Below are 72,089 nucleotides of genomic sequence, written 5' to 3'. Positions count from 1 at the left end.
TCCTTTTTGGATCGTTTGTAAATCCAAGAGATGATGGATTGTAAGATTCCCAGTAAATCAACAGCTTCTGAAATACCCAGACCTGCCCAGTGTTGACAGCCATGCCACATTCACAGTCCAGTTTCTGATCCATTCTCATGCTTGGTTTGAACTTTATGAGGTCACCTTCATCACATCTCAATGCCTAAGTGGATTACGTTGCTGCCGTGTGATTGGCTGATTCACTATTTTAGTTAACAAACACCTGAGCGGGTTCACCTAATGAAGTGGCCTGTGAGTGAATGTTGAACATTTCACACAGTCTGTTAGTGACCAATCTCACATCCGCTGAAAGCTTTGACGAAAAGCACAACTATGGCAACTTCTCAGGTTATTTAAAGCCACAGTTACCACATTGTGGCCATGAGTCTTTTGTTCAAACAACTTGCAGTTCCCATCTTTGGGTGGGGAGATGGGGATAAAAGCATGCATCTCTACTGTTTTATTGTTAGCTTCAATAAATAAAATTGTTTATTTTATTTTTTTTCTAGTTGGAGCAGAACAGTCTTCAAGTGGTTTAAATGTGAATGTTGTTAGATGTTTTATTTATGGGAGCGACAGGGAAGGCAGAAATCATAATGCTCAGTCACATACTTCACCTGAGCCAAATTAGTTTTTACATAAAAACACTTTCAAAATCTCTGACATATTATAAATTGGATGTGGAACTAGTGAAAATGTCATATCTGGACTGGGTTCATTACAACTAATCTGACAGTACAGGCGTAGCCAAAGGTCAGTATTAACGTCTCTCTAAGATGTTCTCAAAATATTGAGTACAAAAAGTATTTCTTTGAAACAGTGTTTTCATTGTATGGATATGGATGAAGTGTTATCTCTCTTTAGATGTCAGGAGGTCAAACAGTTTTCAGGAGGGGAGCAACATCCCCTCCTGTAAGAAGGACTGGAAGTAATCATTGTAACTCCTTGCACACCAACATCTGTCCACCAGCTTGCATTCAGTATCCATAGTAACCAGCTGTTCTGCTGGATGCTAGGTCCCAACGGTGCCCTGCACCAGTGCTGTGGGTTATAACTCAGATCGTCCCAACAGCTACAGGTTATGCAGCTTTTCTGTTCTGCAATTTGTATTAGGTTTTTATGTATTACGTTAAAACTGTTCTTCTGAACAAAAACACTGCTTTCAAAATCAGGAGGAAATTAAATTCAATTAAATCTCTGTTGTGCAATGTCAGTAAAGTGCATCATTTGCACGTTAAATATTAACACATGGCTTCCTTACGGTACTCTCTTAAAGTAAAAAAGGCAGAGAAAGAGGTGCTTAAGTAATGAAACACTGGCAAACACGATAAAAGAAGGTGAATTACTCTGGACATATATGCACAGTGACACTTTTTGAAGTATGACATTGTTAAATGAAAAATACTGAACTGGAGCGAGCCCCTGTAGACTTTGCTTCATCTGCAAACACAGATGCACAGGAACACACATCGCCTTAGGGAGTTCCCAACTGAGTTCATCAATTGAGTTCGTTTCTTTTCCACGCTCTCTCATGGGTATTTCTGTCTATATAAAGAACTGTTAGGTCTTTTTCATTCACAGCCTGCAGAGATTAATTGTTTCTCCTGTCTTATAAATTTTCCATCTGTTAGCAGTCAACATTGTTTCAGCATCATCTTGCTTAGATTTAGACACAGATAAGGATTTTAATGCCAATTTCCGGTCTCTGACTTTTGTAGATGTTTGATCTGATGATTTTTCTTTAAGACCTATATATGCAGCAGACATAACAGCATTCAATTTTTTTTCCAGCCTTGATATTAGGAACACAAGCCAAGTTACATGGTGTGTGTGACAGAACCTTCTCCAGAAAAAAGGATTTGCTGTTTTTTTCATTTCACAGACAAAATAAACTCTTTAGGCTCTTTTTTGACAGTATTATGGGCAGCACTGCAACATAAGACTGCATGTGTTTTCCTAAAATATATAGATCTTTATTTAGGGTCTAAGATTTCCAAAAGGCAGCTAATGTTTTTAAATCCAAAATCCTCCAGGAAAACCCAAAGGGGCAAAAAACATATTTTGCTGCACTCAGCTCTTTTTTTTAAACTGGTGAAGTCCTATTGCAGCCTTAATGAACCTCAGACAACATGTCATAGAAAATGCAGTTTCCCTTTAAACCTTCCTACATCTCTGGTGCTCCTCCAAGTTTAAATTAAACATCTCCTTGTTTCTGAAAATAGCTTACATTGAGTTTTCTTCCCCCACTAAGCTGAAAAAGTTTATTTCATCATTACGCAGTCGAACTTAGTAGCAATGTGTGTTCAAAAGATTTGTTTTCGTTTTTTAAGTTACCGATCTGATGGTCAGCTGAAAATTGTCAGATTGCAGTCACCAGTTGATTTCTCTTTGCATCTTTCCACACAAATCATCTCACTGTACTCTGCTAACAAAATGTAAATTTAAGTTAATGTTTCTCTTTATGCCTGGTTTGATTTCTTCATTTCTTTTTTGTTCACCCACTTTGCATCCCTTTCTCATCCGATTCTCCTCCAGGGCAGTTTCCTATTTCAATCAGACTTTATTCTCTTTCCCAGCTCGTTTTGCCTTATTTGGCTATTTAGCCTGTCCCATCTCTTCTAATGACCTCATCATCTTAGCCACAATTTCCCTCATTCTCATCAGTTTGGCTTCCCCTCGATGTTTTTTCATTCATTCTTTATGTCCTTTTAACAATCCACCATTTCAGTCCTTTGTTGTCTAAAACAAAGCAGAAGGATTACACTGGAACAGAGAGAGAGAGTTCCTAAAAAGCCAATTAAACTCTTAGAGCAAAGCTATTTGTTAAATATCCACCAAAGCCTTGATGTTTTTGCATAAAAGGTCTTTAAATAAAAGGTCCATGCATATTGACTAATCTGTCACTGTCTCGTCTTGCAGTTGGCCATGGTCAGAGTGAAGGAGAGAGGATGAACATCAGGGACTTTCAGATTTACATCAGGGATTCCCTGCAGCACATTGACCTCATGAAGTCCCACCGCCCGAATCTTCCTGTCTTTATTGTGGGCCACTCCATGGTAGGACGCTTCCCAACACCCGTTTCAGTTCTTTCAGTGATTTCCCGTTGATTGCGGATGCTACTTCTATGTTTGCTTTTTGAATTATTAGTTTCTCTTTTCGGGTCTTTTTGAATGTTTTAGATTTGAAAACCATCTGGTGTGGCGTGAACTGAATAGTTTCTTGGAGATTAAAGTAAGATCTTTATAATTTAGTCTTGCTGTGAAGCCAAAGCACGTGCCGTTATAATTCTCTGAAATCGAAGATATGGTTTAACCGTAAACAGAGCTGAGCTAGTTTCATATACGTTCCAACATCCTGCCAGAACCACAAAACCAACAAAGAAGAACATGCCTGTGCTAATTCTTTCCTCACTTTAAGCTCCCGTTTTATTTGTTTTTGGCTGGATTGGAGCGCCACGTGTCTGATTGATGTGTGAAGGGCAGATGCCAACAGCTCAGGGAAGGTTTATTAGCTTTATCTTTTTTTGCACTTTACTTTTCACACAGTGACACATATTCCACACAGCTGCAGCTGCTTCAGAGTAACAAAAAACCCCCTACAAACCAAATGTCAGCGTGGTTTTGCTCGTGGACAGAGAAGATAAACTGTTCTCAAATCCAGTACAGTGTCATTTTACCGACCCTCCCGATGCCTGTTGTAGTTCACCATTACCTACAGTTACCTATTAGTATCGTCTGTGTTGAGTTAGAAATGGTTTATTGTTGTTACTGGAGTTACTTTCTGCTCAAGACTCTTCAATGTAGCACTAAATGGCAGCAGAGCAATAACTCCATCAAACTGTCACTCCATTAATTTGCATTGGAGCATAGATAGCTTTTAAAATAATTTTATTGTCTTTGTTAGCATCAGTTTCTCTCCCAGGCCTGTCTTCCAATCTTACTGTTCTTGCATACGAGCATGAAACTGCTTTTAAAGCCTGATTTTTGATGAATAATTATGTCCCAAAACAATCCAATACCAAGTTTAGATTTAGAAGTAATGTCAGAAAGTACGATCATTTGTTACACTGTATATATGTACATAAAAATAAACTGTTTTTTATGTGTTAGTATGATCTCTTTCTGCAACACTAAAATTCTACAAATACAGTAAAATAAACTTATGACAAAAGCTGTTCATCTGGTCCAGATAGAGCTGGTGATGCCAGAGTCTGTGCCTTCTGCAATGGAAAAAGAAGTCACTTGTTCCCAGTCGCAAAAACAACAAGACTGGGAATATTAGAGCTCGGTGAGCAATCCTGAGTTCAGAATCCACTGTGGTTATCCCTATGTAGACGGCTGTGAACAGTTCTGGTATAATCTATAAACAAAATCCAATTTTTTGGAGCGTTAGCTAATCGTTAGCCTAACCTTAAGCTAACAGTAGCTCAAGCTTGAAAACGAGTCAAAATGTTTTCAGCTGATCACTTTTTTTTACTGTAAGGGTCGTAAGTTTAATTGTGTAAGGAATATAAATGGGTATAAATTTCAGAACAGAGTTAAAAGATTTTAGTGGAGTTTTGTGACTGATGAAACAGGGCAATTAAATAAATCTGTGATAGAAAAAGTCTGAAGGGCAGCTTCTGAATTATTTTCAAGTGATTGGTTCAGAGCGTTTCACAGAGCCGCACCAAAACAGCACAGCCTCTCATTGTTGTGCTCCGTGACCCACTAACTCTGAGCACAAACAAACAGAACAAAAACATTAGAGATGAGTTACATAATGGATGTTTACTGTCGGTGTTAGTGGGCTGAGTCAAGCTGGATCTCATTGAACTCATCTCTGTTGGATTAACAAGCTACTCACAGTCTGTACTTGTGCTTTATGAGTGTTTGACATAGTGTCATGCCTTTATATAATTTTTTATAGGGTTAGGGGATTGATAGGGTAATAAAGTACAAAGGCTCGCACAAGTCAGAAACGCGACAGCTCATGACCGCATAAATCAGAGCGCAAAAAGAAGAACCGCTAATTCACTCAATAACTGTCCTCCTTCAGTAAGGAGCTTTGCCTTAGTTGTACATCAGCATTTATAAGTCAAACTCAACGCGAAGAAAGATTTTATTGTAGATTTAATGAGCTTTACAGAGAAATTAGAACCAAGTTGTTTGAAGAATTAAACATAAGATTACATTTTAAAGAAAAGGTTATCCGCTTTCAGGAACAAACTGAAAAAAAGTATTTAGGACTTTGAGAGCTTAACTTCAAGACTGGCTTGGTTATTTGCATCAGCGCTTTTGTTTTTCTTGACCTTTTTCATAGTTTCTAAGGGTATCTGAAAGGAGATCTCTGTCTTAATGAATCTTGTAACATCCCTTTTCTAGATTTCTGTTTGGAAGCTCAATTATTATGAATTAAATAGCAGTCAAAGAGGTATCATAACAAACAATCCCTATTTGAAGCATTTTTATTGCAAACAAAGTTGCCCAGATAATCAGGTCTCTTGGGTATAAGTTTGTTCAATATTGTGTCTCAAAACAATTGACTGTTGCAGATAAATTCTGCATTGGCCCTTGTATAATTTTAACCCATAAAGATACATTTTAAGAAAATCTGAGAACCATGGTTGTTCACGGGATAAACAAAGCAAACTCTTCCCTCCAGGGCATGGGTCAGTCTCTGCCTCGAACTGGGGAGAGGAGATAAGTTCAGGTATCTTGTCGTCTTGTTGATGAGTGATGGTACGATACAGAGACAGATATGCTAAATAGTGAATCCTTTATGGCGTTCTTATTTTGGTCTGTCATGACGTAGAACGATCTGAGTCATAAAGCAACGGTCTTGATTTACCGGTTGATCTACTTACCATGCTGCACCCAAGATCTTGAGATATGGATCATGACTAAAAGAATAAGATCCTGGATAGAAGAGGCTGAAAGGAGCTCTTCTGTAAGGTTTCTGGATCTGTTTTGACATTTGATCAGATGGAAAATCGGATCGATTGCCGATGTGTCCTTGGGCAAAACACTTCACCCATCTTGCCTGCTAGTGGGGATCAGAGGGCCCGGTGGCGCTGCTGCATTGCAGCCTTGCTTCTGTCAGACTGCCCCAGGGCAGCTGTGGCTACTGTCCAGTAGCTTGCCACCATCAGCATGTGTGTGAGTGTGTGCATAAAGTGCTTTGGGCTCCTCTGGACTTGATAAGGGGCTAAAACCAGAAAGCCAACACCAGGGATGGATGAACGGACTGGTTCTATGTACGTAACGCTGCACTGCCTTCAAGTCTGACTGAAACTGCAGAACATTTTTAATAAATGTGATTTTTTTTTTCCTGCTACTTATAATTACTGCGTTTGAAAATCAAATTGTCCTTCACTTAGGCCTCTTCTTCTATCTCCTTGTAAATGAATACTTGTTTATTGCAGTAAGTTGAGCTTCGGAAGCTTTTAGTATCACTTGATTAATGTGAATTGGTTTGGCTTACATAGCTCATTGTTTAAAGGAGCATCTAGGGAAGCTTTTTCTTTTGTACTATAAAGCCTGGGCTGTAAATGTATACTCTTGCTGTGTGGTCACGGACAAAGGCAGTAGAGTGTCTAAAAATCAGAACTAAGTTTAGGACCGTATCCTCCAATGGTTATTGTTTATCTTTACATTTCTTCTTCTCTGATGTGTTTGCTCATTGTCTTGCTTTTTCATCTGATGGTTTGGGGATTTTTTTGTAGTTCTATGCAGATATTCGCCACATCAGTCTGTACTGTTAATCCACCAACTTGTATCCATCAGTTTCTTCTTTTATTATTCCTCACCCTCCTATCACCTCGCTATGTTTTCATTCCAGTCCTTCTTTATGTTTTCCTTAAAAGCAACAAAATCCCAGACTGGGTGCTACGGAAACCAAGCCCATGCTCAGTGTTGTGTCGGCTTGTTTTCACAGGCCTCACTCTCCGGCTTCCCAGTGTTGTAGCGATGCATCCTGTTTCCATTAGCCTGTTCCTTTGCTCCTCTGTGTGTACACGAATCTGTTTTAAAAAGGCCTTGAATGACGTAAAAACTACAAGACAATGAGCCATCTGTAGACTCCTGTATGTGTGCTGCTGACATTGTGATGGAGATTGCAGGATCCAGAACCAACAACTGCAGAAGCACTTTCCCTTTTTGTTCAGATTGAGCAAAAACGCAATAAGGGATTCCATTAGGATTGTTTTTTTGTTTTTTTTGAGATTTGGTCCTGGACAAAAGTAATTGATGGGGTGTGAATCCAGACAGGTTTCTCACTCCTTTATATTTACTCAGTTCAGCTGCATGGGTAGAAATATGTGGTCCTTTACTGGACCTTTACTTTAGAGTTTTACTTTGTAGCTTAGTTTAGAACCATAAATTTCTAGTCTGTTATGTGATCAATCTCTGGAGAGCTCTAGATTTCAGATATATATCCTAAGCCTCAGCTTCAGCACTGTGAACTCTCTGCATGTCCCCCATTTGAGCTGGCACTAAGGAATTTCAGCTGTTTTGTATGAGCTCATAGGATCGCTCCAGCATGTTTCTACTGCCCAAGCTTCTTCTTCTCCCTCCAGCTAAAGTTTTTTTTTTTGTTTTTTTTCCCCCTCTCCAGTCAAATTTCTGACAATTGCCCCAAATGTCTAACTTTCCAGGCGCCAACTATTTATGTAATGGCTTATCACTGTTTAGTGTCTATTTGTTCATCTTTTTCCTCTGTATGTATCTCACATTCAGCGTCTTGCCAACGTGGTTACTGGGATTGTTATTACGGCTTATTTTTTATTACTATTATACATAAAAAAAAATCTACTATTTAAAGGGGAAAAACTACAATAGAAAATTAGGTAAGAGTGGCAAAGAAGACTCCTCTTTTTACAACAGGCTTTCCTGGCATCCCGGGTATCAGCATATTATTTTTCTTTATTGTCTTGTACATTTCCTCTCTTGCTTGTTCTTACATGATGTCCTGATGTGTTTCTCAGCATTTTATTTTCTGTTTCCTCAACTTAAAAAACATGTGTCCTTTTGGTGGCATATGCATTTCTCTTATTGTAATGTCATAATTGTAGCATTTTTAATACTTTTTCATTTTTGCATCCATCCCTCTTCTAACCCTGCTCAACCTTGAAGTCTTGAACTGTGTCCAGCAGTCATTGGGCATGATGCTGGACCGGTCAGCAGTCATGCGGAAACAACCCACTCGTTTTAGCACTGCACAGAAAGACCTCAGGCCAAGATTATAACCTATGAACCCATTGGTGCAAGGCAACACTAGAGAAAATAATTTTTGAAAATGTTCTCCTGTTTCTGATATCTAAGCTTAACCTTGCACATTTTTAGTTAAAACTTTTCTCCAGTTTCGTAGGTTTTTGCCTTTTTTACTAAAGGTTTAATGAACCTGTGCAGGCCACCTTCTGTCTGTTTCCAATAGTTATTAAACTTTTAAAAATGATAATAGGAGTACATTTCTAAATGTAGCTTGTTCAGCTATTAGCAATTTACTTGCTCTATTTAGAGCAGTGGTTCTTAACCTTTTTTAAGGTACCGAACCCACCAGTTTCATATGCGCATTCACTGAACCCTTCTGTAGTGATAAATAAAATATGATTCCCCCTCCCCGCCCCCAAATTCAAGACATAGGGGTGACCCAGCTAGAGTCTAGTTGGGTCACCGCAAGATCATTAATTCTTCTTAAAAGGTAGAGTCTCTGAGAACAGTTCTTCAAAATATAGTCAGTGTTTTCAGCAAAGTTGAGCTGTCTGTCCAGGAACGACCCAAGGTATTTAAAATTTGCCACAGTTTCAACAGGTTGGTCATTGAGAGAAACTGGAACCACTTTAAGGTCTTGTTTAGATCATTTAATTAGCTCTACATTCTTAAGAGAATGAAAAATTAATAAATAATAATGACTTTGCGGTATTCTGATTTAGTAATGTAATTATATTAGTTGTGTTACACCCCCACGCCACTAGAGGCAGTACCAACCCCGAAAATATGCGACTAAGGAGCAGATTTAGAAGTACACCGAAAGCTACAGAATTTGGTAAAAACTGTGAGTTTTGCTGAATTAAATAAAGACACAAGTTCAAATCCATGCTGAGTGTGGAGCTCCTTCAATCACTGCTCCTCCGCAGCTCTGATTGGCTAAGCAATGTAACGTGATCCTCTACAGCAAGTGATGGCAAAGCGTGGCGCGTCATCACGACTTTACACAGTGCGTCTTTACCTCCACGGCAGAGGCTCCGCCGAACCCCTGAGACCGACTCATCGAACACCTGGGGTTCGACTGAACCGAGGTTAAGAACCACTGGTTTAGAGTAATCAAGCTGTGAAATACGCAGACTGTATGTATTTTTGCTCATCAGGCAGTTTTTGTACAGGTTAAGTCAGAGTGTCAGTGGGACATTACCAGCATCCACTGCCCAAAGTGTTAGAGGAGGAGCGTGGTAGGTGAGCAGTAGGCAGTGTTTGAAAAAGCTTTACTGTCTCAGTCCTTTATTTATGCATGTACCAAACCTCTATGGAAAATACAACTTTTTCTTCTTTAAAAATCCTAGAAGAATCACATATGTTGGGTGTTAAATAAAACCGAACACATTTTCACCCTGAGGTAGAGGGATAATTCAGTCACTGTGTAAATGTTTTTTTTTTGTTTGTTTTGTTTTGTTTATTTATTTTCACACATGGAAGTTTTACTGTTGATATGAGGAGGGTTTCAGGAAGACATAACAGGAAACCAAACATGGAAGAAACAGGCTTCTGGTTTCCTAAAGAAATGTGCGTGTTTGCAAGCGGACATGTTGTCCTGTGGGAAACGGCCTGTCTTCCTGTGGTGCTTCTTTTCATGAAGTGGACCTGTCATTGGCCCTGAGCTGATGAATATTCACACAACTGACAAAGAGTGCACAGATAAACAAAGATGAAGGCAATTAGTTTCTAAAGCCAGAGAGAGAGAGAGAGAGATTTGCCCAAGCAGGATGCCTGTGTGTGTGTGTGTGTGCGTGTGTGTGTGCGTGTGCGTGTGTGTGTGTGCGCGTGTGGGGGTGTGTGTGTGTGTGTGTGTGGGTCCACCACTTGTTGCACACAAGGAGAGGAACTGTACCAAAGTCATCCATGGTTAATTGATTTTAGCCCTGATGGTCACAGAGCTGCTAATTATCGTCAGCCGACATCACAGGGTTCAAATCAAAAACAGGAAATGTCTGCATAGCTGTCAAAGTGTGGACTTGTCCTCATGTGAAGCAGCGAAGCAGTGCGTGTTTCGCCCTGAGGGCTTTTCAGTCACATTTCACTCTCAGTGTGTGTGTGTGGATTACTGAGAAGGCGGGTGGAAATTCACACCCAAATAAACAAAAGATGGATTGTTTTGTGTTGGTCTTGACCTACTGGTATTTTTCCCACTGCTGGTTGCATCAGAACCTCTCTGGTGTAACCTTCCCATTGCTGCCACAGGGGAGACGAATCTCCCCATCACTTGTTATAGACAGATGGATCATAATATTGAACTATATCACGTAACTTCACATCTATTATCTGTCGCCCTTTCATTTTTTCCCGTATTTTCACTATCTGTGCATCTTTTACCCATGTTACTTGCTAATATCACTGTAATGGGATTACCAGCAAATCTCTGAGGACAGCATGTACATTCAGCACTTTTAACGTCACAACTCATGACAGCATGGTAGTACAACATAAGCTATTATTAGCATAACATGCAGCCATTTTTATCTTACAGATAATCTTGGTGAACTACTGACTACATAAAAACGTTTATGTGTATTTTACTTAATTCTCCACTTGTCGGCACTCATGCAGTTTAGACAAGTTTTTAGTTCAGGTGCTTCATTCTGAACCATTAAATTTGTTTTCAAGTTTCAGTGTGATAATCAGTGAATTACAAATCTTGTCTAATGAGAAAGAGCCGTTTATTCTAATTTTATTCTGAGGAATTGTGATTGAAAATGAGGATAACTTTTTGCTTGGAATAACACCCACTAAAAGCCTGTATGTATCATCAAAATGGACTAATTTCTATGGAATTAAATCTGGCAACTTCTTTGCAAATCTAATGAACTGGATTGAGTGGGAATATTAAAATCTACGGTGGCCGACAGGTGCAAACGCACAGCAACGGAGAAAAGATGCAAACAAAAAGAGACGCAAACAAATGAAATGCAGCAAACAAAATAAAAGACGCAAACAAAATTTTACAACTATTATCTGACGTAATACTTTTGCCGCTGCTTTTCTGAACACCCGTTTTAAAGGATGCAGGCCTTAAATTTGGACACAGCTGTTTTTTGTTCGACTCCCTCTACTGGTCTGGAGCACTTCCGTTTTCAGCACTTTTTGTTTGCGTCTCTTTTTCTGTTTGCTGCATTTAATTTGTTTGCGTCTCTTTTTTTGTTTGCATCTTTTTTCTGTTGCTGCGCGTTTGCACCGCACCGTAAAAATCTGATATTAAAGAAACAAATTATCCTCCCAAGCTTCAGCTCACTTCTAAAGATTTGCAGAAGGCACTAAAATTAGTCGACATTAATGCAGACAGGAACAAGCAAAGCACCAGATTGACGTTGACATTTTTCTTTCTGGTTTAAAAAAAACATAAAAAAAAGGAATTATATTAAAATGTTTAACCTCATATTTTTACAACAAAATAGTATCACTATAATTAATGGTAGGAAATAAATCACAAACTGATGGTAGGAGATTCCCATCAAGCCTTTTTGTGTTGAACAGGAGATGTGATTCCTTCAGGTTCAGATCCAGAAGAAGCAAAACATGCTATGCTTGACTGTTGCTATGATTTATTTAGTTGTTTTTTTTTATTATCTGATGTGTTATGTTTATTTTACAGCCTTTTATGTTGTCTTTGGTCAGCAGGTGCTTTCACCTTGGAACTCTCTTACGAAAGCCTTTGTGCCCAGTCTCTTTCATTTTGTTACATCAAAAACACTGACATTAAATAAACCAAGTGGATGTTCTGGGTTGTTTTATGGCCTTCCGGAAGAGTCATCGATGGATTCTTGGAGTAATTTTGTCAGGTTCTCCCTTCCTGTGAATAATTTTCCACATGTGGATAGTAGCTCACACCCAAAACGATTTGAACTTCTCCCTAACTGATAGATATCGAGGACTTTGTCATCTGTGCTTCGGTTTCTTCATGGTGAAATGATGTGTTGCTTTTTAGGATCTTTGAGCCTACTTCATGTTGTCAGACAGGCTCTGTTTAATTTTCTTGAGGATACATTTCTGGGAGTCATCGGGGATGAATTGAGACCAAAACCGGTGTTAATTTATGATTTCATAAACGGGGCAAGTTTCACATTTAACCAAGGTCTTGATAGTTTTCTTCCCTTTATAACTGGATTCATCTGATGAATATGGGTTAGGGTCTTTACTGAAATTTTCTGTGTAAATTATTACATTATTAAAATTTGTGTGATGATTTGAAACTTTAGGGAGCCAAATATTTTTTCACAGTTCTTTATAGTCACAGTTAAACTGAAGGTGTGCTTAAGTTCCAGCATTTACTACTCCAACAAAAACAAATTAGGTGAAACTAAAACTTTATCTGATGTTTACTCCTCCTTAGGGTGGTGCTATCTCCATCCTCACTGCCTGTGAAAGACCCAGTGATTTCACTGGAGTGGTCCTGATAGGCCCGATGGTCCAGATGAACCCAGAGTCTGCGACGCCCTTTAAGGTACTGCCTCACGGTCTACGTGTTTATTATCAGAACTGCACTTCTTTTCTCTTTATTTATGTTTTTCTTCCCTTTCCTACTGCTGTCAACAATCAGATTTCAGTTCCTGCAACCAGTGTCATCTTTTCAAAGCCAGACTTCAGCTAAATCTAAATCTTTAATGGGATAGAGAGGGTTTGTTTTATCTTTTTTTGTTTTTAAATTGGTGCCAACTTAAAATAGCAAAACACTCGGATGTGAAGAGAACTGTGAAAATATTCAGACAAAGTAGGATTCTCCTGACGAAGGTGTCAGATTGTGAAAACAAACTAAAAAAAAAATAAAAATCTCAGCCAGCTTTTTCTCCCCAAAGGTTTTCGTGGCGAAGCTCCTCAACCACATGCTGCCGAGCCTCACCCTGGGATCCATCGAGTCCAAATGGGTCTCACGGGACGAAACACAGGTGAGAGACAGACACTGACTGGTTGCTGTGAATCTGAGTAGGTATGCTCTGCTGACGATGTACCTGACTTGTCAAGTGGTTTGTGTGTGTGTGTGTGTCTGTGTGTGCGTGTGTGTGTGCGGGTGTGTGTCTCATGGGAAAATGTGTCCAGTGGTGTACATTCATGTGAAGTTGAGCAACTTTTGAACAATCCCAGGATGAAGACCGCACCTGTTTGACAACGACAAACAAAGTGCATTTACTTTGTGTCACATTTAAAGTAGCTGCAGCTGAACCACGACGGAGCCAAATACAAACATGCCGTCACGTTCACACACACCTGTGAAACCACGTATTCATGCAGGTTTGTGAAACTTTTCATGCGTCCCAGCGGCCACACATCATGTTATTTCTGCTTCCTCTAATAAGACGGGGAAGTTTTTGTGTTCAACAATAGGTGGCTTTAACCCTTTGCATTATGTTTCGGGTCAATTTGACCCATTTCAGTTTTTGTGTTCAAAATCAAAGTGCAGGTTTTATACTTTCATTTCTTTCCGTGAAATGTTGCGACTTTTTCGCATCTAAGGTCATGAACTGCTGCGTCAAATGTCTGCACCCAGTTTGCATACAAAAATGACGTTTTGGGACAGACGGTAAAATAACACGGTCAACACCACCACACCAAATCCAAGGTAGATTGTTGTCATCGAAATGACTCTTGGTCCTACAAGATTTGCTGTCACAAGAATTGATGATATTTGAATTAACATTTCAGCTCTTTATATCCCCACTCATGGAGAAGATAGTCCTCGACATGACTAATTTGGAGGGGAGGCGTGTCTTTCAAGAGAAATGGAAGCCGCTGGATCTAACTGTCTTGTATGCGTATGTTTTAATCCTGGTATTGGCTGGAATACACAGGTCAAAGGTTGGAGCAACTGCAGGTTTTTGGAATGTGATGACAGTAAAACAAGTTCCTCTTGTGTGAGATGCAAGAAATACATCTGCAGAAAGCACACAGTTACATTCTGTCTATCATGTGGGGAACAATGAAAATGTTGAATACTGAAAACCCTAACCTTAACCCTAACCCCATCTGCTCCAGCAGCCAGCCTGCTACCAGCTGCTTCACCGACATGAATCCAAAACTGCAAAAATCACCTGCGTCCAAAGAAAAACAAACCATAAATCTATGTTGGGGAAAAAAATGCATACACATTAAGAGCAAGAGAAAAAAAAAAAGATTTCACAAAACATAACGACTAAACCAAAAACATACAGTGTAGATGAAGATGAGTTGTTGGTTTAAAGGTTATGTTTGCATCTCTTATCATTGTGTTTCATAAATCTCAAATCCTTTGCTGTGCTTTTGGGTTTATTTTACTGCCATGTGGGATTTATTTATTTTTTTGTTGTTGTTCTAAAACCTTGCTTGATATCAAAGCGTGGAGGAATGCTGCATAAACAGCGTTACGGAGTCCGCCCAACACTGTTCTTTCCGCTCACAACTCTTTTGCACGGCTTTCTCCCGTCAGGTGGAGGCATATGACAACGACGAGCTGAACTACCACGGCAGGTTACGGGTGTCGTTTGGCATCCAGCTGATGGCGGCGGCCGAGAGGATCGAGAGGGAGATCCCATCCATCAGCTGGCCCTTCCTGCTCCTCCACGGCGACGCTGACAAGCTCTGTGACATCCGAGGCTCCAAGATGATGTTCGAGAAAGCTCCAAGTTCAGATAAGAAACTGACGGTGGGTGTGAGTTCTCACAGAGGCGAGCCCTTCTTTTTTTTTGAGAAGTGGAAGAAAAACATGTGACGTGATATTTTTAGCTGAGCAAAGTGTGGTAGGTTTATTTGCACAGCATTGTTCAAAGATAATGTAATTCAAAGTGCTATGCAGGAAGATCAGCAGCACAGAAGTAATAAACATCACATTTATATCAAGGCATACTAAAAGAATTGTTCACTTCGAAATTGCATAAAAAGAAAAAAAAAACTCAAATTTAAACAAATGAACAGATGAGAAATGACAAACTAAATGATTAAACAGTATTTGACCTTTAGAAGAAAGATACAGAAAAAAAATAATGTTTTGGTTCTGATCTATAAGAAATAACAGTTTTATGAACTGAGAGTTTGTTCCTGAGCTGAGGAGAGTACTGGTAAAATATAACGACTTCTTCCTGAGTTTGGTTAGCCGCAGTTCATTCAGGATCAACTGCAGCTGCCGTGTTTAAGTATTTACAGTGACATTTAAAGACACTATTAAAACAATCATACAGGCTTTTTCTAAAATAAAAGCTTATATGAATTTTTCTGTGTTTTTTTTTTTTGACAACAAACATTTATTCTGTCTATTTTAGGGTGGAATAGGTTGATTTAGTAATAGATTACCTAGTTGTTAAATTTTAAGTCTGAATCTAGTTAAATGATGACTTCTAACTCTGCATTTTTGTGACTAAAATCAATTATTTCTGCATTAGACTGAAGTTTTGCAAATTGAAGATTTTGTGAGGGTGAAAGTGAGAGTGCTATTTTTGATTATGTCAAGGTTTCTAGGGTTTACCAAGGTTCCCAGACATCCGGTCCACACATATACGGTATAAGGTTTTTAAAATATTCAAATTTTCTCACCAAAACGCGCCCTGAAATTGTGCTGTTCCTCACACCCCAAACAGATTTAGTGATTTAGATTTAGTGCTCATCAAATGGCCGTCATATTAGAAAATGTTCTGTTTTCCTTAACAATAATAGTTTTCAGGGTTTTTTTTTTTATGCATATCGTTTCTTTGACGTGGCCAAATGTTTTCCCAGATCATTGAAGGAGGATACCACGCTCTCCATCACGACCTCCCTGAAGTGGCCGAGACTGTGCTGAAGGACGTGACGAGCTGGATCACAGATCGCCTCCCTCCATCATCGACGCCACCGCAGCAAGGCTCGTAGATCTCCAACGTAAAAAACAGAAAAAAGAAAAAAGAAAAAAAATGAACTCAGTCAGCGCTCCAAGGAGACTCCCAAACCGTATCCCGCCAGGCGTACATCCTTTCCCAAAGCCATGTGAGGCGTAAACACTTCTTTACTGTCCAAGGGAGGCGTTTGCGCTCACTGATCTGACGTCGCGTTCTCTGTCTGAAGGGTTTACTAACATCATTTTCCATCTTCTTTAAGAGGATGATGCCGTCACAAACTTTGATCCTAGAAACTCAGCAAAAATAAAAAATAAAAACATTTCCGAGCAGAATCTACAATCAGGGATGTGCCTCATGCGGTCCGGCCAGTGGGTGCGTTGGTTTTGTCATCATCTCCTGGTCTCCTGCGCTGCTCAAGTGAAGTTGAAATCACATTAAGCTATGGTTCTAAGTGCAATAATGACATTATCCTCTATTAGTCACTGAATTGATCTTTTAGATACTAATACCAAATGTAACACCTTGCGTTACTGACCCAAAGAAATAGCTCTTGCTTTTCCCTCCCTCAAATCCGCAATACATCAAAAGGTCAAGTTGCTGTTTGATCTCCGCTGGGGGGGCCGATGGCTAAGGTCACCTCAAACTGTCAATAACTGGTTTATCCAATATTCCAACATAAACGCTGTCATAAATCTTTCTGAGCTTTCTTTATATTCTTAAGAAATCCTATCTTTTCTTCTTTCATATGTCTCCTTTGGCCTGAAGACAGAAGGTCTAATAAACAGCTCAAAATCAATACTTCTTCAACAAAGAAGATTCAGAAAAGCTTTTTTTCTTTTTAAGCTGATAGATTTGAAGACATTTTATACATGGCACTGTTTATCTTTTTTTAAATAAATGAGTGCTTTCAATGACAGAGTCGTGAGCACAATCGTTTCCAGGAGGCAATTTGACCAGGTGACGCTGTTGTGACTTTCTCTGCAGATGGGGCCTCATACTGAGAGGTCAAAGGTCAAATGTTTTGACCCCATTTAAGGCCACGGTTGACTTCACTGTTAGTGGTTCATGTAGCATCTGTTTGGTGAATAGGGAATACCTCAAAGCTGTGAGAGGAATTAACGTGGTTCTCTCGGGGGAAGAAGCTCCACTGTCTCACAAAACGAATCACACCCTTGAATTTAGTCAGATTTTGTCAAGCACAAACCGAAACGCATTCTGTTGGACTTCTGTGTGACCGAACAACACAAAGTAGTGGCTAAGGGGGAAGTTGAACAAATCTGAGCAGTCGACGCTCTCGAAGCACCTTTTGTGTAATTGCAGAGCAGATCTTTTGAGGTCGCTGCCAGCTTTGCACATAACATTTTTTGCACATTCTTGTAGGCAGCATAGCTCAAGTTCAGTCAGATGGTGGGCATAAATGATCGTCAGTTCAAGTCTTCCCACAGATAGATTCTCAGTTGGATTCAGGTCTGGACTTTGACTGGGCATACTGTGATGCGAACCATTACGCTGCAGCTCTGGCTCTGTGTTTTAGGTTAGTTGTTCTGCTGGAAGGTGAACCTCAGGCTCAGTCTCAGGTCTTTTGCTGTCTATAAAAGGTTTTCTTCTAGGTTGACCCTGTTTATAGCTCCACACTCTTCCCATCAACTTTGCCTTGTTTCTCTGTCACTGTTGGAAATGTCAGCCCCGCAGGATGATGTTGCCACCGCCATGTTTCCCTGTGAATACGCATGTTCTCGGTGATGTGCAGTGTAATGTTTCTTTCCACCACAGGAGGCGTTTTCCATGTCAGCCACAAAGTTCAATGTTGGGTTCATCTAACTTGGACTCTATTTGTCACGTTTGTCCCCTAAATACCATGTAGAAAAAAAAACAAAAAACATATGGAACATTTTTCCCCTTTTAGTAAAACTTTCTTCTTGCTACTTTTAAAAATGTTTCACTTTAAGAGTATAAATGTAGTTATATATCAGAAGCTAAAATAAAACTTTGTTTTAAAGTAGAAAGCTTTGGAATAGCTGTCTTATTCTGAGTTTGAATGCCTGATAGAAATAATTACTACAATTATTCTAAAATGGACTTCTGTATAGAAAGCCACAGTTGATGGAGTAACAGAAGCAGCTGTCACCTCTTTCACTCTTTGGCCCCTCCCCAAACAGCAGTGTGCCCCCCCTGAAGTCAACCTTGGCTTTAATAAGCAATCATGTCACAACGGCTTTTATTTTTGGTAGCTCTTTAATTGTAAGCTAAGCGGACACACACTGCGCCGCACCGTCATGCGGACTGTAATTAGCCGCTGTCGCTACCTGTTGCTTTGAATCGTTCACAATGAGAAAACATTTGAGAAGTCAGGGCTCCAACATCAGGATCACAGTTAAGCTCATTGTCGGTATTCACCACCAACTTTTTATATGCGCCTTTTTAGAAGAATTGTAGTTATTAGTGCTGGATGAGTTTAAATGAATCACGCAGAGTTCAAAGACGCTCCTGCAGGAGGCGTGGGGAACATGGTGATGGCCGGCTGCCATGTTTATCTGCAGCAGCAGTTCTTTTGTTCCAAACGCGCTTCACATGTGCCGTCACCAGGGGGATCCCGGCCGAAGTGACAGAATGAGAGGAACCTCTGGGTCCTATACATCTTTCCAACTTTTCCGTCTCCTCCGGTCGCACCGCGTTTCACCGTGAGCTGGGTCTGGCGTTTTTGTTTCATCTTTCATCTTCCACTCCTTTTTTTCTTTTTTTTTTTTGGCTACAAGTGCTAACGATTGCTCTTTGTTCTGTCCATCACGTACGCCTTTGCTCTGTCACAGATTCAGACATGTTGTCCACGGACACCCACACCGTCACACGCAGGGACCTATCTCGGCAGCAACAGGCAGCGGGGATGCTTTGTGGAGATGCTGTTTTTGCCTTAGAGCGCTCTTGTTGTTCTGTAAAATGTACAACTCTGGTAAACCTGAAAGATTTAGCTCAGCTTAGTGCCGGATCACACCACACAGTGTCCAAGTGAGCATCCTCTAAAATTTCTCTTCCACAGATCTTTTTTTTATTTTTTTGTGATCAGTTATTATCACATCACACAGAAGATTTACCCTCAACCTGCATCACCCTGTGTGCAGATATAGACAGAAACGTAATGTATTTCTGACTCTCAGCGAGAGTCAGACCCCTTAAACCCAACCAGAACCGCTCGCACTTCAAACACAATCTCCTCCTGATTAGGCTGCAGCAGACCCAGCAGCACACAAAGGCTGCCCAGTCCCCAGTTGTATTCAAACTCCTAATGGCTCCCCTGCGGCACAGCATCAGCACAATGACCTCAGCCCGCAGCGTAATTTAGAAAAAAAAAAAGAGCTCTACCTGTCAGACTACGTGAGTGGATATTACTGTTGTTTGCTTTGACGGTAGAGAGAGAAACCGGGATGCAGCGAGAGGAGAAAGCGAGGAAAGAAGCCAACAGTAACCATGGCAGCGCTTTCTGTTTCTTCGTTTCTCTCTCTCTGTCTCTCTCTCTCTCTCTCCTGTGAAATCACTCAGTAAAAATAAATATCCTCATTAATTTTGTGGATCGTCTGGCAGACTAGAGGGTCTCGAAGCTTGTTGTCCATTTGCTGCTCTGAGGATTCCCTTTTTGTGTGAGTGTTGAGATAAGAGACTAAAGCATCATCAGCTCGCAGTGAATAATAAGAGCTGCATGCGCTGAATCCTAAACAGCAGGGATTATACACCATTTGTGTCAAACAAGGAGCTTTCCTTGGACATTGTGTGGTTGGAATTTCCCTTTTTTTTTTTTCTTCGTCATACGTTTGTCAAATTTTTTTACACATACATTCCATGTCTCTATTAAATGGTGATCAAATGCAGTCCAGCACTTTCCCCAATAGATTGCATTCCTGTTCATCCCAACAGTCAACGACCTCTGGCTTCACTTATTTCAAAGCCGACGCTCTTTTCCAGTGACATGCATTGTGGTCAGATTGCTCACACTGAGACAGCCATGTGGAATCGCTCAGTTAATAACTGGTGATCCTTTCGACTATTCAGATTCCGACTTCGGACAGACGCTCTATATTAAGTAACTGGGAAGGGGAAGGAAGGGGGCAGAACAGAGCTGAATCCCAATTGGGCTGCAGCTTTTATAACAAAGCCAGATTCATCCTGCCTGCTGGTTTATCAATGGGGTCACTGTTTCTGTTTGAGTTTTTTCTTTCTTTTTTTTTTTTTCTTTTACGACTTTAGGACTGTTTCTATGAAAAGAACTGTTATTTATGACAGAGGACTGAAGGGGCAAAGGCCAGTCTTGCTATAGTTTCATGAGATTTATCTGTTCTGAGGAGACTCCGTGAAGCGTTCCTTTAACGGGATAGTTTGTACGTTTTTTGAGTGAGGTTCTGTTCAAAGGTTATAAGCTGCTGATATCTTACATGCATTGAAAACCTTCTTGGGATTTATAAAGTCTAACTTAGTATGTGATACAGGCAAAGTCTAACAGTTTCTCTGAGAGGGAACGAGACCAAAGCAGATTTCTGCCATCTTAGAACATCTTCAGTCTCCAAAATGCCATAGAAGTTCATTCAGATGCTGTCTTTAAGAGCCTCTAAACCAGAGGTGGCCTGAGGGCTTTTTGCAGCCCTCTGAATTATATAATATGTCCACAGTTCAAGAACGGTTGAAATTTGACTCACGAGCACAATCAGTTCACGAAGACAGACACATTTAAATTTAAAATGTAAACTATTGGATAGATTCATCTTTTATTATCTCTGTTTTTTTGTTTGTTTGTTTGTTTTACTCTAATTCACAGTAAATAGGATCAAAAACATGCATCTTTTTCCACTGATAAAATATCTGATAATGATAATAATCATACCGTTTTCAAAGAAAGTAGGACTTATATGCCTTTCTTATTGTCAAGATCACAACTTTTCCAGATTAAAACAAAAATAATAATAATTGACCATTATTTATTAAAAAAATTAATAATAATAATAATGGTAAACATTTGAGAAACTCTTTCAGCTTCAGATCTATAGTGATTTGCAAACATATGAGTACCCAGTAGTCTCATTAAAATATTGGAAATTTTGCTACTTACGTGGGTGATGGGAGGTTGGGGGTGGTGTGCCACTAATTATCTTCCGGTGTGAAGCACATTTAGAGAACATGTGAAGCGTTTCTGGTCAAGACAACTGAAAGAAATGCAAAGCAACATAAGTGGTTAATTACAGTAATCAGTTAGGCCCTATAATTTCCATAATGTGGACACATCAAGCAGAAATGCTGGAATGGACAATTGAAGTGTAACCATACAGCGCAGTAGAAAAAATGGAGCACAAGTCTTTCTTCTTCTATTCAGTAGCTATTGTGACATCGGTGACACACCGCCACCACACCTCCATTTCCTGTGTAAACATTCATCAGCTCTTTATTTAGATGAACCACCCTGGTAATGTGTTGATGCCCTAAAGGTTTTTAAAATAACCGTAGCATGTGATGTTTTTGACAGTTGTTTTAAAAGGCAGAAGTGTTGTTTAGTCTGGATCCCGCCATTTTTTTTATTTATTTATTTTTTTTTTTCAACAGAACCTCATCTCAAAAATGTTGAACTATCCCTTTAAGGTGCTCATGTTGTTGTGCTCAAGCTGTCAGCAAGATTTGAACAGGTCTTCTCCAATTTGCTGCAAACACTAAAAATAAGTAAATAAAGTCATGGTAGTTAGTTTCGCCCTTGTCCTGAAAGAGGTAATGGGAGTATGGCAGCAAATTTTAGAACTCCTGTTCCTGTCTTGCTGTTGTTAAGAAACCTTGTACAATTACTGTACAATAGCTTTGTATTTATAACACACAAAAATGACAATTGTATTGTATTTTAGCTATTTTTTATTTATCTTGTGTAGAGTATTATTAACAAATAACTTCCTGTATTGGCATGTATGTGCTAGTTACACAATATCAATGCACGTTTTATACCAGAACCTATTCAGACACCCTGACGTTCACGTATTCCACTTATAGAGCTGTTGTATATGTAGTCAGCAATCAAACATTGCTTTTCTAAGGAGATTTATACGGTAAGGAATTCACTCCAGTACGTTTTAGGTGATGCTGGACGCGACATGAAACTACTGCCAAATCATTTTACAGAGTTTTGAATTCATGTTCATGTTGTTAACATCTAAAGGTGATCTTACTCTTCGAAACGGAAAATGTGGCTGTGAAGATGTCATGTTTGACAAATATTCAATGTAACTCAGCAGTTTTGAGAGTGTATGGAACTCATCCAAAATCTTAAGCACTAATCAGGAACAAAGAAAACCTTTGATTGCATTTCTTAATACACAATTTACGAGTTATTCATGACAATACCTGCATTGTAAAACTTTGTTTTGTCTATGTTGTTTATGCCTTATTGCTGATGAATGTGCATATTATAGTTGTTTGCCTGCATTGAACCATAAGCTAATTAGAAATGCGCCAGTTCTGCTAGAAACTGGAATCAGACGCTTTGTCTTGATTGGCTCATCGATAATGGGGGATCTTTTAACATACATGAAGGTTAACATTCATGTTGGTCCTGACTTTCTGACGTCTACTGACGTGTCCACCTGCTTGATCTAATCAGTCTCATTAAATTGATGTCTATTAGTCCTTATTAAAGTGCAAACAAGGAAGCAGACATACATTAAAAACTTCTTCTGCTCCTTTTGATACAGGATGAACTTCACCACTTAAATACCTCCCAGCTTTGTTACACACCTGTTCCAAGTCCATTTTATGTTAATACCAAAAAAAAAGACTTTAGATGAAAACTGTTTGAGTTTACCAAGATTATTGTAGCTAAATTACTGAGTTGATGCATAAGCGTTGATCACAATTGTATAAAATAGATAAATCAGGGGTTTTATGTTGTTTTTTGTGGGAGCTTAAAATGAAATTTTAAAATACAGTTTTCCATCAGTGTGACTACGTTGAATGATTGGTTAATTTGCACGTGTGTCTGGAGCATCTCTCTCTCCGTGAATCATCCTGGTTCCTCTTAAGGGATTTTAAGTGTCTATGAAGGGAAACTCCCCGATGTATTACAAGGCCTGCAGAGATTAGATTGTATTTGTAGGGAAATAAAACACAGAGGATTGGATATTTAAGTCTTCCTCGTATATTTTCTGTGTTGATCTGTTTTAACATGTTGTAATGTTACTGAAGGACAGTTTTAATATTCCTGCGCTGGTGTTCTTCTATGTCCTCCAAGCTGTAATCCAACTTAAATTCAGGTATTAAATCTGCTTTTCGCTGAGATAATAAAATCACTTCACTGGTCGGGTGTCAGCTTTTGAAAGTTTGCAACTGTAAATAAGATGGGTATAAAAAAAAAAAAATAACACTGAAAATTCTTCTGAATGTCAATCTACTTATTGCTAGACTGTTCACGACGTCCACAAGTCTTTTAAAATAAACAACATGACTGTTTAACGGCCCTGTGTGACTTTTTTTTAATGTCCAATTCTCTGTCTTGTGGGAGTTTAAATGTTATTTTACTCTTAATGTTAAAACGTATTTTAAATATGAAAATGTTTCTGAAAAAGTAAAAACCCACATTTAGTGTAATGAGGGTAACTAGCTCCTGCATGGTGCAGATTTTTCCACAGCATATAAATCTTGGTTTGTGCTGATCTCAAATAAGCAGAAGTAAAATTAATATTTATTTTTATTTATTTATTTATTTATTAAGCTTATATGATAGGCCAGACACACAATAACATGGACCAACTGAATAAAGCAGCAGGTGCTTACAGCATGAGCTAATTTGCAGCACTTGTCCCTAGATGGGCTTTTATGTATATTAAGATAGTATTAACCAGTGGAAGGGTAATGAAAGAGTAACATAATTAAAAATAACCACACTTTATAACCATAAACCAAAATCATATATGGTGTCACATAAGGTTAGTCATAAAAATAGAAACACTTCTGATCTTATAGCTGCTTTATATTCTGCTCCCTCTTTTGCTCACTGGAAATTGGAAATTTTGGAGAGGATAATCATTCATACTTCAGAGTGTCAAAAATTCACAGCAACACAGATCAAATTTTATTTTTAGGTGTGTTGCACCCTCCTGTGTCAACATTATGCTTATGCTTTCCATTATTATTTTTTTTATCATAATTGGCTCTTTTTTTACTTCAGTCATTAACATTCAAAACAAATATTTGGGAATTTTTTTAGGTTTGATTCCTTAAACTCTAATTTTAGCAATTAAAACATCATCAGACTTTTGGATATCAACAAAGATGTTTATGTTTTCCCATTCTGTACATGCAAACTGAAAGACGAATGTTAAATAAATAAAAAATCGACATTCTCCCTCCCCCAATTGATTTCATCAGTCCAAGAAAATACCATATATATATATATATATATATATATATATATATATTATAAAGCATAAGCATAATGTTGACACAGGAGGGTGTCAACATTTATTTATTTATTTATTTATTTATTTATTTATTTATTTTCAGTCTGATGTAATAGTTTAATCTTCTGAGACTGTGATTTTGAGGTTTCATTAGCTGTAAACTATGTGAACAAAAATAAGTGTTTGAAATACATCACACGGTGTAATGAATCAATATTATAAATAAGCTTTACTTTATGAATTGGGCTTTTCATTGATATTTTAATTTATTGAGATGTGTGTGTACCCAAAAACTGTCTGGTATTCAGGTACCCAACAGCTATTCTTCACTTGTCTTATACTTATTGACCAGTAGATGGCAGCATTGCATTGTAGTAATAATTAACCCTCAGCCTATTTGTATGAATGTGCTGCTTGTTGAATTCATACATGCGATACATGAATGGACGTGGGATCTATTCAGAGATTTGCTTTGGGTGTGGCCTTGGTTTTACTTTTGTAAAAATAATGAGGTCAATTTGTCACAAAACGTCAAACACTCTTTAATTGCCTGCAAGTTTAAAGCACGTAGCTTGACATTCATAAGCAAAATACCTATTATTTTGTGCTCTGATGTTTTAGTTATGCATCCTCTATGGGTATTGTCGTTGCTTAAATCTAACATCATTAAACATAGTTAGCTATATTGCAATATCAGTGCTTAATAATACTGTTGTCACTCTTTTTTATGGTTTCTTTTTTTTTTTTTTTTTGCTTTCTGTCCCATATTTCTCTTTCCGCGTCCCTCTCACTCTGAATATGTAGGCCTTGCAGCTCTCTTTGAGTCATTTTTGGAATTGGCCGGAACCACATTAGCTGTAACTCTCAAAGGGGAAACACTTCGAGGAAAGCCATGACCTGAATCCACACTCTTGTTGATTTTAGTCTTTCACTAAACATGAAGGATGCACTGCCTCTAACTCCTGCTCCTGTAGGTCTACGAGGAATTCAACATGCTGAAAAATGCATTCCCACGAGGAGTGCAGAGCTTAATTTTTGTCAGTAGATTTCACACCAATTGGTTTCAACAGTCCATCATGTTATCCGTTAGAATGAGCAAAGCTACACTGACTATGCAGTGTATTTTGAGAGCACTCCCTCAAACATTTGTGTTAAATAAACATCTATTTCTACAATAAGTGTCATTTTTTGTGGTGTGTTGTGCTTTACTAAGTTGATTTTCCCAGCAGGGGGAGTCTGAAGTTCTTGTTTTCCCATGTTAGTTAAAAACGCAGCGATGAGCCAATCAGAAACCAGCTCAAGGAATTAAATAAGGGTTCTTTGTGACCATGGCAACAGTTTTACCTCAGTGACAGATAGAAGGTGAGAGATAGAGATGGAAGAGCGGCTAATGCATTATTGACTGGAGTCAGTGGGTTACTGCAAACTAACTTCACTAGAGAGTTTGCAGTATCTTTTAAGTGAACCTTGGTGACCTGAGTGCATTTTGACCTCTTTCTGTCTACGAACTCTTAACAGAAGACTTAACCAACTAATCAGAGAAAGTTAAGGTAAGAAAGGTGAACAGGAAAACAGGAGTCATCAGTAGTCCTGCAACTAAAGATATGTCATATTACAACAAAGTGACTAAGAAAAATTTAACATTATACCTGGAAAAAAAAAAGGAAAATGTGGAGCACTGTTCCCTTGCAGAAAAAAGTCCTGGACTAAAGTCCCATCCAGGGGTATTTCTCTGCAGACTTTCAGCATTCATGGGTTCTCTCCAGATACTCTGGCATTTTCCCACACAGTCCAAAAACATGGCTGTTAGGTTAATTGGTATCTCTAAATTTTTCTTGGAATACATGTTTTGTTTTGTTTTGTTTTTTTTGTCATGTGTGTTTCTGTGTTGGTTTGAGATGGACTTTCAAGCTATCCAGGATTTACCCTTCCTCTCACATTAATGGATAAATGGTGTGTGTATGTATTCAGTCGCCCATGTCTTTGCACATCTAGAAATTGAAAATTTTGCCTGTTCGAAACAGCTCAAAGTCAATCAGAATAAGCTCAGAGTCAATCAGAATAGTCTGTCAACATCACATTTCAAATTGGGTTTCCACAATAATATGGTTTAACTTAAACCATTTCATTGTATCTCTGGCTGATACAATGGAGGTTGCAAGTCTCCTGCAGTCTCCAACTGTTTTCCCAGAATGTATATAACTTGACAAAATGCAAGACATTTCAAGGGTTGAGATACTTTTCCAAGGCACAGGTCATGCTGAGTGACCGTTGCAGATTTAAAGTCAAAGTAGACATGCACACACCTATTTGGAATGCTATGACATTAAGCTTGAATTTGATTTTAACTAATTTATTTACTTGAAAGAGGACAGAACAGCTTAATAAAACACATGTCAATTTATGAAATAAAAGTTTATGAAATAGTATTTTTAATCTGTAGTCCTATGGCCATGAAGTTAATATATTAGTAATGTTTTTATATTGTCCAAACAAAAATGCATGCTGTTGTTAAACTTCCATTTCCTGCAACCTTAGCTGTCGTTTTTCACTTTTTAAATTTGGTCAAATATAAACTACCTGAAAAACGCATCTAACTTATTTTAAAACGGTGGAAAATTTTCTACCATACTCATTCAGGTTTTTCATTTAGATATAAGTTACATTAGAGTTTGAGGTTATTTCAGTTGAATCAAATCGAGATTATTTTATGGGAGCCTTAATGAACTAATTAACTTCTCGTAGATTGATTTTACTTTGTCTACTTTTAAAGTTCTTCAATTATAAATATGATTTAACATTTCTGTCAGGCTCTCAAGGCCACCGTTGTGGGTGCGGCCTTTTTTGGAGTGTACAAATATAGTTCTGCCTTCAATCCCACCCTTTCTTCCATGGTTGTATGCAATTGGCTGTGGTGCTATCATTCCTAATTTTAATTGGTTCTGCGTTCTGCCAGTCTGAGAAGCCCCGCCTTCTCACGCTTTCTGAAACCAGCGGTTCATCCGTGCGTGAAGAGCTGAGGATTACCTCGTCAGGGGGTTGCAGACCTGCTTTCTATTAATTTAGCAGGGGTTTCCCCCCCCCCCATGTCATTAGCCGTTTTATAAATTAACTTACCTTAAAAGTTTTGCGTTTTTTTCTTCAGTGTTTCGGACAGCTTTTAATAATAGAGGTGTGGTGCTACGGTGTGAACGGTGAGCTCGCAGCAGGCTTTTGTGTCACCTGGCCGTAGCAGCTGACTCCGTGTCTTGCTGAGATCGGAGTTGCCAAAGGAAAACTAGCGTTTGCTAGTTAGCAGCATCAGCCACTTAGCCCGCCAGCTAGCCTTACTGCCACACTAAGTCCCACCCTCACCGTGTGCGTAAACGTCGGGCTGCAGCGGTGAAGACAACTATAATATTTTTGCTTCCTCTGAACTTGGCTAGCATCCTTGTATACCTGGCTGGCAGGAGAGATTAGCCCCTTCAAAGGTTAGCGTAGTTAGGTGGCGCTAACGGAAATTGGCCGTTTTTACGTTCGGAGAGTGTTCTTTTTTTCTCTATGAAGGAATACTGATAAAGGGACTGGCTCAAAAAGAAGAGGCGAAATAAAGAGCGAGAACAAGGAAGACTGAGGAGGAGGTGACTGGCTTGTTTAGCCGGGGAGACACATTTGTGAACGTAAGTGACTCATACATAGCTGGTGTCGTGAAAGTGGCTTGTTAAACGGCTTACATGACCTGTCCAACACAACTTGCAGCGCTTGCATGGTAACGTTTATCCTGCCTGCCGCTGTTCTGGTGGCTTAGCACCCACAGCCAGTGCGCCATACTATAACGTAAGCTAAAAGGGGTGGGGGGGTCGTCTCTCTAGCTAGCATGACAGCTTAGCACTGATGAGCTTTAAGTCGAAACAGCACTTCAGTCTTTCAGTCTTAGCTTCTTTGCACTTTATACAGGCATCACGTTTTAACCAACGCTTACCAGCCAGTTTGGTTAAGTTGTTTGTTTAGCTCTAAATCAGCTGTTTGCCAGTAGTATTAGCTTAGCTAGCTGTGCTAGCTGCTCTGAGCCGACCACCCACCCAAGTTGACAGCTCAGTCTCAGACGATGCAAAAGCACTTGGATTTGTGTGAACCCAACCAGTTTTAGTGAATTTGTGTCCATCCCTAAGCAAACTCATTATCTGCCGCCTGCAGCTGTGAGAACTCCGTGTTCTTCAGCTCAGCTTTAGATAAAGTCGCCACTTAGTTGTAGCAGTGTCACACAAGGCTGGTAAACTCTGTTGCATTCAAAAGGCTGCGCGATGCTTTCTCCTTTTGGCTGTCAAACTTTAGCCCGAGTGCATCCCTTTTTTTTCTTCTTTTTTTTTTGTCATGCTAGGCTGTCATCACTTAGTGAGCCTTAACAGGCATGCATTGTATTGAAATTACAAGTCACATCTGTTTCAATCAACAACCAGGCTGTTATAGACCACACCACGTGCCAGTCCTCGACACACAAAAATTATTTTGCCAACACCATTAGGGTTGTCACTATTATTCTCTATTAATGGAAAGGAGCAGCAATTTTATCTAGTGTTTTCCAAAAGGCAGCATTGTGGTTCCCAATACACCACAAAGTAAGATGGTAATTAAAAAAAAGAGATACTTCTGGTTAGGACTGAACAATATTAGAAAAACGTGTAGCTGCTATATTATGAAACATTATGATATGCTGTTACAGTTTATCCATATTTTCTTACCCCTGCTTTTTCTCTTTACTTTCCATTATAATAACTTAACCATTTTCAGTGAGACTCTGGGAGATGGATGTGCTGTTGCAGTGAAAGGCTAACAGAGATTTAGCTTGTAAAACAAGTTCAAAACTTAAATGTTTATTTGTGGGAACAAAACAATATTTTTTTGGTGGGGGTGTTTTCTTATCCAAAAACAACCATATTACCACAGTGAAGTTGAGTTGCTACACAGACAGTGGAGACTGCTTTTAGGATTTTGCATCATGCTGTGAATTGAGCAACGGCGTTGATGACAGATTGTACCGCCTCGTGTGTTTTCAGGTCTTGTATTTTCTTTGAAAAATCCAGTTCGACTAGCATTGAGGTGATAAGGAAGACAGCTGCAGCATGACAGTCGCCAACTTCAATGTGGCTGCAGACATTGTTTAGAAAAGGAATGAACTTTTTCTAAATATAAAAGAAATACATTCTCTGTCCTTAATGATAAAAGGGTGCTTTTGTATTTTAAAAACCATTCCTAAGTTTTACATCAGTTTTGGCAGAAGTTGCCCGCAGTGTGGTTTCTTCAAACTCATTGTTTACATATGGGTTGAACAGATAAGTTTCTTCTGGTTAGGCCTTTTTTGACAAGTTTGAAATATTTTTGATTTTATCTTATATACCACCTTTGTTCAGGACATCCTTATTTTTTCAACTTTAAACCTATGCCATTGACATATTGTGTACTTTCGCGAACACAGCGTTGTAAGAAACAGTTATAATTTTGTCAAAGTTTAAAACCTGAAAATGGTTTAATAAATTGTACACAGACTGATGCCAAGAAATTATCCTAGGCAGCAGTGCTTAAAATCCAACGTTCATGTCTTTTTGTTTCATCTTGTTTTAGATATCTAGGAGCTACCAACAAGCCAAACACAGCCATGAGTATTGAGATACCGGTGGGGTTGACAGAACTGCTACAGGGCTACACCGTGGAGGTGCTGCGACAAAGGCCAACAGACCTGGTTGATTTTGCTGTACAGTACTTCACCCGTTTGCGGGACTCCAGAAATCAGGATGGATCCGGTAAACCGGGGAAAGGAGTGGTGTTTGATGGGGAGCCCATGCAGACAGAGTCCAACGGCGAGGATGATGAAGACGACGACTCCGACTTTGAACGTGAGTTGATGCTGTCGCTTTGTTAGACGGGTTTGTTTGAGGAAAATCAGATGTAGTATTTTGGGTTTCCATGAGGAGATGAATTGAGAATGTGTTGCCTGAAGCAGTGTCTGAATCTCTCTTTTTGAGAGATGGGTTACTTTAGTATTTAATGCCCATCATATTTTTATAGAAAATATTTTTCTGGCTGACTTTTTGGGACTGTAGTCCTTACTTGTCACTCTTCTAATTGACATGTTCTTCATCCTTTTTGTCTTTGTGGTCATCAGACTTGCACATTCTGTTCATGTTTTGAAGTTTCAGGGTCTTTAGATGTTTATTTTCTAAGAATTTGTGAAAGGGGGGGAAAAAGCTTGACTACATAAGCACTCGAGGTAAAATTCTGCAGTAAATTCCTGTGGTTTTGTGAGTGCTTTTAACTTTTTAGACTTTTGTCATGTTTTTTTGGGGGTTTTTTTTTTAAACAAGTCGGTTTGTTGTGTCTTTTCAGACCTGCGTTCAAGCCTCCTTTTTAACACTGCTCAAAGATTGATTCCTTACATCGATGCAGCTCTATTGTGATCCTCCTCCTACTATGTTTTCAGAAAAGGAAGAACTGCACATCATGTGGTCTTTAGGTTGCGTGTTTGCACATCTGAAGGCTGGATTAATGGGACCCTGAAGTTCCCACACTGCACACAGCCTCATCTCTGGTGCATCACTCCCCTGTGTTTGAGACACTGGCACAGGATGTAAGCCATTCCATAGACCAGCTCTCTTCAGAGCAGTATGGCCCAGATCTAATCGCCTTCCCATGCTGTGAATGGGACTTTACAGTTCATGTAGGTGCTTGAATCTATTTGGGGAACCTCTGCAATTCGGAGGTGTGCAGTGGAAACAAAGTGAAGCAATTTATCTGCAAGTTAATGGTTAATGTTGTCTAAATGGTGCAAGTGTGATTGTGGCTGCAGAGTTTGTTTTTTTTGTTGTTGTTTCTTTTACCAAATCAACATTGGATGCAGTGAATTGGAGCGAATGTTGGATTTTTATGGCTGTTTGAAAATGAAGATTTATTATCCAAGTCTGTCAGCGCACAAAAGAAATTCAGCTCTGGCTGCTGTCGTCTTTCTACAAAGTTTTGATTTATAATGCTCTATTTCTGCACTAGGCTATTTACAATAGATGTTAAAGCACAACTAACAGGGTAATAAAAGTAAGATGTGAGGGCATGATGTGATGTTTGACAGATTGGACTGTCAGGCATTGTAAATGATGACGTTCAGAGAGAACGGGTTCTGGGACACCCATTTTGGCCTCTTTAGTTGTAAACTCTTAGTTTCATCGTGTTTTTATGAGTTAACCATCGTCTCTTATGTAAATGTTATTTCAGGTAAAAGTAGCATTGGCAGATGCTGCAGTCTGGTACAAACAAGATAGATTATGTATTCTGTTTATTCTCACACAGTTTGGCTGCTGTCTAACAGCTGTAACCTTAACCGAGAGAAGAGTGAGTGTGTATTCACACATGCGCATCTTCGGTTTCTTCTTGCCTTTGAGTTAATAAGTGAACATGTGTGTGCTTGTTAAACCACATTATTGTATTCTGACTTTTTCACACCAGTTCAGATTCCATTCTACTGACGTCACAACGCTCTTGTACCTCTGTGTGCCCTGAATAAACCTCAGCAGTACTCATACAGCTCATCCAGTAAACCTAGAGTAGATACAGTCATGCTTGAGGAGGAAGCTTTACACTAAATGCTTGAGGTTACACACTTGACTTCCATGGCATTAAGTTATCCAAGCAGGCCTCAGTGTGTGTGCTGCTCCCAGAGGATTCTGGCTCTGTGGAGGCACACAGGACTGTATGTTGAAAGAAATCATGTGCTGTTTGAAAGACCACTGGATTAGCCAATGGATGTGAAGATTACAGATCTGCTGAAAACAAATCTTTAAACATAAATATGTGCATTATTAGCTACACTACTTCTTCTTTTAATATTTCAGTGTTGTCTGTATTTAGTATGTGGAAAGTATTAATAAACTACAAATTGTATATCTTTTTGAAACCAAAACTAAAGCTCATCAGTTCTAATTGGATTGTTTTTTGCTGTTCTACTGTTATGTACGGGCTGGTTACTGGTAAGAATTGCTTTTTTAAAAAAAATTAAACTACTATGAGATACTGGGCCCAAACATGCAGTAAAAAATTTAAAAATCTGTTGAAAAAGACTATTTACATTAAAAGCCTTCTTAGTGAAGTGGTTTAGAGGTAATCATAGGCAGTAGAAATTAACATGCACATTTAATTGGGGTCAAACTGTAAGTATTACATTTAAAAACCTGTACTTTCATAAGCATTTTTTTACCTCATCAGTTGCCACTTAAACTAAATGATTACATCTTTTTTAAAGTGATTAAACTCCTTAGTACTGCAGAACTATAGCATTTAAGCTAATCGCACTCTGCAGCACTCAGTGACACTGCTCTAAGGATCATTGCATTGATGAGTATCATCACCTTTCTGTTTTAAGTGCATCTCAACAGCTTCATAGTGCATTACCCATCATAAAGAATAAAATGTGTATTTCAAGCCTATTGTGGCTTTCCTAACCTATTCTGGTTTGAGGTTCCTGAAAGCACGACTGAGATGCTCTCGTTTAGAGGTTTAGAGGAGGAGCGACATCGCTTCCCTTTTAAAGCATGTCAGAGGTATCTAGTGTTTGTCTCTCAAAGGCTTTCTGTAAGTAGGCCAATCACACTTTTGGGTGTTGACACTTTGTTTAAGAAAGACATAGTTGTTGCAAGATGTTTCAGGCAACTCAGAATCAATTTGCTCTCTGAAAGGTTGTTTGGTTTGAGCTGTGACTATGTGTATGATACTTTTTATGTTTCGCATTCAAAAATTTTGCCAGTTTTTTTTTTTTTTTTTTTCGTAGGCCGCTTACAGTTTTGATGATTCATCACTGTGCTCGTAACCTTTAGATTGCACCGCAGGAAACTGGTGTGTGTGTGTGTGTGTGAGAGAGAGCACTGGCTTAATGCTTTATCTGTAAATGAAATAGATGGGGTTAGTACACTGTACTCTTGAAAGCATGAAATCATTTTTTTGCATAGATTCTCTTTAGCTCTTGTAGCTTAAAGCTACTGCAGGATCAGTATACAAGCCTAAGCTGAGCTAAAAGGAGGTTTTGTTTTCAGTACAAACTATCAGACTGTCATTATATGCATCACTGTTGTTGTTGTGGAAAGTAGCCTCATAAGTTACCTGTTCAGTGACTTGTCAGAAATCCAAATTCTACCAAGATGAACCAATGAATTTTGCTTTTACAGTATTGCATTGTCTTAATTTTGGCACAAAATTGCCTGAAAAACCTGCCATCTCTTTATTCCATTAATTTATTCCATTGCTTGTGTATTAACTTATTTTAAATAAAATAATCTCCATTTTTTATTTATGGTGTGCTTGAGCTGCAGGGTTATTTTGTGTGTTTTAATTTTCTCTATTATTCCAGGCTTTGTTTTATTACTCTTCCTTAATTAAGCTCCCTTAAAAAAACGTACAGGCAGGCAAACATTAGCTTGCATGTAATTTGACTTGTAATATATTTTAATACAGTTCTAATTCATTATGTGTGACTGGAACTGACAGAAAAAGATGCAGGACAGGATCATCATTAATTATTGACTAGCGTGCTATGCTAGCACACTTAGCTGACACACTGATGCAGGTTTTAGTTGCCGAGATGCTAAATGTCACAGAGTGGTTTGGACATCTTGGTCTTAACAACAGAAGAAGAGTCAGTAAAAACATGTTACTTGCAACCAATGTCATTATTTGTATTACTTTTGCAATATTACAGTTTCATGTTGTCTTTATACAATGGCGCCCTAATGTCTGCCTTACTTAATATATTTGCAGATTGTATTTTACATCTCTGCTGGCATATGTCTGGCTGGACACTAAAGGCTTATTTCAAGAGTAAATGTGTTTGGCTTACAACAGAGTTATAAATATCATCTTTCCTGAAGAAGGCATACTTAGGAGCACCAGAGCACAGGCACCATGTTTCCATCTTCCTAATATGTTAAACCTTTTTCTTAGAGCTGGTCTGCGTAGTATCAGTTTAGCAGTGCATATGTGTCTAGACAAACTCTGAATGAAGGGACACCTTTGTGACTGAAAAGACTGCGGCTATTTATAATGAGATAGATGGGGGTGGGGGGCCAGTGCGTCCCAGTGATATTAGAAATGAATTAGATGTGTTTTTATATGAAAGACGGCTGGAATGAAGCAGTGGCTGTTTGGAGAAAAAAAATATGTCAATGAGTATTCAGAGAGGCTCTCTGTCAATTAGGAAAACATCTGTGTTGTTTGCAGAACATGACAAAGACATGCAGATGGATCAGCTACCTGGATAATGAATACCTTTTGTGTTAAAAGAGCTGGGGGAGTTTCAGATCACTGCGAAATGTTAACCAACATGATAATGGGGGGTTTTATCTTTCACACTGTCAGTTGGTATATTTTGCTGTCCGTCTGTATTATTTTTTTTTAAATGCCTCTCAGGTATGTGGTGATTATGCATAAACACTGGTATTTTGTAAGCAGAAGATGCATAACATCCCTAGAAGCCAGCCAAGTGTTTCCTTTTCATCCCAACAGCCCTCTTCCATCAGTATGCAAAACTCCACAGATGGTTGGTGTTTATTTTTGACAGCAGACCTTCTCTTACTGGTAAACACTTAAGTAAATAGGCAGATGAGCGCGGATCTGTGAATACAACCCAGACCAAATATTGAACATAAGCGGTTAAAAAAAAAATAAGAGGATGATTTGTCTTTACTTTATTTTAGATTTTTATACGCTGTATTATTCACAGCTCACTCTGGTCCAAAGTAGTGCAGAAATCCATTAACTGGGAATAATGGTGAAATTGTGACAAATGCAACATGGCTGTTTCTATTAATAACAGTAATACATTCTCTTTCAATCATTCCAATCCTACTGAAAGCCTTCATTTAATTTATTTGAGGAAATAAATGTTCACCAAGGACACCTAAATGCTATTGGCTTCTTAAAATCCTCATACCAATTACAGTATTTCATGGTGCAAATATAAAACGAACTCTTTAGTGCATTGAAGCAGCTGAGCTCCATTCTTCACACATGCGCTGGAATCCTTAGGTTTTGATGAGTGGCATGTATGAAAATAACTCCAGACAGCGATGCCCCACAACAGCTGACGTATAGTCAATCTGCACAACCTACCAAACCTAAAGTTCAAGCCTATATTTAAAGAAACTGCCACAGTTATCGTCAGACTTTAAAACTATGCACCGTTTCATTGACGTCAAGCGCTGACTAGCACTTTGTCCTTAACTAATGACAGCCTTTTTTCCTGGTACATTTGTGATCTTTGACTCTTTAGGTGTCTTTAGTTATTAAAGAAAGTCATAAAATTACTTTAGATGTAGCTGAAAATGTTTTGTTTTTGTTTTTCTTTCTTCATCATAATGTCCGATTTGCTTTTAGCCCCGTTCAGTTTTGTTGATTCAGCCTTTCTACTTTAATTACCCAATTGTGTTACTTTAATATTATTGGAAAAATTGAAGAGCTTCATTGTTTGTTCTTATGGAATGCCTCTGCATACGCACAGTAGAGATTAAAAACTCAGAGGTAACATCTGTGAGCTTAAAAGGGACCATTACTTTATACATTTGGGAATCTACATGTGTTTGTATTCATGCATGTGCCTGGTTTCAGTGTAATGCTATGCAACAGGTGACCTGATTAGTATGCAGCACTGTGTGTGTCCAATGGGTTTGTAGCCTGTTGTTAAATCTTATGCTGCCTAGCTTAGAGACCAGGCCCACTGGCAGACTGACAGCACTAAGTGGGGAAGCCCTAGGACAGATTAAACTGCTTATACTGACTTTTTGTTTCTCCTTTTCTTTTTGGAAAAGAGTCACATCTGTCTTTTATACCAAGAATTATCATAGCCATTATATATGTATTTTCCTTGATCAACTAGAATTTGCAGGCTACGTTGGAACAGTTTGATTCCGTCAGCTCCAGTCTGACCCTGTGAAAAGAGAGAAGAAATAAATGCAACTCTTTGAGTCAACGGTTTAACCTTAAAGTATAGCATCTACTACATATTTAATTTATAATTTGCCACAGCTGCTAATTCCTTCATTATTTAACAGAGTAGCGACGGGAGGGAAATGCTGGTTATTTTGACCTTCACATTTCAGTGTTGCCCGTTTCCTATCCGACTGAATAGTTTGGGTTTGCAGAGAGACGGAGCCGTGATTAAACTATCAGCAAGTTGCTAATATTCAAACAGGCGACGTTAACTTATGCCAGCCACCTTGTTTAATACTTTTATAGGGACAAGTTAACTGACCTGTTTAAATTTTATTAAATGGTGTTGTTAAAATGCGTCACCAAGTCTGTAGAGCTAACTAGACATTAACCACTAACGAGCTGTCACAGTTTGAATATGCGCTTACCTTTTTTTTTTTTTTTTTCTTCCTGTCTGGTTGTCTTGAATCCAAAATGGCCCCAAACACATTTGTCTTTGTCTTTTTACAGTAAAGGTTGTCAGAATGACTCATTTCCTGCCATGTTGTGATGCTACTGGAGTTCTGAACTTGTCAGCAACAGCTCAATATTTTTGACTTGTCAGCCAATTCAGTATGCTCTCATACTGGAGGTGGTTTGGGTTGTCTTTATTCAGAATGCAAGTAAATCTTAAGCAGCTCCTAAAGTTATCTGCTATAAGATCAGCAAACTTAAAGCCTGGATCAATTCAAAGTACCTCTGGGATTTTTTTTTCATTATTTTAATCTATGCAAGTATCATATGTTGGTGTTTTTATTGTCGTGATGGTGGGCCACAAGGAAATGATTACTTTAAGTATGTTGTTTCTCAATTAAGTCCTTTTGTTCTGTTCACTGTTTAAATGCACCATTTCTCTTCTCCCATAAACACAGCTGCAACTTTTTCCTTGCGGTCAGGAGTTCATTAAAGCCGACGGAGCTTCCTGTGCAAGGGGCAAAATTTCAACAATGCCTAAATAAAGGGAAGGAGCTAAATAAGATAATTACAAGTAAATAAAACGCAATGCACACAATCATAAATCAACCATGAGAAAAAGGAATGAATCAAATATAGAAGCACGTGAGCTTGTGGTACGTGATGCATATTATTTACTGATAAAGATCATTTGAACTTTGTTACTTCCTCATCTTGTTCTTGGGCATCTTTGGTGGAGTTATAAAAAAATGAGGAAACTGTAGGACGTGACAGGCCTTTAGGAGGGAGTCTGCACTGTGCTTCATTGCTCCTTGGAGTGGGCAGGCTTCCTCTTTTCCCAACAAAACAATATCCCTTCTGAATTGTAAACAATGCAATATTTCTTACTACGCTGAAACAGTTGAGCGTAGTAACTTAATTCATTACTTGGTGGCCATCAATCACCCCACTGTTGGGCCCACAAGACTGTTGTTTGGTTTTATGGTAATCACAAACTCAAGAGCTGCACAAAAATCTAATGTTTTTTCCAAATTAAATTCAGCTTCACCTCTATTTAAGCTCTGAAACTGACCTCCGCCTGACAACCGCTCCACTACGTCAACAACCAATCAAATAGGCTAGTTGGGAATATTAATTTCATTTAGTAGTGCACTTTTTACATTAGCTGAATTGATATCATATTGTCAAATAAATGTACTTTGCCTGCTCTCATTGAACTAACAGTGAGCAGAATATGATCCCAACAATTCTGTGTAATTTCAAATACTTCTAATTCTGAAAATAGGTTGTCAATCCATATAGGCTTCGTAATCCACCACTTACTTTTTATTTATTTTATATTTTGGTAAAAAAAAACATCATCTAGGTGATGAATTATCAGTGATCAAGTTTGATTATTCTAAATATTTTAGACTTCGAACCAGAGGTGCAAAAGCTTTTTGGATTTTTCAGAGGTGAAATAATTTAGCACTGACATGAAGCTGTGCAGCAGAGCAATTGATAGTTTTGTCTGTTCTTATTTCAGAATAAGTTTCAAACAAAGATATGATGAAGAATGACTGCCAGTTAAAATGTTGATTATTCTGTGGACTCATTTTCACTTATGTATTCACCTCCAAAAAAGCCATCTCTAAATAAAAGTGTACAATTATCTTCTTTTTTTAACATAGCTAAATAAAATATAAAGGTTTAGATTTTTAAGTATGAAATTAAACATCTTCCAGCTTTACAAAAATAAACTGAATGGAATTGACATAATGTGGACATTGATGAGATTACACTGGGAATAAACAAAAATCTGTTCAGTCATGACTGAATGAAATGAAAATGAAAATGCTGTTTACATAAGAGGGTTTTTCCACATTTCTTTCCATCTGTAACCCCTCCAGCCCAATCCTTCTTATCTTTACAAACCTTGGAACAACGGGCTTCATTTGTTGTTCTGTCTTGCACCCAAATCTTTTCGTTCGGCACCTTTTCTGCTCAGGCTGAGGACCTGCACTGTAAAACAGCTGTGAGTGTTTGAAAATGGCACAAACATCAATATGACGAGGTATAAGGCAGGCGAGCTCTGTTACTGAACATGATTGTGTGAATATTCTTTGATTGCTTAACCTAAACCTGATCATATTTAAGCAAAGGTTTGCAGAAAATAATGTGAACATGGCAGTCTCCTATGTAGAAAAAAAAATGTTTTAGTGTCTGAATAGTTGTGTGCATGTAAACATACCTACTGAGAGAGATAGCATTTAAAAGATGAGGGAAAGAGCCAGAGCAAATAGCAGCATTGCGTTAGTTCTGTCCAAACTAGCATGCTAGAAAGCAATAAAGAATAAAAGAATAAGAATAAAACAATGAAACGTGTTCGACAGTATGTGTAATTATAAAGCAGGTACTAAAGAAACATTACTAGCTTAAAAATGCGTAGACATATTATCCTAACAGATTTTGCTCAAAGAGAATTCATGATCATACACTCAAACTAATCTTTGCTCCCCGGTGCTCATAGAGAAAAATCCAGAACCCCTGAGGTTGGGTGTCATTGTGTTTGCATAAAGAAGCTGATTTTTATTTGACAAGCCAAATCTTTTCAATCTCATTAAATGCTCGACGTCTTATAAGCTAGACAGAATGCAGAGCAAAATCAGGCAGTGGATTTAGAATACTTTAACCTTATATCGATCAGTTCGTTTTTAATTAAAATTGACTGCTCCGTCATCAGAGAGACTTTTACAGTTGATGAACTGACTGCAAGCAGTTGTTTGTGTTTTCCACGGAGTGTCAGATAAGCTTGAATTCACTCGAGGTTTAGGGTTATTCAATGACATAGCATTCATTCTTATCTTCAGCCTCGTGCTCAGGCAGAAAAGCCTCAAAAATGGGTCACACAAACACATGTAGTTTGTCCTCCATTGTTGTTGAGTTGTTTGTCTATTTCTTAATACTCCCATAAGCCATGTGTGACATTTTCTCTCAAGGCCTGTGCATTCCTGGGTGTTGAGTTTAATTAATAAAAAATAAAAAAAATCCATCACTCTCTTGTCCTGTTGGCCTTCAACCCACCTATGTCACATTTGTCCCCTGGTACTTGCTTTGCATGTGTCTGTCTCGGTGCAAAGCCCCAATCTCATTAGACCAGATGGCTTAGAGGGAAGATGTTATTAGGCCGGTTTAGCTGAATGCCTTCAGCAGGGTAAGAAAGATTTGACAAAAAGAGGAGAGAAGACAAGAAAACATGAATGAGAAGAAGAAACTGAATGAGTATGGAAGCTAGACGTGCAGTTAACCAGATATTGCCAGATTTGTGTAAACTGTAAACATTTTTTTTTCAGAGAGCAGTTAAATACTCAACACATGTTAAAATGTTTGACAACTAGCTGTTCTTAAGCTATTTAGGCCAATTATGTTGAAACACTAGAACTATATATATTTTGTATTTTGTTCAGCAGATACAAACCTTGAGCTGAGTAATAAACTTTCTTCATGTGGTAACAGAAGTTTACTGACATGACGGATAAATGGTTTCCTGCTGAATTGGTTATTAGACCAGTCAAATGGATGGTGATAGGCCTATTTACAGGAACAATCTTGGTAGTATGATTTAGTCTGACAGGTTTCCAAGTAAACTTCAAGAGAACTCTAGTTGGCCCAGCTTATATAGAGTTAAAAATTTATTCTTTTAATGGTATTCTGACTGAAGTTGTGTTTTCCAGAAATTACTAGGAAAACACATAATGAGAATGATGGCAAGGTCTTTTCATTCTTTATACATGACTAATGTCACAATGAATCTTGGACTGAAAGTCTATGGCAGACTGGGCGTAGTAAGTAGATAGTCTACCTGACTGTTTAACATAAAATTGGCATATAGAATGTGAACGTATCATACGGCTTTGAGAAATTGTTGCATAACTTTGCGATTGGGATATTAAACATACTGATGCTACAATGGGGATGTTATGCAGCTCTGGTGCCCTATGTAGCCTTTTGATTGACTTTTTAACAAAGCTGAAAGATGATCTGTACAAATTAATTGTTTGTTTCTTTTACTCCTTTTTTGTGGAAATTAAAAATGGAATTGTAAATATAAACTTGTAGTAAGAAAATGCTTTTATGGATTGAGCAGCACAGTTGAATATGTGGGTTGTGCGCTCATGAAAAACGTAGCCAAATCCTCTCCCAATGCCAAACGGCTCATTCTGCTACCGTCTCCTCATCGGTGTCTTTCATTGGTTTGGGGGATTGAAGAATTACTGGGAATGGAAAACCCATGCACAACCCCGACACCCTGGCACCTGCTCTTCATGCTGGCCACCAGCTTGGTCGCACACTGCTGTGGGATGGCATCCAATTTTCTCAACCAGCATGTTGCGAGTCAGTCAGCAGGGTTATGTTGGAAACTCTGGCATGAAGAGCACACCCAAGCTGATCCGGAAAGAAAAAAAAAAAAAGATCGAGCAAACTTAAATATCCTTGCCTTTTGGTTTCAAGTGGTTCTCATTGGGATTTGCCTTCGCTGATGGCTTTGTAGATGTGTGAATCAACACAGTCAAGGTCACTGTAGTGACAACTGTCCTTGAAACCAGTTTCAGCCCATTGCTGCTGGTAGTTGCTGTGATAGGCAGCGGCCTCACCTTCTGATGGTTCAGATAACGAGTGAAAAGGGTTCTTTGAACCACTAGTGGCCTCCAAACATTCCCCTTCTGTAAATTTCAGTATTGTCACAGATTTTCTCACAGTGCTGCAGTTTTGGTTTATATTTGTTTTTCAGTTTGTTTGTTTTTTTTGTTTTTTTGTTTTTTTTCCATATTGGCTTTCTTTTTCTTTTTCTTTTCCCTGATCCAATACAATTGTCAGTTGTTTCCCATGTCGTATACCCAAATCATTTTGCATATTCCTTTTCTCAAAGTACCAGTCCATAGTCAAGATGCTAGCCCTTTACCAGGATAGCTCAGTATGGGAAACTGTGTCACTTCCTGTTTGTTTTTTGCCTCCCTGTAATAAAAAGATAGATGTTGGGTCTTTTCATGCAAAAATTCCCAGGTTTGATTTGCTAGCCTTTGCCTTAATGATTCGTCTCCAGTGCACAAACTTTCTTAGTCAGAGTATAGCTTCATGAAAAAGATTTATTTTGCAAGCTATTGAATGCTGGAGCTGAAAACTGCCACGAAAGAAAAACCTGGAACATCATGCAGTCATGAATCCTGTAGATCTGCAGATTTGTGTCTCAGTCTTCAGATGACGGATAGGAGTCAACTGGTTCTACTAGTTTTTAATTGTGCACGTTTTCACTGATAATGTTGAGGATTTTGGCAGATGGCCTGAACAAACTTTAGACTGGTCTAAATGATTTTAGTTGATAGTGTCATTTTATTTAAACTGTTACTCATGTGGTTTTTGGGGGCTTAACCAGTCATCAGCAACCAAGGCGTCTTTAAACTTGCAGAAATAAAATGCGAGGCACATATTTAGATCTTTTTTTTATCTTCAAAGGTAAAGTCATGCACAGAAAGCTCTGCACTCTGCATGTTTCTCAGGAGCAGAACGAGTTCAAATTACACCATGCATCAGCTTTGACGTCAATATATTAAGCAGTCATCATCAGCAACCAGTGCCTACCGGTTCCTCCACACATTAGTTACTTCTGGGAATCTTTCTGGCCAGCGACTTCTGAATGAAGGAAACAAAAACCAAAAAAAACGGCGTATTTCCCCCTGAGTAAATAAGGCTGGGAAACTAGATTTGAAACAAACCACAGTTTAGATGCTGCCTTTGTTATAAGTCATGGCTGGCACCAGGGAGGGGCAATTATCTAAGCATTTGTTAGTATCATGGACCTTTTTTAGAAACAATTCTCATAATAATAATAATTTATAGTGACAATCCTACGCCATGATGGCTGGAAACCAAATTTTTTCATTAACCCTTTTATTGTTATAGCAAAACATACCACATTGTATGATAGTAAATGCTTTCAGTCTATTTCTAGAAGAAAAGAACAATTACTACAATATTAGTGCTTTAACATCATTTTTATAAACTTGTATTAAAACTGAGTAAGATGAAGTCTAGTAACCATCTAGACTTTAAGGTTTAGAATATGGAGTTAATTACGGAATGAGAAATGGGTGGTTTGCATTTCAAGGAGTGGGGTTTAGGTGAAGACTACAGGTTGGGCTTTCTTATTTTAATGATATGTGAATTTCTGTCTTTTTCATTATTTTCTGAAAATATAAATGCAGAAAAACACATCCTCCATACTTCTCACCTGGTGAACGTAAAGGGAACAGCAGCATATTATTGGAGTGGGGATTTCCACGGACGATAAATGTCTTCTCACGATGCTCTAAAAAGCTTCAACAGACTCCTAATGATGGGAATAAATGTTTATGATGCCAAACCCTAATCGGGAGGTAGCTGCTGTACCAAAAAAACATGTAGACGTCAAGTACCATAAAGTTTTATTTTATAGTGACAACAAAAGTGTCCAGTAACCGTAAATGAAAAGTAGGCCGATTGTTGCTTTCCTGTTTGTAGCCAAAAGCCGTTTCTCTGGGACTTGTTTTTTTTTGTTTTGTTTTTTTTTTTTAAACAGAGTGAAGTTCTTGTCTTTGGAACATGTTTTAGTTTGGTGAGATTTGCAGAAAGGGGAAAGGAATAATTTCCCTCTTTTTTTAAGCAGCAGTTTCTATTTCAGAGCCACATACTGGTGTGTATTAGTAACCAGGATATGACTTAATTTTTCAACTCAACTGACATAATTTACCAGCTGTAATGTTTTTTTTTTCTCCCCCTTCCAGTGTTTCTTTCCACCTTTTTGGTCAGTGGATCCTAATGTTGAACTGAGTACACAATCTATTAGTAATAAATATAGAGTAAGAACAGGGCCTGTCAGGCTCAAAGTGGGTTAAATTACATCACCAAGAGTTGAAGTGCAATGAAAGCAATGCTGCCCAGCTATAAGCAAGCCAGAGTTGCTTCCTTTTAAGGGCCTAAGTTTCAGCGAGTTTGCGATTAGAGGTTCGAAACACTGGGAAAGTAGATTGAGTCACATATGGGACAAGGGGAAAAGTTTTAATCGGAATCCTGCATATTGAGTTCTAAGAAGAGAAAAGCTTAGGGTTAGTGGGAAGCTGAAACTTGGAATAAAACAGTAACTTCACATGATGAGCAGTATGAGAATAACAATTAATTCCTGATGAATGAGAAAATGCTTTTGAGTTTCCTTTTTAAAGCTCCTCTACATTGTCACCTCAAACATAAAGTTCAATGTAACCCTTTAACTGACTATTTGTTTGAAAGCTTCTTGACATAATTATCATTGAAGTACTCTTTCTAATAACTAAGTTGGTGTTTCTTTGTTTTTTTGTTTTGTTTTTAGAGGTTAAAAATGTTTGAATGCTTGGGTAAATATTCTAAAACTGAAATTAACTTTTAGTCTAAAAACCTCCAAGTCTTTTTTATCATATTTGCAAATATCAGGGCTGCTCGGTTATGGGGAAGAAATAATTACTATTTTTGTGAATAATACAATCACAATTTTACATAATTGCTAATTGAGTGTGAAAACCTTTTTATGCACTATAAAAAACAAAAGCGAAACTATTATGGAACAGTAATTACTGTTTTGATACAATTTTCTGTAATTGATTGGAGCCAAAATCGAAATGCAGATTTTATTAATTGCCCTGCCCTCTCATTTAATAAATCACAAGCTTTTTTTTTTTTTTTTTAATTATTATTAATTTTTTCTGATATGGTGATTACAACATACATTGTTATCTTTTTGGTATTGTTGGCTGAACAGCTTTGGGAAAACTGATGTTTTCAACAACCTGAGCAGTTCCACTGTTTTGCATTGGGCTCTTTAAACTGTGACAAAAATAAACAAAAGCACATTACTCTACATTATATATCAACCTTACTCTGGTTATATCTTAGCTGACTCTTGTCTCTTAGACGGCACACGATAAATTCCTCTAGCAGCAACAAACTTGACTGTAAAACACAATCACATCGACATCCCAGATACTGGATAAGCATTCAGCTCCTCCAGCATGTGCTCAGTCCATGTAGTAAAGCTTCAATTTGCAAGAGGCAATAATTGGCATGTTGTTTGACACTCATAATTTGACTGTGGTATGACGCACTGCAGCCTGAAGACACACGTCAGCAGACCTGATGCCTGCATTGCACTACATATTTTACCTAGAATGGCACAAAAGATGCCATCAGGATGATTATCTGCAGTCTATCTCTTGTATGTGGCCACAAATGCCCATAGAGTCACACAGATTGACAAAAACAGTTTGGGAATGGATAAAAAGATACCTATCCTTTCTACTGTGTGTGTGCGTGTGTGCGTGTGCGTGTGCGTGTGTGTTCAGTTTGAATGAATTGGTTTTATTTGATGTAATCTGGCTGTAAAAGGCTTGAACTTAAAGTATTGAGAAAGAGGACATAATCTTAAACGCATCATTACCCCACTGGAACAGGACAGACTTTGTTTTTTTTTTTGTTTTTTTGGGGGCGGGGTGGGGTTTATTTTAAGCTAGATTTGACTGTCCCCTCTACAAGGACAGGATGTACTGATTATGAAAAAGTTAAATTGTTTTTCAGAAAAGACGCATTTTATATAACTCCAGAGTGAGGTTTCTAGTTCTTTAATCTACCCATTGTCTTCTAAATTATGTTTGTCTTTTTTTCTTTTTTCTTTTCTTTTACAAAACTAGCACAAACCTTTATTATGGAAAGAAAATAACACATTCAGTTTCTATGCAACACAAATCTGGGAGAAAGTTCCATAAAATGGCAAAGATGCTGAAACACTGACTTCTTTTAACTCGAGGCTAAAAACCCACCTGATAAGATTACAACCTTTTATGTACATTTGCTGGATGATGGCATTTTACAAAATGTAATGTTTACTGCCCTTCTCCATAATTAATGTTTTTTTTGTTTTTTTTTATGTTCCAAAGCCCTTTGACTGCCTTGTTTCTGAAATGTGCTACTCAAATAAACTTGACTTGATCTGTGCAATACACATTTTACATTCTGTCTTCATTTCTATATCAACCTCATGTTGATATGAAAATGAATATGAACCTGAAGCTAAATGTTGCTTATAACCTCAGTAGCACATCAGCCGTGTCAAACAAAGTACACAGATGTTCATTTAGAATCACTAAAATAAACAGACGAACCAAAACAAAAGTTTTAGGATTGGTCATTTGAATTTCAGTCCATGGTGGAAAAAGCTGAGCTGCCTCTTACTGTATGTCTCTTCAACAATCCTTTTTGTGCCGTGTGAGAGGAAGTATCACATTGTGCCAGTCACATTCAAATTATGGCGGAAAACAAAAATCCCCCCCCCATTTTGTTTTTTCGCTGCTCAGACTCCGCACGCATTCATCACTAGGGCAATATTCAAGGGGGAATTGGGGCTTCATTACATGTGTGGGAGTACACATGAAGCTGATGTGTTCCCTGCGTTTCTAGTTGTCTTCCATTTGCTGTGTTTTGTGAGCTTGCACATGTCTCACGCTGTTTGTGTTTGCTGACCTCACTGTGTGCCCAGATGAAGGATGCAGTTGTTGTTTTTTTCAGGGAGTTAGACTTGTTGGGACATCCAAGGCTGCTTGCACTGGAGGAGAAGTAACACATGGGGGAAAGTTCCTTGAAACGTATCTCTCCCTACTGTTATCATTTGGACCTTGAGGCTGATTTGGGGGTGGGAGAGGTAGGTGAACAGAGGTGGGAGAGTTAGAAGAAGAAATGTGGAGGGGGCAAGTTGCAGTTTAGGGTTAAATTAGACATTTGTGACTTTGAAATCTATTAGTTGCAGAAACTCTTGTATTTAGTTAGAAGCAATAAAAAACATCATTACGCTTTTTTCTTTTTTCTTTTTTTTAAAGTCAAAACCTTCCACATGGAGCCGTAGCTCTCTACTTTAGAACAGGAAGTTTACTCGTAAATACTCGGATCTGGTGGAAAATGATGATGATACCCTTTTTGTGACATACCAAATGCATATGGGCTCAATATTTTGACAGGCTCTGCAATCTATCAATTACATCCAAAGCAATGGTGAGGCAGATTCACAGGCTCGTAAACCGGCCTGCTGCAGAGAAACGAGGTTGAATGGAAAGACTAGACTCTCATTTAAACACTTTGCTATGATGTATAATTATAAACATTTGGAGAAGGGTTTCCATGTGCAGGTGCGCTGCAGTGGTGCTTAACACTGAGATGCTAAAAACTCAGTGTATGATGTGAAACTACAAATGTTAAGGATTAGTAATTTGATTAAAAGATGCACAAAATCATGTCTCTTTCAAAGTTTTAAATATTTTTTTTTTCACTAGCAGAAAAACATTTATTTGTGAACATGAAGTGCTTTTGTCAAACATTAATCCAGTTTGACAAAAACAAAAAATTCAGTTGAATAAATGAATGGCTCCTAAAGGAGGTCGACTTGCTGCCAAATTTCTGTTCCAGACTGGTGTGTTTAAAAGCTTTTTTAGCCTTTCACTGTTTCTATTCCAGGAAGTAGAATAGTTGTAGGAAAATCGGGGGATAGGGGGGTGATAAGTTACAGCAGGGTGGTAAAAAATTAGAAAAGGTTAAGCTGTTTTTATATATTTTATTATTTTGCTCCCTCAAAGCCAGCCTTTGCTTTCTCAATACACATTAAAATAGTTTTTTTTCCCCAGATTGAATCTCTTTCTTTCCTCTCTCATTCATCTTCACTCACTTTGTCAAAGCAAATTATTAAATGTAATTTTTTTTTTTTTGTCTCAAGTACCGCAGCCACATTCATCCCCTTCAGCCAGCTATATGAGCTATTGACAGGCAAGGCCAACAGTCTCACAATTAGAAGGACTGAAAGATAAATCAATGGGAAATGCCAAGCAGAGATGATTCAATTGCTCTCTTTTCGTCCCCATGGGTTTTTGTCTCTACTGCCTCAGTTTCAACATTTTTTTTTTTGAGTGTGTTATTACATAAAAGTGACAAGAAAAAGGGGCTTTGTCATTTTTTCCCCATCTTTTCCATATTTTTGGGTTCATGTAATGGCTTAATTCTCATTTCTTATCCCTATGTCCCTATACGACTCTTTTTTTATTTTTTATTTTTTTATTTTTTTGTCAGCGATCTGCCCCTTCTGGTCTAATTGTTTCCCCCTCTGGTTCTTCTTCTGTCATTTCTTTCTTCTTTTCATATTTTTTCACTGCTGTTAATGCTGCCATAACACCCAGTGGGAGTGTATAGGGAGGATGGACAGACCGTGTATGTGTGAAGGAGAGGAAGGGTGATCTTCCACTTATCACAAGCTGGATAGAAAAGGGGGATGGATGGTTACTGGGGGGGCTGGAGAGGGAGGTGAAAGGGACAGCGTTGTTATGGTGATGAGATCCTCTTTGTGTTTGGTTGCCAAGGCAACTTCAGTCACACTCTTCATACAGCCACCACTACTACCCCATCACACTCCGAACCCCATCAGCCACATGACTGCAGGAAGAGCACTTCACACGTTACACACTCGGACTCCTGCACCCACACAGTCTGTGTGTGTACACACACACACACACACACATCCCTTTGTTTTATGTCCAGCTGCCTGGCAAAATTTAGATATTGTGAATGGAGATGAAAGTTAAATACTATGATGTATATGAGGTGTGGCGTACTTATCCATCATTTACATCAAGTCGCCAGACATATTTCCCCCAATGGTGGATCAGCTGAGTGCAGTGGGATGAGTTTTTAGTCAACTTTGAGACTTACTAGGCTATACTTTAGATTTTTAACTGTATTTTTGATTCTGTGACAACAATGAAACAAATAAAGCAGGACGCATGCTAGTGTGCTTATGTACGCTTAGGTATTGGTGTTATTCTATTTAGTGGATGATGAGCTGTTGCTAAACTTTGAAGAAACCGAGCAAGGTGAGCCCACCAACGAGCTAAAGGAGCCTTAGGTTGTCCTGTTAGCAAGACAACCCAATGTACTTCACGTCTTCAGTGTTCAAGAAGCGATCTGGATCATTTGTCATTTAGTGAGCTGCAACAGCCGGAACTCCCATTTTGTCAGTCAACATATCTGTACACGTTGTTACTTTAACTTAACTAATGAGGACAGTAGAGCCAGATTTTGGTTGGTTTTGCCTGTGAGTTGTTAGTGTAGCTGGTCTTAATAAACTGTGGGAATGCGCTCCTCTGTTTTGTCGGTTTTGTTATTGCATATCTTTTGCCTCACAAACACACACACCCTACCCCACAGCAAAGGGAAGGTCGGGGAATATTAATGAAGTAGAACAGCTGGTTTACATGTGTTAGGCAGTGAACACTGGTTGCACAATATATAGCAAATGTATTGTTAATGGAATGACAACATTCATAATGTCAATATTGCCAAGAACTGTGTAGAGTATAATTAATATAGTATAACTAATTAATATATTTGTTGATGCTTGTTTAATGCTGCAGGGAATGTTGAAGGAAGCTAGAGCTGCCACAATTCAGTTTGGTTTAGATTTTTTTTTGAGTCACAATGTGTGTTGTTTTTAAACTCTTCAGTGTTTACAATAAAAAGTACACAAGTTGATTTAAGCCCTCTGGATAATTTTTGGATATTTATGTTTTTGCCCGTATAAACAGAAATATGTTGACATAAAAAGAAATATCTGAAAATAAAGCAGTAGGACAATAATACTTGACATCACATTATTATTGATGTTAATATTGAAGTGCATGTCACTGCATTCCTTACGACAGAAATATTCTCTGTGTACATGGTGTGCTTCTTCATTTATTACACATCTTTACTTGCAGAGCTTTTCTCAGTTCCCAGTGTCACAGTGACAGTGATGAGACGGTCGAGGACTTCCTCACGTTCCTCATCAGACAGAAAGGGCCGGGCCGGTCTAGAGCTGAGGGTGTGGAGAGTTCAGCCTTCAAGCTCATGTACCTTGAAATAAAAATAATTAACATTTTAATAAATATTCTTTTTCTTACGATCCTGAATTTTTTCCAGGATTGTAAAGATGATGGTGTATAGTGAAAAGAAAGTCCTGATTATATAAACACCTTTTCTGAAGATCTCATTGTACAGGGGACAAAGCAACCAACAATCTTTGGTGAGACTGATGGGACATTTCATGTTACCAACATTATCGGTGACAATTGCAGGCACTTTCTCCATTAATCCCCATTAATTCATTACTTCTGTCAACATTTGTGCTATATTGTTCTCTGTGTAGCTTTCGTGGAGGGGCTTGGTCCCCAGGACATTTGACTCTTCAGAAATGTAATGAGAAGAGACAATCATGTCAGTTGCTCTGAAAGTCCAACCATCACATCATCTTCTTAAAACCCTTTTTTGGTTCTACAACACTTTGCAATCGCAGGTGCTTGCATATAAACACCCCAACTGACGGCCTAGTCAATCAGAGCATTTTTCTGAATTATTATTCAATTGGAAAATATTATATTGCCGTGCATTGAATAGATATTTTACCCACCCTAAAGGGGACGATGACGATGTTCTGGTGAAGTCATTAAAGAGCTACAATGGCACATAGATGGCTTCAACTTTTCAGTAAAAACCATGTTTGTTTTTTTTTGTTTTTGTTTTGTTTTGTTGCACATTTGACTTGTATCATACAGCAAAGCCATTGTGGTGTGGAGATTCTAGGAGAACGTCTCTAGCAGACCTGAACATTTCTGTTATGAGCCATAATCAAACTTAATATTGTATGACTTTCTATTCCCTTTTGACCCTGTGAAAAGACAACAAGGCCTCTGACAGGGCCTCTCTGTTTCAGTGAAACGCCCCGCAATCCTGCACTGCATGGCTATCAGTGTCACATGCCTAAACAAGTATCGCATGAACAATGCTACCTATAACACATACACCAGCAGCAACAAGATGGAGATAAACATTGGTTGCTCATACCAGACCAGTTTTATGGCAACGTTGCCACTTTGTTAAAATAGCAACAGGCGATATGGATGGATGTTAAAGCAGGATAATAAATTCTGCCCAGTGTTGAAGCCTAGCACTATGGCAGAATGACTAAAGTAAAGCAGCTGGCTAAGCCTGAATATCTGGTGTGTGTGCGCGTGTGTGTGTGTGTGTGAGAGAGACGGTTAACACTTTTATGCAAATGGGGTTGAAAACACTCCAGGCTTGCTAATTTTTTTTTCTGTGTATGAAAGCTAATCTAGTTGATATAGCGCTGTTTTTAGAAATTCACAAATTTATATGAATTTTTGTGTTTAATACACTCTCCTGTGGCTTTTTCTTTTTATTGATGGTGGTCTCCTGAGAGTAGTGTGTTGAACTTTGACCTCATTCTCGGATAACTGCAGGACAGTAGTGTGCGTGCGTGTGTGTGTGTGAATACCCCCTTAGTCTCCTAACAGCCTAGATCTAATGGACTCTGACACTGAGCTATGAAGAGAGTGAGTGACGCACGGTGTGTGAGTGTGTATTTATGTGCGAGTTATGATGGAAAGATTCTAGTTAGTTCCTTCATGACTCTGCAGTTTTGGTTTGTTTCTGGTTACTTTGCTTAAGGAGGAACCAGCAGGGCATCTGGCTGTGTTCAGATAGAACTTAACTCTTGGGATCATGATTCTCTTTAACTGAGGAATCTCTGTACCAAGGGGATTTCTCTGCAATTTGCAGTATCTGGCTAAATGTTACACTTGTACTGCAAGTCATACTGCAAATCTAATTGGATAGACTGTAATAGAACACCAAGCATGAAAAGCTTTTGAAAATACATCTCAAATTAATCTTCTGTTTTATTCTTTTAAAGTTGTGAGATATAATCATTTTTTGTACATCGAATTATTAAACCTGTCATGTGTCCTCCTTTTTTTGTTTTTTTGTTTTTTTTTGTTTTGTTATAAATTTCTCTTCTCTGCCAGCCAATTAAATCTCATCTGCTCATAAATATCATCCTCAGGACTTCAGAGTAATAACAGACTTGTGGTACAAGTTACAACAGTGATGTTAATTTTTCTTTTTTCTCTTCTCTGCAGCTCCACCGCCAAGCAGATTCAACAGGAGAGTGTCAGGTAAGGAGTCTGGTTGTCAATTAAATTATGTGTACATGTATGCGTTTGTGTGTATGCATGTGGGTTTGACGTCATGTCCTCAGAGAGGGGAAATCCACTATAGTTATGCCTTTGCGTACATCTTTGCCTCACTGACATTATATTTGGGCTTTTTTTTTTTGACGAGTCTTGCGTCGAACCGTGTTTAGTCAATGTTTTAATAATGAATGTTTTTTGCAACGTTTCTCCTCTGAGGATCTGGTGTTTAGTGTGTCGTCTCCGTCTCTGTGGTCCTGCCTGGAGAGCACACTTGTTTTCTCACGCTCCGCTGTGCCCGTTTAGTGTTTACATATGAGTGATTGAATGTCGTCAGCCGTCACAGAGCGCTGCACTTTGATTAGGCCGTGGGTGTGTCTGTGTGTCCGTTGATGTTTATCTTTTCTAAGCTCTGCTGTCTTTGTTTCACCAGCTGTCCTCCTTGTTAATATTCAATGTTGCTGGTATCTTGATCATTATGATGTGATGTTTTTCAATTGTAATAAGGTTTTAGAAGTTCTTGTTGCCATAACATGGTAATTAATGTTGAATGGACCATACAGACACTTGTGTTTTTGCTGTAAGGTAATGATCCTTTTTAGACTATGATTAAGCATCACTGGTCCAAATAGGTTAGTTATACTGGAGAGGAATTGCTCTCAACTTGCAGAAGAATATTTTAGAAATTAGAAAGTTTACTGCGGGAGGAAATGAGCATGTTTTTGTGTTTTAATAGATTTAAATAAGTGTCTGATGCTTGTTCAGTTTACGTAGTTTGTTTTAGATTAATCAACCCTGTCTGGTAACCCGTTTATTAGAGATTCTACAACCTGATGTCTTTCTGGTCAGTAAACGCACCGAATTTGGTCCTACCATATTGTTTTATTGACTCTCTATTGGAGCTTTTTCACCAAAAAAGTTGCATTTCTTAACTAGGCTGACGCTGCAGCCAGTTCTTTATCATGTCTGTAAAAGAACAGTTTTGTTTCTGTCTTTATAAACATCTCATCCAGTTATTCCACCTGAGTTATATCCTCCGTTTTGTAGAGGATTATAGTGCATTTATCCAAACAAACATTACTTATCACAGCATCCCTGCAAACAGGCACATCAATATCACTACCTTAGTTCATTAACAGCGGTAATTGTGAATGCTTCACAATTCTAATCAACTAATCTCTCACACTCACCAGCGTGAAAAGAGACGGTGTTTAGAGACAGATATATTAACACGTGGAATATTAAAATACTGACGGTGTTAAAGAACTGTCAACATTTATGGATTCACAACAAATTAATCAGCTGTGAGTTCAGCCATTAGAAATGCATCTACTGATTTACGCTTTGTGCAAAGTTCAGTCACCTGCTCAACATCACAACTGGATTTAATGATAGATTTCGTAACAAGCTGCATTCTCTAGAATATCCACACACAGACATAATTGTCTCAAGATGCTAAAGCAAGTTTCAAATATCAACCCTGGTGAAACATTTTTTTCTTTTAAAATATTTATAAAACTTACTTTGAAAGCAATTGAGCTCTCATACAGCTACATGACGTCATATCTATTAACTGTAATGCTCACTCGTAGCAGGAATTCTAGTAAAAATATTTCCATGCTTTTCTTCTGTCGTCTTACATTAGTTTCCAGAACCGAACAGCAAAAGTTAGTTCTAGCAAGTCAGACTAATACCAAAGATTAAAAATCGGCCACAAAAATCCTAATCTTTGCCTCTAGTAGCGCTGCACAATTGTAGACAGATGTAGTATGGCGACGTTATTGTTGCAGAAGGTCTAGATTTTAGTTTAAAGTACCACAAGTCTACTCAATTAATTTTGAGCTATTCATATTGCAGAAGCAACACTGCAAACTGCATAATAAACCAACTTAATTAGTTCCCCATTCCGGTCCTCAGGACCCACTTCTCTGTCTGGTTTTATGTCTCCATATTTCAGCGCGCCATGTTTTTAAATTAAACTCCACTGCTCCAGTAGAACTTGATGGAAAAACTCTAAAGATGATTAGTTCCTTTCTATCAGGGCTTCAGGGGCAGGGTTACTCCAGAAATGTGCAACGGAATGTACCAAAAAGGCAAAGATGGGGACATTCTGCATTAATATGAAGACTGCTAATCATTTTTGCGAGTAAATCCAAAAGGTAAAGAACCGATTATGGGTGAATGCTGAGTTTTTATATGCAAACCGTCAAAGTTGAGGGTCTGTGTTTCATCGTGAGACGATGTTTCTTTCCTAGGGATGAGGCAGCTTACTTTTTCACTGCTGCTTGGTTTTGCTGCATTTCAGAGCAGGTCACAAGGCAACTTTGAAAGTTGGTGTCCTCACTGCAGATTTTTAGTCCTCTGCAGCTTTTTTAACCAGTAAGGAAGGAAGTTGGATGCAGTTGCTCCGGGTTGCCGTCTGTATATGGGAAATGGGAGTCTCACCCACTCTGCTCTTCGTGCTGCAGGGAGATGGATCCTGCAGGTCACTGGTAATGACTTATGCGTGAGCAAAGAGGCGGTCATTTTCATTACAGTCAGACATGAGCCCAATTTATTGGGTGGCTGCAGTGTTGCATGGTTTAAGTGAATAAATAAACGTTCATCTCTTCTACCATATTTCCCTTTTTTTTTTTTTTTCCCTCTCCCAATCCCATTCACTTCTTGTCAGAAAAGGTAAAGAAAATCAAATAATCTATGAATTTGTGGAAATTACTAGGGATGGTTAGTTTAGGTAAATGTATGTAAACGAACCATCGACGCATTAAAAAAAATCATCATTCAATATTTAATATCAAATCTGAAAGAAATGGCATTCAGCCCTGAAAGCAGCTTTACATTCCTGGAGTTAATTTTACTTGAATGTTATTCTCTACTAAACATTTACATCAGCATGGTGCAGTTTTTCTGTCACTCATACTTTTAAAGCTCTGCTTGTTTATGACATGGATGAGTGTATTTCTGCAGGTGGCTGTAAGACCACAGAGAGAAGCCTTTACATTTTTTTTCAGTATCTGTCACAACAAGTATGCTTAATTTTTTTTATTGGAATAAAGCAAGTCTTTTTCCTTTATGAAAGACTTGCATTTTTTTTTTACAACAAATGGGAATACCAGGTCACAGTAAAAAACAAAACAGAAAAAAACCCTAAAACTTGAGTTGCTATTTTTCAAGGTTTATTTGGTACATATTTTATCCAGTATAAGAAGAGAGCTTATTGGTTAAAATAAATAATAAATAAAACAATCTGTTATTTTCTGCTTGGGAAAAGAAAGTGTTTGCTTTCATAAAAACAATCCCAGAGTTAAAAATTTACTCTAAAATTTTAAATCAAACACTTGTTAGGTCAGAAACCTTAAAACAATCATCTGTTGTCTACAGACCTAAATAGACAAAAAGACGGAAGTGTCCCGGATTTAAACTCATTCCCCTGTTGAGATTTTCACACCAAACAAACACAAATGTATGCAGGAAAGGCTTTTGGTTGCTCACTGGGTCCTCAGGAGTTATAATTTTTTCTCAGTAGCTATTAAGTTCACCATGGCAACATTTACTTCCACCCGGAGCACTCGGCTGCTGTTGAAGCCGACTTTGTTCACACACTGAGTTTAACCTAAAAAAGATACTTGGGACGGAGCTGGCTTTTCCTTTTTAGCAGTTGGTGCCAGATGAGAAGCAGTGATCACAAACAAGTTCATCTAAAAACTGCATATGTAAACATTGATGTATAAATAATAGTGTTTTGTTTTTTTTCCCAGTTGAATTTTTAATCAAGATGGTTATGAGGTCTTTGATCCAGCAATGTTTGCCAGCTTTATGTTTGTCCTCTACATTTAGATCTTTAGAGTTTTTGCTTAAGATAATTTTAAAAATTTTGATGGACTCTTCTGCTTATTGGGAGTAAGAAAGAGCCCCCTTACTTTAAGGTGCTTCAATCCAAACTTTGTGGCCTATTTGAAATCTAGTTTTTAAAAAGATTTTCACTCATTCTGATGTGCGAGAGCAGTCACTGTGACAGTGTTGCCTTGTTCTATAACAGGATTACTATCATAGTGTTGTACGACAGTAAAAAGTTAATGATTTAATGGTTTGTGTTTATCTCGGATCGCAGATAATGAACAGTTTACGCAGCTACTACTACTGGAAATAAAATAAAGTTAATTATTTCCATCTCAAGGTTTTATGTAAAGTTGCTTCTGGCAGACAACTTCTGTTTTGGCAATGAAACAGTTTAGTTGTTCTGTAATGACTTGACTACCTCACAACCGCTTCACTGTCTAAAAATCTCTTTGCTGCTTTAAACCGACGTCACCAAGCCTGTTACAGAAGGAGTCTGGATGCAAAAATACCTTAATTATGACCATTTGTTGCAGTCCAAGCAGTTATTTGGTTTATGTACAGTTTTTGACTCCTTCAGAGTCCACAACAACTTTTTGAAGATTCTTCCAGGATTCTTCAATTTGTTGGCAATTTAATAGCGATTCTTTTCCCTTTGGGATCAAAAAAGTATTTTTGAGTGGAATTGAACATTATTATACAGATCCCTACTCCCTGATGTCACTCAGCAGAAGCACAACTTGAATACAAGTACTCATCTTGTACTTACTGTTTAAACCCCAAGTTGTATATTTTCCAAACAATAAAAAAAGATAAACCAGCAACTTAAAAGTTTAGCAATTAATAAAACATTCTTTTTTAAAAAGAGTTCATATTAGTGTTATTTGCACTCAGTCTTAGCATTCAATTCATTCTCCTTCCACAAACATGGATATTCAATATTTTTTTGTTTTTTTTTCTCCCTACTGTGTTGTTTTTGCTGCCTATACCTAACAAAAATATGAAGCATCATAATCTATGGATATTGGTGTTACATTTAATAGAAACTAAAAATATGGTTGATATAGTTAATCCCCCCAATCAATTATAAAACAATACATTCCTGCTAAAAGTAGAGATTAGCCAATAAATAGTGTATAAATAACATTTTCTCCAGTTGTTTGCTTACTGCTTATTGGACTGAGCAAGAATAAAAAAAAACATTCACAATTAATTCAAACATTAACATATATTAAACATTGAATTTTATACATAAACAGATCGTCCCAGTAATTGTGTGTTTGATTTGTATTTTATCAGAATTCCAAATATAAAAGTCCCATTTTTGCACCAGCCTGACCAGAGAATCCAATGTAGCTGCCATGCCTCTAATCCCTCGATGGATGCAATGACAATCAGTTGAACAATACTGGCACATCTGCAAATGTGCATCTCATTGAACCTTTGAAACACACGGCACTGCACGATCTCTTTCAGTGGACAATTTGCTGTAGTGTTCAAAAATGAAAAATTCTAACAAATGCTGGTAATTAGGCCATAAACATTACAGGTTTGTGTGGGTTTTTGTGATTGTCATCACAGTGCTTCTATGCAATAAACTGAATGCCATGGAAAGCACTTGTGGGATCACATTGGGCTTTGCGGTTCATGTTGGACTGACCAACATGAACACGTCAGCTGACTTCCCACAAATAATGGTTGAGGAATGCATTGCCATCCCACCACAACACATGACCAAACTGGTGACCAGCATGAGGAGGCGGTTCCTCGTTTGTTGTGGTTGTATATGGCTCTTTAATGCATTACTGCCAGGATATCTGGCTTCTTCCTACAGCAAATCGAATAAAGGACACCAAGCGAGATCCAACAGCAGAACAAGCCGTTTGGCTTTGGCAGAAAGGCTCTGGCGCATTTTTATTTCATTTTATTTTTCTTTTTTTTTTCCATAGGCACAACCCACATACTCCACTCTGCTGCTCAACCCTCAAACACATTTTCCTTACAAACGTGACCCCATTTCAGGGGGAAATGTTACAACTTACCATTAGTGGGTGTTGCTGCAGATGCAAGTCAATGGGAACATGGACCATAATAACACATGGCTCCACTGGGGAACAACGCTGTTCGTGTTCACAGAAGCTGCTAACATATCCAGCCTGCCAGACTGCAAAGTGATGACCAGCGGCTCTCTGCTTCCTGCTGTGTGCATCCGACTCCCACAGTCCAATCACAAATTAAACTGTCTTAATATTCTACTGTACCGCCTCTGACAGAACACGGTGTAATACAACCTCTTCCTTTAGAATCTCAGTCGGTTTAGAACATTTTAACAAAACACGCGATATATCTGTAAAATATTGTTTCAATATTTTTTGTATTTGGCTTGACCAAAGTACCGTGTCAGAAATGAACTCTGATTTTTAAGAGTCCTGTTCTTAATTCCCCCCCCCCCTCCCCCTGGGCTCGGGAGGGGGGGGAAAGGATCTAACAGCACTGAGAAACAAAATGTTATTGCAGCAAGCCTGCCTGCTCCATTATCTGAAAGGATATCTGTGAAGAACACACATCGCTGCGTATATTCACACCAACATGTTGAGGACGAGGTCTGCCTTTTATAACCTCATATTCAGTATTTTGATTGGTCTGGGTTCTGCATCCAGATTCACACTTTTAGCTGTGTTTTCTCTTCTGTTTGTTGTTGTGTGTTTTTTTTGTTTTTTTGTTTTTTTTTAAAACTACCTGATCAAGCTGAACTAAAGGAGCTGACACATTGACACTCCCGAGGTCACACTGCTGCGAACATCACTGGCACCGCTCCTGGGAGGAAAGATGTTACTCGCTTGATTTCCACGCACACATTCTTAGACTATAGTGTGTTTAGTATAAATGTCATGCGAGAAGTGTAGTGCGTCTGCAGAGGAGCCGAAACGCAGATACGTAGTGACAATTTGAAATGACCTTGTCAGGGTTTGTCTTCTGGTGTGGCAAAACATGTTTCAGTGTACGTGTCATTTCCTCCTCTGGGCTCCTCCAGCGTCTCACTTATCCTGCAGGCAGTCGCCTCATTATAAGCTCTCCACTGTCGTCTGTTTGTATGGTGTTTTTTTTTTCTTCTCTTTATATAATACAGTTTATTTGTGTAAATGTAGAACATGGATGAATCTAATGGAATCGCATGTCTTTCTGTCAGTTTGTGCCGAAGCATTCAACCCAGACGAAGACGACGAAGACGCTGAGCCCAGAGTGGTTCACCCAAAAACAGACGAACAGCGCTGCAGACTGCAGGAGGCCTGCCGAGACATCCTCCTCTTCAAAACACTAGATCAGGTAAACTGTGTTGCAACACTGAGGAAATGTAGCTACTGATGACTTTGGAGAATGGTGAAATTAAAAACAATGCATCTTTGATAGGTATTTTCTCAACCTACATAAAGGAACCACAGACGACTTATATCAATTTTCAACCAGGCTTTTGCAAAAGGAGAAAATACAGTGAACCTCTTCTCCAAGCGGTTCACTATATGTTCTGAAAACCTCTGGTCAAAGCTTGTCTTTATTATCAAGAAAAGGGGGGGAGGGAGGAAAGGCAAGAGGGGGAAACAGAAACTACTTCTGCACACAGGCAGTTTCACAAGTAAGGATTATCCCGGTAGTTAAGGATTCAAGGTGGAGGGAAAAGCAAGTTTTGTCTTTTCACACAGTTGATTCTTTCACATGAGGGCAGAAAGGAAGACGGGGCCTCCTGTTATAATCATGTTACAAAGACATTCTTGGAAATAATGGGAAGACACGGGTTTCAACCTAATATCAGCTCACACACAGTGGAAAGCCAAAACCCTTTAAATTAAAAACAAACTAACTACTACTGTAAAAGTGATAACACATATTTCTAACAATCTTCACCGAAGATGTGCATCCATCCATCTTTATGCTACCGTATGCACATTCGTTTTAATCGAAAATGCACAAATCAGACTGATCAATATCAGCTTTTTTTTTGCTTGTTTAGTGATCAGCATGTTGGACACTAGAATCTTTTTTTTTTCTTTTTTTTTTTACCTTTTTAATTAAATACATCAAAACAAAAAACTCCCTTTAATTGGTCTATATATTTTTGTTTGCGAAAAAATAAATTAATAATAAATTGAGACTATCTAGTAAAGTTTTTTTTTTTTTACTATTCAGAACCATTATCTGTTTTTTTTCATCTTTAATTTTGCTTCAAATAAAATGTTCAAAAGAGTTGTGTTTTTTTTGTTGTTTTTTTTTGCTTTCCTTTAAGAATAATCTCTTTTTTTTTTCATCTTAATGTTCTTTACCTTATTGAACTTTGATATTAATCAGATGTTTCCCAGCAAAACTTTCTTTACTACTTCGGGGATTACTGGTTGGTTCCAAGAGAAGAACTGAGCGACACTGGACTGTTGGTTGTTATGGTTGCAAAAATTTTGTTACGAAATTCACATCTTTTAAGTCCTGTCGCTTCCAAGGGATCGGCAGCGTTTCATTTTATACGAAACGTATTCTAGAAAATCATAGACGCCACCTGCACTATTGAATTCCAACCAGTCATTCATTCCCCTGTTTTGTCTCTCTGTTGTTCTGTTGATGTCATTATGAAATCTAATCTTTTCTACATTCAGAAATGGTGCGCATGTCAAATTCAATGCTCCTCTTCTTAACTTCTGATTTTTGTTTTTCTTCCGTCTTGCAGGAGCAGTTCTCACAGGTACTGGACGCCATGTTTGAGTTAAAGGTTCAACCACAGGAGCATGTCATCGATCAGGGAGACGACGGAGACAACTTTTATGTCATAGAGAGGTAGGAATTTTTTTTTTTTAATAAATGGTTACTTCATTGCATTTAAAGATAATCTATTAACTTCAAGGGCCTTTGAAGCCTTTAAAAACCTACAGTGTTAACAGCCATCATCACGAGAAGTGCGCTGTTTCAGTCACAGGTGACTTGGTTGGATGTTGGTGCATTACTGCAAATACAGTATTATTTGCAAACTCTGATTGCAAATAATACTATATAAGTGGCCAGTTGAGTGGGCTTACACTTGCTTTTATACATACACCTGAATTAGATCTCGGTGACCCAGACGCTTAAATCCAAGGAAGAGAGGTTAAGATATCACAATGATGGAAAAAGAGTAGTGATAAAATTCTGCTGTTGACGGCGATCTACATCACAGCTAAGATGTTACCACCTTAATTTCTTCCTAAATTTGCGCAGCCATAGTTTAAAGCTACAAATCTGCAGGTATTTTTGCACCTTTTCTAGATTGCCTTTAAATAACTATTGATGTTTTTATGGATGTAAAAGAAGTCGAGAGCAAAATTGCTGCAGTTTTATTCCGATTTTCATATCCAGGCATTAAAATATCTAACTTTTTTGTACGTGCCATCTCCACTAAGACATGTCTAAGTTTTAAACCTGCCGTTTAGGAGAGCGTATCGTTGCCGGTTTTTGGCCGGTGGCTGCTTTGTTTGTCATTTGCCTCCATTCTTTCTCGACACATCGGCTCAACACATTGTTATAGCTCCATTTGGGCTCAATCTCCCACACCTTCCCGCGCAGCCTGCCGCCTCGTACAATGCAAGCGATGACCTTTAAGAGCGGCACGCCTGCCTGGTCGTATACTGTCCCGGGGTTTTCCGTGGACAAAGTAATGAGTGGTAGTTAATGTCATCAGCAGGGTGGGATGTGAGCATGAGCACACAGATACTGCTATCATGAAAGATGAGCAGAATACAGCAAAATGACTCCCGTTTTGTCCCTATTTAGGCAGTGATCACGTCTCCTCCACACTTCAGAGTATATCAATTTATTCACCAACCTCTGGGCAGCTTTACTTGTCCCTCGCTTTCAGCTGTTTCTAAATCCAGCCTCTTGCCCTGCCAGTGTGCTGCCATTTGGCAGCGTTTCAGTAAAGAGTAAACAACCTTCTCTGAGGCCCATAAAACAGGAAGTAGCTGAAAATCCTGTGCAATCCCGTGGGGAGAAGCCGGAATATGATTTGGACGGAGCATGGAAAAAAGCGATAAGGATCATTGTAAAACATTATGGAGCACGCTTGCGTAATTTACTCCAAGACATTAGTTTTAACCTCAGCATGTCATCCGGTTGTTTCTCTTTCAACAAAGCATGTGGACCACATGCTTTGTTGTTCTAGATGCTTGCGTGTAATTGCGATTCAGCAATCAAGATCAGTTGTTTAATGCAGTAACAGGTTTTCATATTTTATCACGGGAAATGAAATCATCGCAGAGCAGGGCAGCAACGGGCTGGATAGTAAATTATTTCCAATGCAGACACGCACACTGTGTGTCTTCTCTCACCACTTTGTGCACAAGTCAGAGCACTGGCGCACTCCATTATTACCATTGATTATTTCTACCTTCATTCTTCAAGTTTTTATTTAAAAAAAAAAAAAACTGCTTCTTCCTACTTAAAATTAACTGTGTTAATCGCGTCGAATCAAATTGCTAGAAACGTAGCCGTTGAGTGGCGCCTGCATACGGAGCTACCTGGGAACACAGATGATCGCTGTCCCCATGGTCATGCTAATCCAAAGTAAGCTAATACTCCCAACAGCAACGAGGGCTTTAGCCCCTCCACACAACCAATGAGAGGACAGGCCTTCTTAGAAAATGACTGGTTAATCCTACCGAGCAACATCAATGCAAATTACCTTCCTTATGTATAATCCTCATAGAGATGGAAAGCAGAGGCAGTTCAGAGCTGCTCTGTTCAAATGTTGCACTCATTAGCAAAGCATTCATCTGCACTTTGTGGCCTTTCCTTCTACATGCAATTTGTTTTTGTAAAGAATTCAATTATTAACAATTAAACAGACAAGGTTTTTATTTACGACACGTGTAGTTAAGACCAAAACTGTTCCAGCCCCTGGCAGATTTGGATTTGAATTATTACAATTTCTTGTTAATTGTGAAATGAATTCCTAATCCCCAATGTTTAGATCCCTAAACAAGTTCTCTACCAGTTAGAAGAAATGTTCAGGTATAAAAAAGTTGACTTTAATTCTAAAAAAAAAATGACTCAACATGTTAAACATTCTATCCTGCAAAACAAATGTGACACAGTGATGAAGTATGGATTCAGGATTCCACAAAAAAATTATTGGTGAATTTTGAAGAAAAACTATGGCAGTGGTATAAAAAATCAAGTTGTGCTTTTTTTGAGGTGGAGATATTTTGTGATTAAACAATATTGGTTTCATTTGACTGCTTTCACCTCCAGTATATAAACTCTTAATTATATTGACACCCACTGTGCAGAAAAAAAAAATCCATCCAGGTTTGCTGATAAAAGCATTAGGTCAGTTTACAAAATGACAGTCTGATGTAATATTTTGCTAACCTTTTGTTTCGTTTTTTTCTTTTTGTCCAACTCTCCCTCTCTCTAGGGGTGTGTATGACATTGAGGTATCAGGAAATTGTGTGGGTCAGTACAACAATAAGGGCAGCTTTGGAGAGCTGGCCCTCATGTACAACACGCCACGTGCCGCCACCATCGTAGCCACCGAGGAGGGCGCACTTTGGGGCTTGGTAAGAACGCAAATGAAAAGCTGAATTGTAAAAAGTAAAATAACTGAAGGGACACTATTTAAAGCCTTATAAAATCCAATCACATGCTTTATTTTTGCTCAAAGCAAGTGTGGAGTCTTATAAGTCTTACATACTATCAAGTTAGACCACGGTCTGAACCGTCGTCGCTCCTAGCGATGCTTTCTGTGATGCTCAGATGGGTTAATTCATGTAATCTATGAATGGAGCCCTGCTCCAGTCTTATGATTTATGCTGCTGCAGCTCCTCCTGGTGGCTAAAATCAGAAAGACAACAGTCAAACATCCATTCTGTGCAGGGGAGATTTTCTTTTCTTTTTTCTATGTTCTCACAATGTTTTTGTTGCTAGGACCGTGCAACGTTTCGAAGACTCATTGTCAAGAACAATGCCAAGAAGAGGAGGATGTACGAGACTTTCATCGAGTCTGTGCCGCTGCTGAAATCGCTGGAGGTAAGTTTAGATCGCCCAACAAGTGTGAAATGGTTGAATGAGAGTGAATAGTGACTGAGACGGTCCCGACCGCTTCCTGGCTCTGCTTTCTTTCAACATCCTTTATTTTTTCTTTTCCAGGCAACAGAGAGGATGAAGATAGTGGATGTATTAGGAGTGAAGCAGTTCTCAGATGGAGAGCGCATCATCACACAGGTGGGAAACTACAGGTTTCCACTGTTTTTACCCTGAACTTCCTTTTCTGATTTATTGAAAAAAATATATATATTTTTTTCTTCTCATTTTTAGGGAGACAAGGCTGATTGCTTCTACATTGTAGAATCTGGAGAAGTCAAAATCATGATGAAGAGTAAAGTAAGGCACAGACCCTCCTCACCTCCACTTGTAGTTTAACAGCTTTACAATGTAATTCTTTTATTGTCTTGAACTGTTTTCACTAGCCGGTTTCTATTGAGCACAATGGGTGACTGCAGCCCACACACTCAATTAATATCCGCCAGACTGCAGGAGGGCTTCCAGGTTTTGCCTAGCAACAGCAGGGAATCCATCACAGCTTCTCAGCAGCTCTCGCCGCGCCAAGAACAGGCAGCGCTCGGGGGGCTCCTAACCTTTTCATCTTCCTCCCCGCAGACGAAGGCAGACCACGCAGACAACTCTGAGGTGGAGATAGCACGCTCTAACAGGGGCCAGTACTTCGGGGAGCTGGCCTTGGTCACCAACAAGCCCCGGGCCGCCTCAGCCTACGCAGTAGGAGATGTCAAATGTTTGGGTAAGACTAATTGTTGGAAAAACTCCCGTCAGCGTTGGTGGTAATCCTGAACACTAGACAATGATGAGATGAGATCTGCTTGTGTGACATAGCATGTGGATGTTTAAGGAAAAGATATTCAGCATCTAAGTTAAATGGCTCAATAGGGATATTGCATAATTCCTTGCTTCTCTGGTTAAATAAAATAACTTAATTTAGAGCTGATAAGTAAACATCTGATGACTTCAGCACCGTGTGTGTTTATTTCTCACTGAACAGTTTTGTGGCCCCTGAATTGATTGCATTTGGCCTGTCAGAACAGGTGGTTGAGACTTTTTTATCTTTAAGTACAGCAAAATTCTTGCAAACAAAATAACATTTTTGTAAAATAGAAAGTATTAAGTGAAACATGCTTTTAGTTTCTCCTTAATTTTATTGTAAATAGGAGTACATTTAACAACTGACTTGTACTCAGAAACAGACTTCAGGGAACCTATATTTGCTTTTAATTAGTTTATCAAATTTGACTTAATACAGCATATATTTTTTTTACAAAAATTGACCCAAACTTTGCTCTCATTCCTGAAAATAGGCTGAATATTTTTCTTTTCATTTGAAGAAACTGGATGTCTTTATTTTAATAATGTGCATAATCCTTTTTAAGTTTTGAATCTACAAAGTTTTAAACTAACCTTTCTGTTTCCTACAAGAAAAAACTGACATTTCTTATATGTTTAATTGCAAATAATGAATAGTAAGACATATATATTTTATTCGTGGTTTTAGTTTTTTGAAATTTGCATTTCTTTGGCTCATAAATTAAAAACAAAGACTTGACGATTTTGGCCCATGGAACAAAGTTTAGACTGGTTTAAAACACTGTAATAATAATTATTATTTCATGATCAACTCATCTGCCATAACCTTGTAGTTTCTAATTTTCTTTGAGTGGATGTTAATATCCATGCTTTTCTTTAAATGGAAGAAATGAGCAGCAGTTTGAACAGCTGTGCTTCAGCTTGTCACCTCTCCTCCTCCTCCTATGAAATATGGACGCCGTCTCCTCGTCCTCATGAGTGAATCCATGCACCTTTCCACACAAACCTGTCACTCTCGTCTATCAGCTAACTGAGCTGGCAGTAACACCAGCTGTCTGCCACAACTGCTGATTGGCTTGCGAAGCAGAGAAAATGTAATTCAGCTGTACTGTAGCAATATTGTTTGTTGCTCTGGGATTTTCTTTAATGTTTTTTTTTTTTTTTTTTTTTTTTCTCGTCGCCCTCCCTGCCTCCTCCTGCTATGAAGGATTAGCACTAATTCATTTTACCACTGAGCCACCTTTGAGACTGAGAACATTTTATTCTGCTCTTTATATTGGGGATTGTAAGAGAGGTAATGTTGTTTAATTAATAGAAAACAATCACTTATAATAGAAGTTACATCTTGACTTTTTTTAAGCAGCTTTTGCTTGTTCACCGTCATCGAGCGCATTCTGGACTCGACTGAGGAGCTCCTCAGATGTTATTTATACGAAAGGCAGGATTTAGGACCTCACAGCGAAAGTGCTCGCAAACTCCCTACGTTGGTAACGAGGTTCAGAGAAATATCTGGAGGAAAAAACGTTGACGAGCCCATCGTCGAAATGTACCTTTTGTTTTACTTGACTCTTCTTTGTGGAATGGAAAGCAACTTTTGTGAGCGATTCCAGTGCCAACAGATTAACCATACTGACTCAAATATTGGTGAAGTCAGACAAAATTATAAAAGCTCTTATCAAAGTAGTTTAGTATCAGGGAGTTTGTTTGCAAAAAGGATTTAACAAGTCTGCTACTACAACCATTCTCTGTCGACAACAGCCTGTTTTTAGTGCATTTCTGACGACAAAAACTGAAAATAGAAGATTAAAATGCTTAACAGGTCATTAAAGGGACGGTTTATGAAAAATAAATATTTTGAGCCTCATGTCGTATGTTATTATTTCATCAAAAATGTACCTCGAGTATTGTTTTGACTCTTTTATGCATATTTAAGAAATCCTTGACTCTCCCATGGCAACCATTCAGGCTCCCTTAGTGCTTGATATGCAAAGCGTCGCCTATTTCAACAAAGCTCCTCCCAATTTTATAATGACTGAACAGCACTGTGCGCCTGGAAAACGCATAATACCGCCCCTTTAATAAGGACCAGAAGGTTTCAGGAGATAAAAGATGATCTGTATGTGATGAAGTTCAGTACTTGGGCCCACTGAACGGCACATAACCTTCTCCTCTCCTCCTCTGTGCAGTAATAGACATCCAGGCGTTCGAGCGCCTCCTGGGCTCCTGTAAGGAAATCATGAAGAGGAACATCACCCACTACGAGGAGCAGCTGGTGGCTCTGTTCGGCTCCAGCATGGACCTGAGAGACTGAGCCTCCCACACCACCCTCCGTGCCTTCTTTTACAAACACACCAACAAACATGCAAACAGACAAACAAACACACACACACACACAGATACAAGTCCTCTCCAACAACAGGAAGTGGTTAAACGGACTCATGAGCTTTACACCCGGTGCAAAAGCACGGGAAAGCGTGCTCGGCTCACCTGCAGGTACATGAATCCTCAGTTTTCAAACACTCAACCCTCTTTTTCCTCTCCCACACACACACAAACCCATGCGGTAGGCACTGAGAGACACACACTCCAAAATGTGTGCTCACCCTCGAGCACATCCAAGCTAAACAGATTCCTTGATAAGCTGACTTTGGTTAGATGTACACACACACTCTCACACACATCCTGCTACAGGCCACCCAAGTTGTTGCTTGAGTTAGTTTCAACCTCTCAGTATGAATGTCTTACCTGCGGTGACCTTATGCAGGCAGAGCAGCGTAAGGGCATGAACTACACACACACACACACACTCCAAACATATTCAGCATCACACCATGGAGCTTTGTTAGTGCAGGCTTTATATTCACATGAGCACTTGAACAACTCAGACTTGTTCCAAGCCTCAGCCAAGGACACATCAAAAATACAAGCGCACACATGTGGTGACAAGTGTAGATGCTCAAACACACACATAACACACACTCCCATACACACCATGGAGACAGAAATCTTAAAAAAAAAAAAAGAAAAATCTCTGAAAAGGGAGACAATCCAAAAATGCAAAAAAAAAAAAAAAAAAAAGTTTAAAGACAGATACGTTTTAGAAACATTTTATGAAGATAAAAACAGAAGCTTTGATAAAATATTATTTAAATAAAAAAAAGTGTTTCCTCTTTGGGAGGCTGGGGTGCAGAACTTTGTGAGCGCACTCCGTTTTCTTCCTCTGCTGTCGTTGATTGAGTTGAGTTAGTGCTGGTGATTGTTGCAGTACCACGGAGGAAGCAGTGAAAACAACAAACCTACACCTTCTGGGCCATTGTTATTCTGTCAGACGCCACACTTCATTGTATTGAATTAATTATTAATGTATTGTTATTATATATTCTTTTTTTTTTGTTTGTTTGTTTTACGTTGACGAGTTCTGGATAAAAATTCACCATCCATCTCTGACAAAATGTAAAAAGAGAGAAAAATCTAATAAACATATTAGTGCTTAATTCTTCTTGATTATTCTTGAATGAGTTGTCCTGGATTAAAAGAAAAGCTGAAAAATAAAGTAAACATTTTGGTAACACTCCTGCCTCCTTTTACTTCCTGCTGAAACGCAACATTTTTTTGTGTACTGGGTCTAAATGCTGCAAATTTTTAATGATTTAGGCATACAAAATTAATATTCTTTACCCTACAGGATAGAAGCGAATTAGCATGATCTTTTTTGTTTTTGTTGCTTTACAACTGAAATAATCCAATTTTGGACACATCTGCTGTGTTTTAGATTTTAACCCTTCTTTTTATTTTTAAGAGTCTAATGCTGTGTTATCTTGTGGGTGAACTTTAAAGATACAGACCAATTTTTTTTCAGTGATTTTACTGATTAGCTTTTATGCAGTTTTATAAAAAAAATAAATAAATACCTTGAGTACTTAAGGATCTGAGGATGTTGAGAAATATTCTAATATCCTTCAAATACTGTAAACAAAAAAAATCTGCAGCTATTACACCTTAGGTGGTCATAAATATTATCTAAATGTACCTTAAGGACCTCTGGATTTAATTACCAGTATGTGGCACATGTGCAACAGAAACCCTTTTCTGACATAATGGAGCTACAGGAGCCACAATCATTTGGAGGCTAAAGCATAATTTATGTACAACATAATTCAAAGTATTTTGCAGAAAGAAAGGCAGACATTAAAGAATAACAGCAGATGCTAATAAATTAGAAGAAACTCAGTGCGTAAACAAATACTGCGCTGGCCACATTTATCTCTGGTAAAGATTTATTTACTGCTTATTGATTTTTATGATCATATTTGTATTACATATGTACAGCACTTTGGTCCTCTGGGTTTTTCTAAGTCCTTTTATAAATAAAATTGGTATGACGCATAACCTTCAGCTTCGTCTTTGGGAGGTGATGAGGCAGGAGTCGGTGACAGGTACTCCGGTGTGTTTCATGAACTCGTTGCGAATGGAAGTAAAAAAAAAAAAATTGGATTTAAAAAAAAAAAGAAAAAAAAGACGTGCTAAATAATCTGGCTTTATTGTTTAGCAGCTCTATTCATTTTATGTGTTGCAGATTAGTGTTTTTACCCCGAAAAGTGTTTCCCAGTCATGTGTGCATAAAGGTCTACATATATGAAATTGATTTTTCAGTCGCATATTAATCTCACCTTGCCCAGGCATTTATAGCGGTTGTGTTTATGTTAGCGATTTGACTCCTGCATTCGTCACCAGGGGGCGCGGTATAGGGGGGGGAAAGTGATGACAATTCTAGGGGCCCTGACCAACAGAGGGGGCCTCCACAATTTATTTATTTTTTGTTCATAGAAATAAAATAAATAAAAATCGGGGCCCTGTCAATTAAAAAATCATATTGTATTTTCAAAGATTGTTTTTAGCAGTAAACATTTAATGTTCCCATTCCAAGATCAAAAAACACACATCCTTATTTGCCCTGAACTCCCCTATCTGCGTTAAATGGTTCGTTTCTGCTTGGAGCGCTTCACCGTGACGCTGTTCAGCTGCAGACAGTGGAAGACACGAACGATTGTGGCAGTTACTATGCTGCTAAGAAAAGTTATAAAATCAGATTTTCAAAAAAAGAGAGAGGGAGAGAGAAAAAAAGGCAAGAGTGTTAAATTATAACCCAGTTTTTCTCCATGAGAGGTGAGTAGACTGTGTGAAATTATCAAACATTTAGCATAGTTAGCTTAGCTACAAACTACTGTTTGCCTCCTTTTCACTAGCATTTAATGAATTAAGGAAAAAAATTACCAACATATTCATATATTTAACATGTCCCTTGTACCTTTTACCACCTAACAGATGAGTCAGTCAGCAGCAGCTCTAACCCACGTCCCTCCTGACCTGTTCTCTTCTGAGTGAAATTAAAGCTGCAGTATATCATTTTTATATAAATATTTTTTCACATATTTTTTTAAACTGTCATTATGTTGTGACAATATGGTATGAGAGGTAATCTGTGAAAAATCTATTTCAACTGCTTTCTCCCAGTGCTAGAAACAACCAGTCAGTGGCAGGAGAGTTTTGGTGCTGTCGATCACAATCTCATGTGGTGCTGCTCATTCTTCCTCCCCCTCGATTTGTGCCATGCTGCAGCTAGCATAGCACATAGCTGTGCAGATTCAAACTGTGAATGCTCAGTTCAGTTAGCATAGCTACCAATGACAGCAGATAAACGGTTTCTTGTAATAAGTTGTTTCTCCACCATTAGCACATATAGCAGTGAGTGAATGAGGCTAATTGACAGTGCTAAGAGTGTCCTGCTAGTTCTGATTGGTTGTTTTGGTCAGAATGGTGCATTACTTTAACCAGTAATGGTAGTTCAGGAAGGAGATGGAGGAGATTGATTGTTTTCACAGATTATCTGTCTCATAACAAACTGCTACGACATTGTGACAGCTTTAACAAATATGGTGAAAACATATTTTATTAAAGTTTTTTTTATTAATAAAAACTTTAATAATTTTTTTTATTAAAGTTATGTATTTTTTATTAAAGTTATGTATTGAAGCTTGAATAAAATTCAACTACATAGCATTTTTGAGAAGTCTGGATTGCTTTATGTGTAGTTGCACATTGCTTTTGACTGTTGCTCAGGGGGAGACATTTCAGTATCTAAAACTAATAGAAAACATTCAAGCAACCTACTTGCATACTGGATGTGGACTCTTGTATGTTAAATTCATGAACAGTAAATATTGTGCTAATTATCAGTATTGAACCAAAGAAAGCAAGGCAGATACAAGCCTTTAAAATTGTGATGCATTTTATGGGTCAAATAGACTCAAAAAATTGTAACAGCAACTGCGCAGGGGACCCAAACAAATTTTTTGTCAGGGGGCCCACGATTCCTGGCAGCGCCCCTGCTGCTAACAGTTAGCTTTCGTCAACAACTCAGGCGGAAGTGAGAGCGCTGTGCAACGCAAGTAATAACCCGGCCGGAACGCGGTGTGCTAAATAATAAAATATGATTTAACGAGGCTTCAAGGCAGATCAATTTGCCTCGAGGAATTTTAATAATCGAGGTACTCGAATCACTCGAGGAATCGTTTCAGCCCTAAAAATTATTAAACCAAAATTATTTCATTATAGCCCTTCTCCAAGCAGGCAACATTTCTTGTCACATTTTACAACAACAGCAGCAAATGTTTGTAAGTTACATTTAATTTTACTTTTAAGATATTCTTAAGTCAAGTATGATTCAAAATTTTAAACCTGATAGATTGATGAAAATCCTACTTAAATGAATGGTTTTAATTATGATTTTATACATGCTCATAAAGACATTTCAAATTATAATTAAATCAGCAATAAAAAAAATAAATAATGAGGGCTCATTGTAAATAAGGTTATTTTTCAAAATATACTTTCAATCAAACGAGACTCATTGGGAATGTGCCTATAAATGTGGGCGCTACACAAAGTTAAGAAAGGAGAGCATTGTGTAATACCACTCCAATCCGCAGAGTGTCAGTAATGAGATCTATGTTCTTCTGTCGAAGAAGAAACTATCAACATGGATGGTGTTTATAATATTTAGCCCTGATTCTGGATCAGTTGCAGCTGACTGTTCTCTTTGTCTTTCTCCTGCTATTGGCTGCCGCCGTTACCGACACTGACTGGAGATCAGCTGTCTGTCCAATGAGAGAACTTTGACGGGAGCACAACCAGCGTCTGACCGCGAGACTGAAAATGTAGGTAGCCTTTAAATATGACTAAGCTTCTAATTGAGGTGAATTAGAAGTTAAACATGCGGTTCCTCTTGGTATTTAACATAAACACTGTGAATTAAGGCAGTTTTTAAAGTTCTACATGAACAACTACGTCAACCGAAATCATGCTATTTCTGCCCTTACCTTACATGGAAGTGGCAGCTTCGGAGAC

General features: G+C 38.4%; 2 protein-coding genes across 4 annotated transcripts in view; both read left to right on the top strand.

Annotated features, from left to right (window-relative positions):
* The window catches only part of mgll (monoglyceride lipase), a 38,499-nt gene extending 14,984 nt beyond the window's left edge, over positions 1-23,515 (top strand). For all 3 annotated transcript variants that reach the window (XM_007577404.2, XM_007577403.2, XM_007577402.2), the window contains 5 exons: positions 2,941-3,077; positions 12,601-12,711; positions 13,064-13,153; positions 14,668-14,883; positions 15,948-23,515. In XM_007577404.2, the coding sequence (XP_007577466.1) occupies positions 2,941-3,077; positions 12,601-12,711; positions 13,064-13,153; positions 14,668-14,883; positions 15,948-16,079 (686 nt within the window). In that variant the 3' untranslated portion in view covers positions 16,080-23,515. The remainder of the gene's footprint in view (positions 1-2,940; positions 3,078-12,600; positions 12,712-13,063; positions 13,154-14,667; positions 14,884-15,947) is intronic.
* Positions 23,516-27,449: 3,934 nt separating this feature from the next.
* Positions 27,450-67,709, top strand: prkar2aa (protein kinase, cAMP-dependent, regulatory, type II, alpha A). The gene is made up of 11 exons (XM_007577400.2): positions 27,450-28,121; positions 30,064-30,335; positions 51,906-51,941; positions 58,984-59,120; positions 60,508-60,614; positions 63,226-63,367; positions 63,735-63,836; positions 63,957-64,031; positions 64,125-64,190; positions 64,467-64,605; positions 66,869-67,709. The coding sequence occupies exons 2-11, from the start codon at positions 30,098-30,100 to the stop codon at positions 66,991-66,993; spliced, it is 1,167 nt and encodes a 388-aa protein (XP_007577462.1). The 5' UTR covers positions 27,450-28,121; positions 30,064-30,097; the 3' UTR covers positions 66,994-67,709.
* The last annotated feature ends 4,380 nt before the right edge of the window (positions 67,710-72,089 follow it).

This window comes from Poecilia formosa, unplaced genomic scaffold (genome assembly GCF_000485575.1).
Source record: "Poecilia formosa unplaced genomic scaffold, Poecilia_formosa-5.1.2 Scaffold440, whole genome shotgun sequence".
Classification (NCBI taxonomy): Eukaryota; Metazoa; Chordata; class Actinopteri; order Cyprinodontiformes; family Poeciliidae; genus Poecilia; species Poecilia formosa.
The sequence above is the reverse complement of the archived record's forward strand: the minus strand, read 5'-3'. Positions and strand labels throughout refer to the sequence as shown.

Excerpts from the sequence above, each read along its gene's own strand:
- prkar2aa (XM_007577400.2), top strand. The coding sequence starts at position 30,098 with ATGAGTATTGAGATACCGGTGGGGTTGACAGAACTGCTACAGGGCTAC. Across the intron at positions 63,368-63,734 it reads AGGGCGCACTTTGGGGCTTG|GACCGTGCAACGTTTCGAAG; the intron begins GTAAGAACGCAA and ends TTTTGTTGCTAG. Across the intron at positions 64,606-66,868 it reads AGGAGATGTCAAATGTTTGG|TAATAGACATCCAGGCGTTC; the intron begins GTAAGACTAATT and ends TCCTCTGTGCAG.